Source organism: Periplaneta americana, chromosome 11 (assembly GCF_040183065.1).
Source record: "Periplaneta americana isolate PAMFEO1 chromosome 11, P.americana_PAMFEO1_priV1, whole genome shotgun sequence".
NCBI classification, from domain to species: domain Eukaryota; kingdom Metazoa; phylum Arthropoda; class Insecta; order Blattodea; family Blattidae; genus Periplaneta; species Periplaneta americana.
In genome coordinates, this window is record NC_091127.1 from 145,437,468 (window position 1) to 145,509,556 (window position 72,089).

General features: G+C 35.2%; 1 protein-coding gene across 1 annotated transcript; it reads left to right on the forward strand.

Moving 5' to 3' along the window:
• The first annotated feature begins 1,986 nt into the window (after nt 1-1,986).
• On the forward strand, nt 1,987-25,364 carry LOC138709422 (tetra-peptide repeat homeobox protein 1-like). Its single transcript, XM_069840177.1, has 4 exons — nt 1,987-2,041; nt 17,348-17,695; nt 20,916-21,332; nt 25,159-25,364. The coding sequence occupies exons 1-3, from the start codon at nt 2,030-2,032 to the stop codon at nt 21,312-21,314; spliced, it is 759 nt and encodes a 252-aa protein (XP_069696278.1). The 5' UTR covers nt 1,987-2,029; the 3' UTR covers nt 21,315-21,332; nt 25,159-25,364.
• The last annotated feature ends 46,725 nt before the right edge of the window (nt 25,365-72,089 follow it).

Consider the following 72,089-nt stretch of genomic DNA (forward strand, 5'->3'; position numbering starts at 1 on the left):
TCTTCCTTCGCTAGTTTTGAATAAAAATTGTCAATGGTTAAGTGACACACATGCAAATAACATACGAACATACGGTCCCAGAGTTTTATAAAGGTAATGACAAAGCCAAAATTGCTTTATGACTGTAAAAATTATATGTTGAGAAAAATAACCCGAAAAAGAAAGAACTGTTGAAAATGTAGTTCCTTTATACAGTAGGAGTAAAATGTAATTATATAAAACGCGATGCGAAAAGTGTAAAGTAGAACTAAACGTAAAACAATACGTTAAGTAGGATATATTTCAAAAACATTACTTCTTCTGAAGGGTACAAGTTACTTTATTATTGAGAATTTACGTGATGTTAAGGAATAACGTTCAAAAAGCGATTGAATTTCCAATTCTAATATTGGTATCGGTACAGATATTATAATAGTTACTCTTAATGTTAATGTTGATGTTGATATTGATATTGATGTTTCTGCTGCTGATGATGATGATGGTGATAATGGAATAAATGATGTAGAATTAGTCAAAAGTGACCTACAAATAAATAAAACTAAATCATATTAACGTAAGTCAGGTTCCTCTGTTTGCGATCTAAATGGTTTTCTTTAATCCAGTATAGGGCAGCTAAATTTGTTAAAGGTAAAAGAGAAGATGGAAACGATACGATAAAAGAACTTAAATGGGAAACATTGGAAAACAGATGTAGGAAAACTAGAATAACATCACTGTATAGAGCACATCTAGGTCAGAAAGCATGGGTAGACATAACGGCTCGGTTAGAAAAGCTAACGTACTATGGTAGGAACGATCATGATTTTAAAATCAAATGTAGGAAAGAGAAAACGGATGTAGGTAAAATCTCATTTTTAAATAGAACTATAAATGATTGGAATGACCTACCTGCAGCGGTCTTTGAGGGCTGTCCTTCCTTAAGGAGATTCAAGAATAACTTAAAAAGTTGTGTATAAAGTGCAAATTAAAATTAAGGTGACATTTAACATTTAATTTTTTAAGGTGACATGTATTTATTTAGCCTGACGAGTTACTTCCTTGGTTTGAATTATAAATTATTTAAAAATAGCGTGTAAGAGGGCCTTAGACTAGAAATGTTTAGCTTAAATGTAGTTCTGTTTATAATTATGCATAAGGGTGTAATTATTTGTCTTATTTGAACTGTTGTATCAGTGAAGCGAGGTGAGTCAGTGAAGGTATGGTTTTACAGTGCAGTGAATAGTTCCGATCAGTGATAATTTATAGCGTCAATGAAATGTGTTCTATAGTGTCAGTGAAATGCGTCATAGTGCCACTACAGTGAGTGAGATGAGAGTAAAGTGAAAGACTATTGAAATTTATGTAGGGCCTATACATAATTATGTAGGTTGTAATGTAAAATTAGGTATTTTATTTATGTTTTATTATTATTGTGTTAAATTATATTGTGTATTCTTATTGTATTGTGTATAAAATTGTATTGTGTATTGTATAATTGTATTGTGTATTGTAAAATTATTGTGTATTGCTTATCATTTTATTGTGTATTGTTTATATTGTGTATACCACTGCCACCGGGTGCTTGCCCACTTGCAGTGTAAATACATACATACAATATACCTAGGCAAATACCGGAAATGTTATGTGAATTACAGAATTAAATTTTATCCCTGCTTCTTCCTGCCTGGTAGGCCATCATCAAGCCATAGTTGTATTCACACACAAATATTGAATAAATGAACGATTTTGTTCAATTAAACTTTCGAAATCAATTAAATAATTTAAATACATAAATATTGTATTTTATTCATCCGTTACCAGAAATAGGGTGATACTCTTTTCCCTCTTTCACCAAGTTAAAAGAAGCTCTTTTTTCATAGCCCATCAATCAATAAATCTTGGGGATTATCTGCAGAGCCCCCTCCTGGATTGAAGCCACGGTGAAAGTAGCCCGCGCAGTGGGGGGAATAGGTATAAAGGCTCACCCGGGCCCCGACTCCACATTCTGACAAGTTCAGTGCTTTCGAGGGGGAGAAACTTGGAGGGCAACATGAGGGCTTTCGTGAGTATTGCACAATAGAAAGCCATTTATAAATTCATATTTTGTTATTCGCTGCAATCGTTTATTATACATATAAAAATATGCAACAATTATGTGGTTACGAGATACACGCAAGAACGTTTTATATAATTTATTCTCTTATATGTTTGTTTAAATTTGTTTTTTTATAACATAGGCCTATTGTACAACAAAATTCATCACTTAAAATTAACAGGGATATTACTCTTCGTCTGCATAAAGTCCTAAATTTACATGAAACGTTTGGAATTTCTTGCTATAGCTACTTAAACATCTATTTAAAAATAACAGTCTCAAATTTCAATTAGTTTTTCACTAAATTATGTGAATTCATGTGAAATCTGAATTGATTTCGTTATTAGAGCCGTCAAGGGGGGACCGTACAAATTCGAACTCTACTGAGTAAATGCAAGATTATGTCTCTTCGATATTAACTTCCAGGAAGGTTCTGGAATCCACTTATCTTGCTGTTACATTATTTTTCCCTGAAGTAAAAGTCAGGCGAAGCGTGATGCTTATTACATGGTCAATTTCTTTTAGTTTCGCCATCAGAAAGCTGTCAGCTCTCAGTACATGCAATCTATTCGCCTTCTAGGCACGTTACGGGCACAACGTTTATTCATGTTCATATGAACTGTTCATTATATCATACTCCTTCGTAAGATGGATCTTGTAACTATGAAACAAATTTACTTGTATATATAGATATATAGGCTCTGCCCTTTTCAATAATAGATTCCATCCATGTTCTATTTATGTTTAGTAGAATAATCGGACTCAAATCTTATACAATTTTTATAGGAACGAAATTTGAAAGTTGTTTTTCATATTAATAATGAAAATTCTTCCTGTTTTACTTATTTCATTTTTCTAATTTAATAAAGAATTTAAATATTAATTTTGAGTATTGGTGAAGATAAAGTTCGACGGCCCAGTTAAAAAAGAAGAAACTCTAAATTTAAATTTTTGAGATACCTGATTTTTAAAGCTTCATATTGCTATGAATAATCCAATTAATACATTTTAATTTTAAACTTATAGTATACAGGGTGATTCAAGAAGAATTATCGCCACTTACGGAACTTATTCCTGAAGACATTTTGAGCAAAAACTGTCATATAAACATGTGTTCTATCCTCAATATTTTCAGAGCTGCATTAATTTGAAGTTGTTAAAAATGCATTTTTTATTTAGTTTTAAGGGTAAAAGAATGTTACAAATAGAGAATGAACTATTCAGAAGCATGCTTCTTTTAATTAGCAAGTATTCTCAAGCTAAAAATGTGTTGTTAATTCCTTAGTTACTTTGTACAGAATTTTTTCTCCAAATTTTAACTAAAAATTACATCATTCTTACACACTTATCACAACAATTGTTACAGATTACACTACTTCTAACAACTTGATTCTTTACAGTTCAATTTTTCATCCTAATGTACAGTCTTAAAGAGTTTACAAGAATGAGTGATTTGTAACAATTGTTGCGATAGATGCGCAAGGAAAATATAATTTTGTAGTTACAAAAAAAAATTCTGTACGAAGCAACTACGACATATTATTAGCTTCAGAATACTAGCCAATTAAAGAAATTATACTTCTGAATAGTTCATTCTCTAATTGTAATATTTTGTTACTCTTAAAACTAAAGAAAAAATGTATTTTTGATAACTTCAAACTAGTGTAATTCTGAAAATACTAAGAATAGTACCTACGTTTATATGAAATTTTTTGCTAAACATTTTTTTCTTCTGGAATATGCTCCGTAAGTGGTGAGAACTCCTCGCGAATCATCCTGTATATATAATAGTAATATGCGTTACAAGACCGGTATGTTGAAGTTTTCATGTTCGAGGAAAAGTTTGAAAAAGCGAAACGTAGTTGAGCTTTTTTAATTTCCGAGAATTGAAAGAAAACATACCGCTCGTGTATCGTACATTTTTTTTTGTGTGTGAAGATCGTTTATTACATACCTGAAAGAGGAATTTCTAATTAGTTGCAATGAAATCTCCATCTTGGTTTCTGTTCAATGACGGCAAATTTGCAAAACAAAAATATCTATCTTCAACATTGTTGCTTTAAAATGTTTTCTGTGTTTACTATACTCCAGCAGGCCGTGATATACGTCTGTCTTTTTTTCCCCCCCCAATCTATAAATGCGAACTTAAAACAAACGGTAAGGTTATGTAATGATTTATTTTTCATTTTACTATTTTAACAATATTATTTACATAACATATTGCAGTAATAACATCGGCAAGTTTAATTTTGCCGGTCAAGGAGATGTTTAGAAATGGAAAATATCTTTCACGGCTTCCTTAATGTTACTTGCATCACGAATGAAGTAACTTTAGTGGAGTTGTAGAGTTTACTTAATTTTTGCAAATATTTAAAAACAATAATTAACAGTGCAATTTAGGTGAAATTGCAGTGGTAAGTTTCCAATTTATAATTATTACTATATTGAACGTCTCTAAAAATAATATGTTAAAAGCCTAAAGCAGTAAAATCAATATGTCACTTAAGCGGTAAGAAGAGGGAAATTGTTGTGTGTGTTAGGTTGGGAATACTGAATGTGGAATTTTATACTTTCCGCGGATTGATTTTGTGCGGAAACCAAGCAAATACGCACGATCTCGCACAAAACATCATTAACAGAATTTGGAGTAAGTTTAACTATCCTTCGATTTTTCATAGTAACATGAAGCTTTAAAATGCAGGTTTATCAAAACTTTAAATTTTTCAATGATGGTAATAATATTACTGATTATAATGGTGGTGACGTTACCAGGAACGATGTCTCGCAACAGGATTACAATTTTAGACCTGTGAAATCCAATTTATTCCGTTGAAAATAGATGGACAATAGTTGCAACGAATGAAAGTATTCTGGAACTCATACAGGAAGATAAATTTACAGATATATAATTAAAATAATAACGGAAGAAAATTACAATATATTTTTAAAGGAATGGGATGTGAAATATAATGGGTATGATTTTATTTCTCTCACATGCAGGGTTCTTAATTTAAAGAGATTTTAAGTGGTGCGTAAAGAGAAGATGTCGCTTACGGTATTTATGTTCTGCTAGTAGAGCTAGTTGAATTTTTATCATCATCAATTTCAGGTTTTACTTTGTTACTGCAGCGGTATGGACCCTAGTTATTAGGGGAGAGTCGGGTAGTATCAGACATCGGGTAATATCGGACAGTGCGTTTCTTTCATCTACCACCATATGGTAATACCTGAATGACATGGTTACGTTCTCCGTGAAAGAAACTCACTGTCCGATATTACCCGATGTCCGATACTACCCGACTCTCCCCTAGGTAATAGGAACAAAAACGTCTTATACGAATAAAACACTAAACTTCATTTCGAAGACTTTCTTGGAGTTAATCATCAATTGGACGGAGTTACTCAATAATAGACCAACCTACAATTTGAAATAAAATGAGATATTTGCACAAATCTGTTGATAGTAGACTAATTTAACTCGGAAAAAATCAAGAATACGATATCTGAATTTTGCTGTTATTTATAAGCAAAAATTCGTTTATTGAATAAAATTTTGCTTTGAAATATTAATTCAATTGCTGGTCTCTTATTAAAAATCAGTTAGCCTTTTTTAGTATTATTTGTGCTACTTTTTGTAATAGTATGAATGTTATAATACTTTTTGCATAAAATATTTTATATAAAAAAACAGACTTATTTCAATGGTCAATATCTCGAAACAGGTTTTTGGCGCTTGGATAACTATTGCTAATCACCGTCCAATTGAAACGAAATACTACTTGCAGTTTTTTCTGCCTTCAGTTTTGTTATTATGCTAAATTTCTTACAAAATAAAAAAAAGTTTTGTCTTCTTCTTGTAAAGCTTGCTAACTCACAGTTCAAAGTGACATAGATAATTACCCAGCAAATACTCTTTTCTCCGTTGAAATATGAAATAATCTAGACTTGGCAAAGAACAGCTTATATTAGCGATACAGTTTTGTTAGGAACATTGAAGCTTGTATTTCAAAATTTTCTGCGAAATGATACTTAAGTATTTGTCCTAATGAGACTGAATGAATGTTTCGTGTCATTACTTTCGGATCAAAACGAAAAATGTCTATGATTGATCATTACAAGATCAAAGTAGAAAATAAATTACAAATAAATTATGTATAAAGTAATTTAAAATAAATGAACAGACAAGAATAACATTTATTAGATAAGGAGAAAAAGAAGATGTAGTGGAAGAATTACAACTAGAACCTGTAATTAATCACGTAAAACATTATCAGAACAACTGGATAAATCATCTGCATCGCATGCATCGAGATAGAATCCCAAAAGTTATGCTCCACTATCGTCCAAGCGGGAAGAGATCTCTCGGTCGTCCAAAGAAACGCTGGATTGAAAATTCAACTGTGAGATCGTAACAGACCATTTGGCCTAATACTTGAAGGGAAGAAGAAGAAGAAGAAAAATAAATAAACACAAAAATAACAAGAGAAAAATAAAAGAAGAATGCCCTTTGCCAATTATTGACTTGACTTAGGCTATAATAGATTAGAGAACAAACCTCATAATGGACCATTGTACTAATTTCTTACGAATAATATGTGTAACTTAAGGGAAGTGATCAAGGGAAAACCATTTTAATTCAACAACACAGGCTCATGTCATTCGTGACTCACTTCTACATATTGTCAAAAATCACTAGGGAAGACTAGAAGAAAGAAAAGGTATCGTGGATTGTAGCGTAAGACAACGACATAATAATTATGTTGTTTTAGAAGAGACCTTCCAAGCGGCCCTTAACAGGACATTACGTCAGTCGCAAAGGCTTTCTAATTGGCGTTGTCAACGACTCCGTTATGTGAACTTTTTTTCTGTGACCTAATATTTTCAAAGCCTCAGGAGATCTTTCATGTAGAAAAGAAGCTAAAAATGTTAAATAATAACAAACAAAAAGTGTCTCTTAAAGTTTAGAGAAGACGTTAAGTCACAAATTAGCAGAAAAAGTTTGAAATAGAGTTGTCTGTGAGATGTTATTGTGATTGTAATTACAAATGCGAAGAAAACTGAGAGAATTTGGAATAGCTCTTGTTCACTTGAACGACACAATCAACGAGAAGAGTTATGTCAGCAAGCACTCCGGTTTAAACGTAAATTGTTAGATAAATTTATAAAACCGGTATTGAGGTAAAAAAAAATAACTAGGAATTAAATGAATTGTAACAATTTAATTGGTTATTGATTATTTAAATGAAAATTTAATATTACATTAAATCATTTAAAGACAATAGTAACTAAAATTAATAAAAGATTATATCAGTACAAAAGCATTCATGGATAGTTATAAATTAATTGAATTTAAACATTTGCTTTCTTCTGAACTTCTTAATAATGATATGAGTAAATATCTTAAACGTTCAGAAACCAGTAATACAATTGATAATAAATTTTACTTTTGATACTGAGAGAAAATAACGTCCCGTAATTTGTCTTTTTTGATGTATCAATTCAATTACATAATAATCAGAAAGAATATTACCACAAGTGCCAAACATCTATCTTATCATAAAAGCACCAATATCTTGATGCTGAAAGTGCCAATGTAAACCAGTAAGAACTGTAGTCTAAAAATATTTCAACCGTTTCCCATGTTCCATATTGTTTATATAATAATCATCTTTCAAACCAAAATTATGTATTTTGCGGAAAAAGTCTGTTTTGCATGAAAACTGAACCAACTCACTTTAGTTTCTGAGTCAGAGAAGTGCAATTATTTCAAAATCCAGAACTTTACTAACATTTCTGAAAGCAAGAAGTAAATATTAGCAATACTATATAATATAAGCTGGCTTAGGATCCGGGAAACTTTAGAGGTCAATGTACGCACAACTTGACTATAGAGTTCCTTGAACATAGTAGACAGATATACTGTGAATGTAAACAATGACGTCAATGTGCTTCGTTATATTTTACTGTTAATAGTACAATCTAGTGACGGTGGAAAATGAAGTAGGACACATACCTCACAAGTTTTCATGTCCCTCGGTGACATTGAAGTCGTTAGCGTTACAATGAACACCATGTAGTATACACTTGCAACTAGTTCGAAAGACCTGTTCACTGTATATTGCAAATGCATTGTGATGATCTGAGTTCGTTTCGTAGGGAGAGACGGAAGAATGCTGTACCTCTGATCACGAACCGGATTGTACTCTAACGCACAGGTAAACAAAACTCATCGCGCCACCTCACTCCATTTATACTCCGTTGCACTGTTAACTTCACTTCATTCTTAAGTTGTCTCGGATCCTAAGCCTGAATATAAGAGATATTTCCAAGACATTCCCCAGGAGTTTTCATTTGACTCTACTGTTCTATTTACATTGCCACTTATAACCTTCATGAACCGCAACGACAGACGCATACGCAATATATCGCATTTTTTTGTTCTTAAATGTGGTAAAAGAAGTTTCTTTGAATTGTTACCACGGAAACTCATAATTTTCTACTCTTAAAACGCAGTGAAGAAAATCATTCAAATGCTGCACCGAAGTCGAATTCACGCAAAATATTTTTGTGCGAGATCGTGCGTATTTGCTTGGTTTCCGCACAAAACCAATCCACGGTAAGTCTAAAATTCCACATTCAGTATTCACAACCTAACACACATAACAATTTCCCTCTTCTTACCGCTTAAGTGACATATCGATTTTACTGCTTTAGGCTTTTAACATATTATTTTTTAGAGACGTTCAATATAGTAATAATTATAAATTGGAAACTTATCACTGCAATTTCATCTAAATTGCACTGTTAATTATTGTTTTTAAATATTTGCAAAAATTAAGTAAACTCTACAACTCCACTAAAGTTACTGCATTCGTGATGCATGTAACATTAAGAAAGCCGTTTGTTTTAAGTTCGCATTTATAGACTGGGGGAAAAAAAGACAGACGTATATCACGGCCTGCTGGAGTATAGTAAACACAGAAAACATTTTAAAGCAACAATGTTGATAGATAGATATTTTTGTTTTGCAAATTTGCCGTCATTGAACAGAAACCAAGATGGAGATTTCATTACAACTAATTAGAAATTCCTCTTTCAGGTATGTAACAAACGATCTTCACACAAAATAATGTACGATACACGAGTGGTATGTTTTCTTTCAATTCTCGGAAATTAAAAAAGCTCAACTACGTTTCGCTTTTTCAAACTTTTCCTCGAACATGAAAACTTAAACATACCGCTCTTGTAACGCATATGTTTACATGTTTTCTATGTTTACAGAAGCTTACAATTTCCATCTCCGAGTAAAATATAGCCTACCATAACAATAGGAATTATTGTAACTTCTTATTTCAATATTGAGTGCTACTTATCAGAGTAGAACGGAGGGGTTATTCGCAGCGAAGAATGTCGATGTCCGTAAATGTTTCTTCTTCTTCTTCTTTCATGGCGCTACATCTCATGGCTGAGACCCGGCCTCCTCAAGAGTCTTCTTCCACCCTTGTCTGTCCATCGATACGGTCCACCAATTTCGAATTCCCAGACTTTTAGCATCTCCATTCACTCCATCAATCTATCTTCCTTTTGGTCGTCCCACTTTTCTACATTCTTCTGGTTGTATTACTCGTATTCTTTATGGAATGGCATCATAAGGCATTCTTTGTACATGGCCAGCCCATCTTAATCGACCAAGCTTCATAAATTGGACAGTATCAGGTTCTTTAAACAATCTCCGTAACTCATCATTATGTCGTATTCTCCAAAGGCTTCCGTCCCATATTGGTCCAAAAATCTTTCTCAAAACCTTCCTCCCAAATACCAGCAATTGACGCTCCAAATCCTTGGTCAAGATCCATGTCTCCGATCCATAGGTTACGACTGGTCCGTAAATGTTTAATGACGAAAACTCTTGCATGCAATATATAAGCAATTTGTGTCTCATCTCTAAAATCCTAAGTATTTATTTAATGGTGCAAGTAAATGTACGCAGTAGTATGAGGGATATATGAAGTTATGGTGAAGAGTGAAGGTAATCCTGTACGCATGAACGCAAGGCGGAGGTTTTTAGTCCATTCTAGTCTTTGCTGACCTAAGCACCATGAGGTTTGCATTTCCTCCAGAGTTTGGACGAGAAGTTGTTACGCAGTTTAATGTAGCCTACGTGTTGGGTGATACGGTCAAGGTCACGGACTATGACATGACATTAACGGAACTTGCTGAAACTTTCAGTGAAAATTAATATCTCCCATCACCATTTTGTCAGCTAGTTTATTTGAAAGAGTAAACGGTTACTTACATTTGTTGCTACAAGATCGTTGAATAGGAACTTGGGTGACCTCGGTACTACTGGAGCTGGTAGTCTGTGTAAGAAGAGAGATCAGATTTAACAAAATACTATAAGGAAAGTTTACATTTGATTTATGTTCAATTTTTAATATCTATTGGCCTTTACAGTTATAAATTTAAAAATGTCTTTACGTTTAGTTTAACAAAAGAGCCATGACCTCGATGATTTGAAGATGAACATGTTTATATCACGTTACCTGTATATAAGGAACTCCATTTTGATTTCGAAAATGCATATAATTTCCATATAATTTAATGGTTTGATGTCGCCAATAATAACGTTATAGGGTATTAGCCCTATTGATAAATTGTGTGTGATCTGGTATGCCACAACTCTTATAAATGTTTGAGGATTTCGTGAAGAAGTTGCGACGTAATGGTGGTCACTCTTACAGCTTCAACTTCCTCTTCTTCGTCTCTGCGTGCACATGATACAATTATAATCGTAACCTATCTTTTTAATATATTGAAAGCTACGGTATAGCACGGCGTTTGATCATGCGTGGGTTCGATTCCAGCTTGGGCTGATTACCTACCTGATTGGGAATTTTCCGAGGTTTTCCTAACTGTAAGGCGAATATCAGGTAATCTATGGCGAATTCTCGACATCATCTCGCCAAATACAATCTCACTATCATCAATACCATCTACGCTAAATAACCCAAAAATTGATTATCTTCGTAATAAACTAAAAATATATATTTTCAATCACCGAGCACGACGGTGTGGATAGCAAAGCACGCCTTTCTTCTATTCGTAGGGTCTGAGGTTCGATTAAGGGGCCGTATGTCCTGACTGGGTTTTTTGGTAGTTTCCCAAAATTTTTAGGCAAATTCTTGCTAGTATCAATTACAACGGGCCAGAACAAGCTTCTTATATAATTATATAACAGTTAATAACCACAATCCATATTTATCAGCCATCTTCCATGGCAGACCAGTTATCGGTACGGTGAGTAGCAAATCGAAATATCCGAAGGCACTGTCATCGGACTGAAGACAAGGTAAATATTTGTGGTAACCACACGGAATGTATGAAAACGTAAAGAAAATATATTTGCAATCATAGATGTAAGAAACCAAATGAATATCACATGCATTACATAAATAAATGAATGAATAAATAAATAAATAAATAAATAAATAAATAAATAAATAAATAAATACAGAAGAGTTTTACACGTTATGACAAAGCCTAGAGATAAAATTTCAAAGAAATTGCCAACTTGCACTTAGGCCTATGGGAAGAGAAACACATAGCTCAGATCATCATAACAATGATAGGCCAACAAGTAATTTAATTACGAAGTATAAATATCTCCTTTTTAAACAGGTAATTTGAGTTAAATTCAAAACAGGATACTGGTATGCGTAATTATATATTTAGTATTTATTGCTACATAAAATACAAAATAAATACATTTTATTGACGTTGCGCACACTCGCTTGAATAAGCCCGTGTTCGGGGACGGTTTCCTATAAATAAATATGTTCGGCTAAAGAACATAACAAAGATTCAATAAAATTACAAACCAATACAATTACCACAAAACAGGAATAATTACGAAGATGAAAGTAGAGAATCAAGTCAAGAACAGAATATAGGTTGGAATGAATGAATAGTACATTGAAATTAAGAAAAAGAATAAAGGAAAAAAGGTCATGAATACTAAATAATTTGCTTAATTTTTTCTTAAATTTATTAAACTCAAAATAACGTATGATCCGTCCCAGGATTCAATGGACTAGAAAGACGAAACAAGACCTCTGCACAAGTGGTATGTGGGAGGGCTAGGGCCAATGACTGCTCTGGGGGGAAGCATTGCTTGAACGAAGCGAGCAATCGCTTGCAGGAGGGGATACTTTCTATGAGAACTCTACTCTATCTTCTACCACGAGCATCTTACCCCTTAGCGGACTCGAGCGGATGCTGCCCGCAATACAATCCGGCACAGATAGTCTCCGCCCCCATATGCGCGAAGTTACTCGACAGATTCCTGGGACGGAGCATAAGTCAGGATTTATTATCAAAATGGAGTTGTATAACCTTGGCCAATAACTCTGCCTATGATTTATTCCAGTGGTTGTGTAACATTTAGATTCAGCTAAAGGTCATGTCAAATTTCTTCTGGTAGGATAAACATATTGTTCTTTATATTCCAGATTATTTTTATGGTAATATTTTTTATAATGTATATTTATATACTTGTTCAATTTGGAAAATATTAAAGTCGGAATAAATCAAATTTGTTGGATAATCAATTGACTTGTTTAAACAAACTTTAATTATCCGCTTTTGAAGTAATATGGGTGGAGAAATTTATATTTTGTTGCTCTTCCCCATCCGATTATAAAAAAATAGGAAGGTGCCAGAGCATAATTTCTCTAGGTATTCTTTGCTGCTTCAGTCATCAGTAAATAATTTCACTTTAATTCGTTATGTCATCTATTAAACGGTTCAAGAAGTACTAAACTGCGTCATATGCTTCTCGGCATATAAATATATATGTATATATATTATTTCTTGGGTCCTTTCTTTATATAATCCCGATTTCACTGCAGCCAACACACTTTTTCTGCCGCTGTATTTTCTACTTCTTTGCATGTTTCAAATGATAAAAAGCTGTACAGAATGAAGCGACCTGTAGATACAGATGTATTATAGCTATATCTACCGGTAAGTAACCGTCGAGTTTGAAGTAGCTTATCTTGGTCGTGGGCATCAGAATACTAAACACAAAACGACAAATATCTGGTTCTCTTCACTCTAATACTCTGGTCACTGCTTGCTTGAGAGTTTAGACACACTTTTTCTCACAGATTACTACAACCTTTTGTTATTTCTCCTTCCCCTCAACGTAAACTGTGACGAGGCAGAGTTATAATACGAGATCAGTAGCTTATGTATACAATCTAAGCCAAACTGATTCTCAGGGACATCTTGGCTGAGAAATAAATAGGTGGCTGCTAGTTTTACTACAAACTTCCTTAATCAGGAACATGATAATTTTACGTACATTTACGACAAGGAACTTTCGGTTTTACTTCTCTATCGGAAGGAACCCAAATAAATATTTTTAAAAAAGTTCTCTGTTGGGTTTAAATTCGCGAACTTCGGATCCTGTAACAATAAATTGTGAGAAGCAGTAGAATACAAAAGATGTCATTATATGAAAGTGACATGACATACGTGCCACGGAAATGTAGGGGAGAACTGAGTAGTATCGGACATCGGGTAATATTGTATAGTGTGTTTCTTTCATCTACAACCATATGGTAATACCTGAATGACATGGTTACGTTTCTGTATGCGACATCACAGAAAGATAACCATGTCAATCAGGTACTATCATCGTGCGTTAGATGAAAGAAACTCACTGTCCGATATTACCCGTTGTCCGATACTACCCAACTCTCCTCTAAGTAAAATAAATCCCTAAAATTGTCATTTTTATTCGTATTGACCTCTTAGTTACGGTCTTGACTTTTTAATGTTTCGTTCGTCATTCTACTATAAACATTGTTATGACTTCGGACACTTACACATGCATATACCCCAGAACGAGATGCGGTAATGCAACCTAATTATGGGTTGTGTATCACTGGTAGAGAGGCCGACCTTCATCATGAAGTAAATTTCCGCACCCAGAGGGGATCTTATAGAAAGCGACACTTTCATTGCCCATATACAACGTAATGACCTGCTTAAGAAGTGATAAGTATTGCCAAACACCGGGTCATGCATGCAGTGACTGGCGTGAATCACAATTCAGACCACTACAAGAACAAGGATGCATTACAGGCATCTGACGATATGTGTGCCTTACATACTTGAAAGTCAATATACGTAATATCTTATGAATAAAATAAAATTACAGACTAAAATAATTAATGAGGAAAATTACTTCATACGTGAGTTTAATATAACATAGGTAATATAGCTATGAGCCGTTCAGAGCAACAGTGGTGTAAGTCAAAATTGGGTAATGAGGTTTAAAGTAAAAATTCTGTAAAATACAGCGCAAAGTAGCAATTAGTATATCCTTCTTGCTATCCACTGACTACTAATAGTTTAAATAATTGAATATTAATTGCTACTTTGTGCTGAATTTTACAGAATGTTTACTTTAACCCTCATTACCCATTTTTGACTTACACCACTTCTGCACTGAACGGCTCATATAGACTAATATAACTAAAGAGACGAATTACTTAGGTTTATGCTGAATCGAGTATTCGAATTCATTCGTGAAAAATAATTTAACTCAAATGTTTCACTCTCACTCACTCATTCACTCGCTCATTCACTCGCTCACTCACTCACAATAATATCTCTGTTACACTTATCACTATTCACTCATCCATACATTTAATTTCACTGCAATGAATGAACCATTTACCCATAGGGTAAAGTTGCCTAATTCCGTGATACCCTTAATCCCGTGATACGGTTTTTTTCACTCAATGTCAGGGGATTGGGAATCTTGCTAGGAAGTTCACGGATGTCTCAGATGTAGGCGAAAGATGCACTCTTTCGAGAAAGATATCTGACGATACGGTGGAACGGTAAAGCTTTCACTAACATTCAATTTAAAAAAAAAAGTATCACGAAATTAGGCAACTTTACCCTATGTATATTGAGGAAATACTGTTTCATACACTGTATTTTTTATAATTATTGAAAAAGAGATAGTACAAAGATACACTTTTAACAAAAATAGTTTCTTGTGCTAGTCCATTTCTTACATAGCCTATTATATGTGAAAGCTGCTAGTAAAATGCTATGAAATGGATTCAACAAACAAGAGAAGTATACACTGAATAAAATGAGACACTGCAACAAATAGCATTGGACTCTAAACTTTGAATGTGTTCTCCTATCGGTCTTTGTGGCTTGGAACTGTATAATTCTCATCCCTTCTGGTTGTCGAAGGTGTGTTACAACTTTCCTCAAATTTAGTGACGTAGATAAATATTGTAAAGACAGAAGATAGTTGAATATCCTTTAACCATTAAAATGACAGTTTTTTGTTCGCCTATATTTTCCTCAAACAGTATAAACTATTTTGTACTACTTAATACAAATTGAAGATGTAAAAATTACATTTGTAGGTTCCGAGAACAGTTGCAAGAAATTAATTTATTTCTTCTTCTTCTTCTTCTTTCTTTCAAGGATTGGGTTTTTGTCCCGTTCCGAAACTAAAGGAATATTTGTTCCGTCCATCTCATCCTTGGACGGCCAACGTCTCGTCTGCCGGTAGGCTTATAAAAGTATGCTTGTCTCGGGAGACGTCCAGGGGACATTCTCTTGATATGGTTATACCATGTATTCTGGTACTTCTGAATCTCTTCGACCATCCTTTCGCACTTCATTTGTTTCCTTATATCTTCGCTTTTTAGTTTATCCCTCCGTGTTACACCAAGCATTCATCTCAGGAATCTCATCTCCGAAGTCTCGATCCGTCTCTTATCTTCCTCCCTCATAACCCAAGTTTCACTCCCGTATTGTAGGGCGGGTTTTGAGATTACATTATACATCCTTAACTTTACTTCTGTTCTCATGTTTTTTCCCAGGTATCTCCTAATACAGCCATTTAGTCCATTGTATACGTCCGTTCGTTTCCTTTAGTTTTTAGAGTAATTTAAATGTTCCCTGGTTGCGTTACCGGCGCCACGCAGGGTAAGGATAATGGTGGGGTTGCCACATTAAGGCGTTTCTCCTAGCCTGCTTGTGCACTACCCCCAACAAGCAGGGTTGCCTCGATTAATTTCTTTGAAATCGTTAATTCTAACATGCCATTTGATACTACCGGAAACAATCATACTTTGTGTATAATTCAACTTTTACGTGGTACAGTCATTAAGTTCTGACACTGACGCCTGAAGGGTAGGCACCCACAAGAATCTGGATGTCTCAGAAGATGCCGCGTGATACGGCGTACACTTAAACAGATCGACATCCTCCCTCAATATAGTCGCCGTTGGCCGCTATGCACGTCTGCCAACGTTGGTGTAGCTGCTGGAAGCACCGCTGAAAGATGTTCACAGGAAGATGCCGTATGGCTTCTCTTGTGGCAGTCATGACCTTTCCGGCCGCATAAAAATTACGCCACTAGGATTGATTTCATGAGGGGAAAGAGAAAAAAAATCGCATGGTGCGAGATCAGGTGAGTACGGAGGGTGTGGCAAAACAGCGACCTGTTGCCTTGCAAGTTCCTCTTGGACAAGGATGGAGCGATGTGCAGGGGCGTTGTCGTGTAGCAACAGCCAATTCTTCCTATGCCAAAGCTCAGGAAGCTTACGACGAATTGAATTGCGTAAACGGCCAAGAATCTCTTTGTAGAGGATCTTGTCTACAGTTGCACCTTGTGGGATGAATTCTATGTGAACAATTCTATTTGAATAAAAAAAACTGTTAAAGCATCACCTTGCCTTTTGACCTGTCTTGTTGCGGATTTTTCTGTCGTGGAAATAATGGCGTTTTCCAGGTGGCGGATTGTCGCTTCAGTTGCGGATCGTAAAGGAAACACCATGTTTCGTCTCCAGTTGTGATCGGTTATAGCAGTTTCGCCTAATTTCTGACAGAACGTGACGTTTGCCCGTTGCTCAAACTGCAACATACTCGAGTTCCGACGCGCGCATTCAAATCACCGTCACAACAATGACCGTAGTTCTGCTTACACTATATGCATGTAACTGTATGATGCTGGGACGAGAGACTAACTGTCAAGGTACCATATCACGGCGCCACCTATCCGTTCTAGTGCACCACACCGCCACTATGCCCTCAGTCTCAGAACTTAATGAATGTACCACGTATATCACCGCTGTTAAAACTCTCATCCCTCAATGTGAATCTTCTTTCTGCCTTGTTTCCTCTGTACTAATTGATTTGTAAGTGTATTCACCAACGCCTGTGGTTATGCAGCTTTGCGTGTCAGTGCTGCTGCTGGCTTCTGTCAGCGCTGAGGTGAAGAAGCAGGAGAAGCGAGGGCTCGCCGGTCTGGGATACGGCAGCCCCGTGTACGGCAGCCTGGGCGGCTACGGCGTCGGGAGCGGCCTGACAGGGTACGCAGGCACCGGCCTGGCCAACCTGGCCATAGCGGAGGTCCGGGCACCAGCTCTGGGCCCCGCTCCGGTGGTGAACGCAGGTCCGGTGTACGCGGGTCCCACACCTCTGTACAGAACGGGTCCCGCGTTTGCCCACGCAGCGCCTGTCCCTGTCTATGCGCCCCACTTGCTCGGCACCTCCGTCCACACCACCATCACCAAGCAGGTAGGCAGTCTGGAACTTTTATTTCTTCTTTCACGCGGATGGGAGCGAAAAGAATAAATTCCTTCCATTTGGTGACAAATAATCCGGGCAACATGGAATCGCATCTCACAGCCACGTCGCCTCGGCGAGCTGTCCTTGAAGGAATTTCACAGACCAATAATAATTTATTGTAATCATCAAATGACGAAACTGGTCTTTATAATGCTCTCAAAACCTCTGAACTTAACTATAGCAATAATTTAAATTACTTATTTAGTTGCTTAAAAATATCTTTTAAGAAACTCTGAGGTTCACTGCCGCCCTCACACAAGCCCGCCATCAGTCCCTATCCTGAGCAAGATTAATCCAGTCCCTACCATCACATCCCATCTCCCTCAAATCCATTTTATATTAGCCTCCCATCTACGTCTCGGCCTCCCCAAAGGTCTTCTTCCCTTTGGTCTTCCAACTAACACTATATATCATCATCTTCACTTCATGGTTTAGGCTTAGTGCCTGTTCCGTCTTCACATTTTATTCAGTTCCACCTCTTCCTAGGACGTCCGACATCTCTTTTACCTTTAGGTTGGTACTGTTGTATCAGTGCTGGAATTCTTTCGTTTTCCATTCGAGACAGGTGTTCTTTCCAGTTTTCTTTATAATCTTCAACTTTTTCGTTTATGTTGTATATATTTAATTCTTTACGGATATCCTCATTTCTTATCAGATCCCTTCTTGTACACCCCTTTACTCTGCGAAGACACTTCATCTCTGCAGCCTGTAATTTACTTTCATCTCGTTCTTTAATTATCCATGATTTGCTTCCATATATCAACACGGGTACTGCCATAGTTTTATAGAATTTTAGTTTTGTTTCTTTTCTAGTTTATTCTTTAGTGTTCTATTTATTGTTCCGCATATCCACTGAAATTTGCTTATTTTGTTGTCAATATCTCTATCTACATCATAAGTTATATTACAACCTAAATAATCAAAATGAGATACTTGTTCTATGGGCTTATTATCAACTATTATTTTTGTACGAATAACACTATATATGCCGAGGTTATATCACCGTAGCCGGTGTGCTGGAATTTTGTCCCGCAGAAGTTATTTCACATGCCAGTAAATCTACTAAAATGAACCTGTCGCATTTAAGCACACTTGAAATATGCGTTTTCCGTCCAAAACTCCGAACTCGGGTCCTCCAAAACAACCCCATCACAATAGCAGACACTGAACTTACACTCCGGCGAAATCTAACATATCTAGGAGTATCCCTCACTTCCAAACTTTTCTGGATGAAAGTTGCTAAAGAATTCTGGAGGAAATATAACGTAGCCATCAGAGCAACAAACAACTTAAGTGGCATCAACCGACCAGGTTGTATCACTGGAATACTAATCCACTTAACCTCCTGAGTCCTGAGACATTTCTTGTTTTATTTTACAGTTCAATATAATCCTACTTACTTACTTACTTACTGGCTTTTAAGGAACCCGAAGGTTCATTGCCGCCCTCACATAAGCCCGCCATCAGTCCCTATCCTGAGGAATATTAATCCAGTCCCTACCATCATATTCCATCTCCCTCAAATCCATTTCATATTTTCCTCCCATCTACGTCTCGGCCTCCCCAAAGGTCTTTTCCCTCTGGTCTTCCAACTAACACACTATATGCATTTCTGGATTCACCCATACGTGCTAGCCTTGCCCATCTCAAACGTCTGGATTTAATGTTCCTAATTATGTTAGGTGAAGAATACAATGCGTGCAGTTCTGCGTTGTGTAACTTTCTCCATTCTCCTGTAACTTCATCCCTCTTAGCTCCAAATTTTGTCTGGAACATCCTTAACCTCTGTTCCTTTCTCAAAGTGAGAGTCCAAGTTTCATAACCATACAGAACAACCGGTAATATAAATTCTAACTAATTGTAAGTTTTTTTGCAAGCAGACTAAATGACAAAAGCTATATTTTTCTCTTTTTGTTTTTATTTCAATTTCGTTCTTTAATATTTTATTATATTTTATTTCTTATATTTTTTCTTACGGTTTCTTAATCTATTTTGTATTAATTGTGTTACGTTTTGTTGTAATCCTATTTATAGATCTGTATTTTACTTTCCTGTGTTGTGGTAATATTCATTTTGTATTCCCTCAATTTTGTTATTATTTTGTAATGTGTTAGCCTAATATTTTGTTCTTTTCATTTTCGATAAATTTCACTGTTTGTTTACTTTGTGACTTGGTGAAGTGTCAGAGAAGACCCTATAGCCTTAACTGCTCTAGTACAAAAAATAGAAAAATAATAATACGGGGCAAAATCTTAGTTTCGTTGCTTCTGTATTACTATAACATTACTCACGTACGTACGTACGTACGTACATACATACATACATACACATAAACACACACACACAGAGAATTACTTTATGTGTCAGACAATGTCGGAGAACAGATTATATTCCCTATGTTAGCAAGCGGAACTTGCCCTCCGAGGCTACGCTCGGGGGTCAGCAGGGGTTCAAATCTCCAAAATTATATGTTAGGATATACTGATAAATCACCGTCATCACAATTGCACCCCTTATTAATTATTATTATTACTTTTCTGTGTTGTGGTAATATTCATTTTGTATTGCCTCAATTTTGTTATTAATTTTGTAATGTGTTAGCCTAATATTTTGTTCTTTTCATTTTTCGACAAATTTCACTGTTTGTTTACTTTATGACTTGGTGAAGTGTCAGAGAAGGCCCTATAGCCTTAACTGCTCTAGTACAAAAAATAAAAAATAATAATACGGGGCAAAATCTTAGTTTCGTTGTTTCTGTATTACTATAACATTACTCACGTACGTATGTACATACATACATACATACATACATACATACATACATACATACATACATACATACATACACATAAACACACACACAGAGAATTACTTTATGTGTCAGACAATGTCGAAGAACAGATTATATTCCCTATGTTAGCAAGCGGAACTTGCCCTCCGAGGCTACGCTCGGGGGTCAGCAGGGGTTCAAATCTCCAAAATTATATGTTAGGATATACTGATAAATCACCATCATCACAATTGCACCCCTTATTAATTATTATAATCCCTAGCGTGACATTTAATTTTTTTTCTTTCAGGTCCGCTCCATGAACATAATTAATATAAACATTAAGCAATGAAGTCATTTATACTGTAGCAGCTTAGCTTGACGTCTCTTCTCTTACAGGTGGCGGTTCCGGTCCCACATCCGGTGCCCGTGACCGTGGAGAAGCATGTTCCTGTTCCAGTTCCCGCCCCTTATGCCGTGCCCGTGCCACGTCCTTATCCCGTAGCCGTTCCTAGGCCGTATGCTGTCCCGGTGGAGCGGCCTTACCCGGTTCCCGTCGACAGACCTTATCCTGTAGCAGTTCCTGTCGCTAAGCCCTACCCTGTTGCCGTCCCTCACCCTGTCGCTGTTCCTCAACCTGTCCCTGTCCCTCAACCAGTTGCCGTCCCTGTGGCCAAGCCCTACGCGGTCCCTGTTCCACAGCCAGTAGCCGTGCCCTTCGTGAAGCCTGTATCGGGTATCACGGTGGCCAAACCGATTCTCGATCCCGTGCATTATGGCCACGCTTACCATCACTGAGCAGATGTTATGCAGCAGGTGAGAGACGCTTTTAGTGCCACTTGGTTACATAGATTTATCATGGCATTCTGTGGAGAAATTTTCTTAAATTATTATTTTCAATATAATCTTGTCCGATTGTAATTCAAGCAGCCTTTTGGAGAAGTGGAAAATATTAATTCAAGCTTAAAAGTGTGTCGTACTCTCGAATCTTCTCATCTCTTGATCTGACTAGCTGGAGAGCCTTACCATGGCATAAGTACGCACTTAATCATACATGGGCATAGTGCCTCACTTGAGAATTAGTGCCTCACTGACCTTCACAGAGCTTATCGCTCTGAGTGTCATCATCTTCACAGTCCCCGTTCCTCCCTCACGTAGCTCCTAGGCGTGGGCAGGTTCTACTGTACTCCAACCACGAGAAAGTCTCTGCGGAATGAAACGGAGCGGGGTGATGCTGTGAATGAATGTTGATGTCATAAGGTCACACACGTGGGTACTCGTATCTCTATTGGCTATCTCTCAAAGCACAAACCATAACATTGATATACACATTTTTATACTACCCTAGTTACAAAATTAGATCACTGTTAATCTCCTGGTCTTTCAATCCCTCTATACAGGAAATAACATATGCAGGAGAGCGCATGATTTTTAAACTGATGTTATAACTCTAATATTATCTATCTACTTCGCTCAAATAGATGGCGCAATAGTATGCACATTCCTTTCACGGTTTATCTCCTGGTTGGAGAATAGTATATCAGTTTCATAAGCAATATCAGTGGCGGCATAATGGCTTTATCAAAGCAGTGTGTACGCGTTACAAAACGATTATTTCATGAGAAATGGGAGGAAGAGTTTTTTTTTGCTGTTTAGAAGGGGAGAACATACGATATATGTTATGCTCTAAAATCCTATTAGGCATTAATAAATTTAATATACAACGACATTACTCCGTATGTCATAAAGAACATGCTGAATTAGAAGGTAGGACAAATTAAATGTTATTTTTTCGTACTATTACGAAGAAAATTTACGATCTTAACATTTGGATAGCATACTAAATACGACATTATACCTCAAACAAGCTGCATTAAAAGGTACGAGGAATTAAATGTTGTTTGTACTTATTATTTCCAAAAGAAATTTATAAAAAAAAAATATCAAATGTGAGTAGAAAACGAAATATGATTTTCTGAAATTATTTTAGGTCGAGAACGTGTAAATCTATTAAGTAATCTTGATAAACGCCAGAATATTCAAGAAAATAAACGTAGACAACGTGATGGAATATTATTGGGTAGTTACGCAATCTCTCGCCTGTGATTTAAATCAAATCAACGACGGAGAAACAGTAAAGAGGTTTATGATTAAAGCTGCCGAATTAATTTGCCAAACTGAATAAAAGTTTTCGAGAGTCTCACGTTAACCAAGCGCTTTCCTAATAATTCGCCACTGACGGCCTCAGCGATTACGATAAGGTGACGCAGGTCACAGCAGTTTATATTTCTCATCCTACTCTGCAGTCTCCTCTCCTAGTAAACAAACTATTTCAAATCGAGTGCCTCACGTAACCGAAAATTGTGTCCATGTATGCACTTAATACTCGTATTGTAATAGTGGGTGAGCAATTTATCTCTGTCGGGAGAAAAGCGGCACTACTGCTAATGTGACACATGCGACTACATAGCATGTCTGGCAGTTTCGGCAAAGAAAGAAAGATGTAATAATAACATCATAGACTAATCTGCATAGATAAGCATAGGAATGTTAACAGACTGTTGAATCTACAAACATGAACATTAGAAGTTTATAAGGTAAGCTTAAGTTCGCCACCTTAAGCAAATTTATTTTTAAATCGATGATGAAATCATATTTCGAAAACATAAAAATTATGTTGCAATATTGATACTAAACAGCATCCTAAATAGAAATTTCGTAAAAATAAGATACTTCTTCTCGAAAAAAAAAAAAAAACAAAAACAAAAGAGACGGGGAGACGCAACTGGCGAAGTTAGAACGCATTTGTTTCCTATGTTCGCCACTTGAGTTCCTGTTGTAAATTCGAATAATATTTTAATATTATCGGAGTACAGATGTACAATATTTTAATATAGAAAAAATGGTCATAGTAGGAATTTAACAAAGTTTTATCATTAATAAATCATCACAGGATTGATAATTTTAGCATTCCTTTACCTACAAAACATCTAAAATATTACTCTTTTAAATACTAAAGTTAAAATGTAATCAGTTATTTAAATTGCAAACTGTTTAAAACGATCTCAGAGAAGCAGCATTGAATGATACTAAGTTGACCATGGAGGAAACTGCAGTGGCGAACTTAAGAATAGTTCCAACATTTAAGAATAATGTCATAAAGTAGGACATCACTATAGTAAATGTAATTATAAAAATACAGCCAGAAAGTACACAAAATAGGCTTCAAAATGATATATTACACTCTGTAAATGAATTACTTATTCCGTTGGATGAAACGGGTACTTACGGAGCAAATCTTATACCGGCAATCACAGGTAACACAATATGGCGACTACCTCATAGCAAGAGATAGGCCTACTGGTAATGTACCTTGCTCATTCAACAAAGGTATAACTCTTTGAACTTCTGCAAGTTACTGTTGTTAACTTTTGATCAAATGTCGTATCTTAACTAAAATGACGAGTGGCGAACTTAGAGATATCTACCTTATACCTTAACGGCACGTGATTGTAGACTTATGCCATCTTTCTTCACTCTGACTATGCTATCATCACTGTTCGATAAACAGGTTCTTCAAAACTTAATAAACATTTTTTTTGAGAGGGTCTTTTTGGAAGGATAATACTGTCATATTAAGTTATGGTACTTAAAAATTAAGTATTTCTATGACATTTGCAATGCCTAGCATTTTCACATTACAGACTGCTCTTTAAGAATATTAGATCTCAGAAATATCATAGGTATTTTGCATTCTGAAATTCATTGTTATGCAGCGAAATACTTTCACCATTCCTCACTTTTTCTAACCCTTTTTCGGTAATTTGCTAAATATACTAAAACCCTAAACTAAACTAACCTAACCTAACCTAACCTAACTTTTCCTGAATCTGCGACAGGTTAGGTTAGGTTAGTGTTTTAGTATACCTTGCATATACTAAGCTTAGTTTTAGTGTAAAAGTGGTCTATGTGCGTCGACGTCTCTTAACAAATTACCCATTTTTTCTCGTTTTCTCTTGTTCTCTACCGCCAACTCCTCCATTATTTATGTTTTTCTCCTTAGGAGTTAAATTTCTAGCCTGTTTGGACAGTCAATTGTTATTCATTAATTTTACATACTTTAAGCCTATCCAAGTCTTCCCACATGCTTTTATTTTTTCATTGGCTCAAAGAATTCAAAATTGCATGTAACTTTTTTTCTTTTCATGCGGACCATCTTGTGTCATTCTGTCACTTAAAAATTAAAAATAGTAATTATAGTTTAATACAAATAAAATTAGTGAACGAAAGTGGTATGGGCATTTGTTAATAATGAACCCGCATAGGAGAATTTCACTTTAAATATGCAATTACAAACAATAATACATTCTAAATACTGACAAAACGAAAAAAAGTTGCGATACATGTTTTAAACTAACTCACCTTCTTGAGGGCGGTTAGTCAGGAGTAAAAATATTCTTATGACAATGTTAAATGGTAATTAGTAGTGTACTTTTTACAATACGCATTATTGCTAGTCTATGAATTTTATTCGTTACTTCATTGTCAGCTTCAAGAAGGACAATGTTGAATTTGGCTTTTACTGACATCTGAATAAGTGAAATATTGCGGTATATTATAATGGCTGTATCTCTTGTTACAGGACTGTATTCGACAGCGAACTGTAAGTCGGGGCTTCCCATACGGGAACCATCGAAGTTGCAGATAAAGGAAAGCCGATGAGACCAGAAAAATTCTGGTTGTCATCCTCAGAATCATCTATATCATCTCCACATTCATATGTAATATTATTTTATTGTATTCTGTCCAATGTACAAAATAATAAAATATCTTGTATTTTTACAGTCAGTCTATTTAATTTCATTTCTTTCAAGAATGTACTATTATGAAGTGGTAAACCAAATTTACCTACCAACCAATGCAATTAAAACAAATAATAAGAGCGAAACACTCAGCAGTATAGGGCGAGTCAAACCTAAGTTACTGGCAGTCTTATCGATCCAAGATGACTTTTTTTTTTTTTGGCGGGCATCGTGATGGGTTTTCCTGGGAAAATGTGTGGGTTTGTCTTGTTAATCTTTTGCACTAACCCGGCGACACAATTTTTCTGCCCTCACACGTAGGTCGCTTGAGTAGGTCCATTGTACTACCCGGGATGAAATGATGTTGCGTGTCCTAAGGCCCTCCCGCATTAAAGAATATTAAAGAAAGAAATGTAATATCAGGTGGGATAGAGAACATGAAAAATAGTTTATATCATATGATTAGAACAAGGAAGAGAGAGAAACGGGAATGGATATTATTTGTATAGAAAATAGAGAATGAATTAAATCTATACTAATAATAAATCTGTAGCCGAAATTTTTCTTGTAATTTTCGATTTTCCAAAAATAATTGGTCCTAACATATATAATTAACCACCCTGAAACCGAAAATCGCATTTTTGAAATTTTTGTTTGTATGTCTGTCTGTATGTTTGTTATCTTTTCACGCGATAATGGCTGAACCGATTTATATGAAAATTGGAATATAAATTAAGTTCGTTGTAACTTAGATTTTAGGCTATATGTCATTCAAAATACTTTATTTCAAAGAGGGGTTATATGGGGGCCTGAATTAAATAAATCGAAATATCTCGCTTATTACTGATTTTTGTGAAAAATGTTACATAACAAAAGTTTCTTCACAAATGATTTCCGATAAGTTTTATTCTTTACAAAATTTTGATAGGACTGATATTTAATGAGATAAATGAGTTTTAAAATTAAAATAACGCCATCTAAGACGGTGCAATGAATTAAGAACAAATGACTTCGTCTATAAGGGGCCTTGGACAACAACAATCGAAACAGAGGCCTTGGACATCAACAATCGAAAGCTATTAAATATTGCCTACAGAGAATGTTTCTGTTTTTGTATGAAGTAATATCAGAAGCTAAATTAACCGATTTGTATAATTAATTATTATTTCACCATTGGAAAGTGTAGTTTCTCTAGATGGACATAATGCTATAATGTTATTACAGTAACGTCTGAGTAAATCGAGGACAGGTAAGATTAAAATAGCTTCTTATGCACAGAAAATTTGATAGGCTATTTTGTACATTCGTTTTCTGTATTTCTAAAAATAATATTTATGTACACTCATTTTAATCTCAGAGAATTAACGAACAACGAGAGTGTATTGATTTAGTATGCAGTAATAGTACGTTAGCTTAGCAATCCATTATTTTATAATTCAAATTTTAACTATGCTCTATTGAATCGTGTTAAAATACATAAAATATATATGCAACAAATGCAATGCAAAAAAATTGGGTAATGAGCGAAGCAGATTATCTTGCGCTGTTGTAAAAGTTGTTCCCTGGATCAAACGTCCTATTTTAATTATGTAATTACTTTATATTTATTTCTAACAGGTGCAGCGGAGTGCACGGGTACGGCTAGTAGTAAATGAAAGTGTTAGGGATAGGGGGAATTAGAAAGATAGGTTTAGTACGATAGATAGTGATAGATACGAAATAGAGGAAGTGATAAGTGAAATGAATGAACACGTAAGGACACAGTGATGAATATAGGAAGAGAAGGTCCCTAAATTTTCAAATGATGTAAGCAGTGTAAGAACGGGCATATTGGCCCGAATAAAGGGCCAGCAGGACCAAATATTTCATATGACAATAAATCACATACGAGGAGCATCCAATAAATAAGTTTCTCTCATTTTTTTTTTCTGAAAAACAAACTGCGCGCGTAAATTTTGTGGATTAAACATGTTGGGGTGTGTTGGCAGTCCTCAGGGTAGTTTACATCCTGCCTTCATTCTCCCGACAGTACGCAGCCAACCAGCCTGGAGTTGTCACTACGACACGTGTTCGACTGTGAGATGTGTGCTACCGGTGCGTTTTTTTATAACAAAAAAACGAAACTGCTGTTAATATATTCTTCACGAATTAACCTCTGTATAAGGAGAAGAATGTATGAGCATCCAAATGGTTGGACGTTGACGTGGTTCGTGGAAGGCCGTGAAGATGTGCATGATGAACAGCAAAGGGGAAGGCCCAGCACAGAGAGACTCGCGATGATGCAATTATTGCAGTTAAGACCGACGCGTTACCATTTACGAATAATGCAGCTGCCACCTGGGATTGAAATTGGACAATCATCCATTGGAAACATTCTGGCAGACCATCTTCATTACCACAAAGTCAGTCCACTGTTGTGGAGTAACTATTAGCCTAGATCAGGTATGCTCAAGATTGTAAAAGGGCCGATTACACGGATGATGCTGCACTGCATAACACACACTGTGTACGGACTGGGCTCCGCAACTACATTGCAGCTCCGCCCGTAACATAGTTCTTACACACTTTCAAATATGGACAATAAACTGAATTTGAAAAAGGAAAGTGTATACACTGCAATATTAAGTTATTACATTATTTATTATATTAATATAGTTATGATATAATAATATCATAGATAACTTAATATCATTTTCATATTCCGCCATATAGTCTACTTTGCGGTCTATACAACATCTGCATTTTTTTCTGCAAGTAATCTCTTTCCAACGAATTTACTGCAATGCGCTAAAGATGCTCATCTGTTAATCGGGACCTATGTTTGGATTTAGTAACCTCCATTCTCGAAAATAATTGTTCGCACACATATGTCGAGGCGAAGGTAGCTAACATAGTGGCAACGAATAAGCTCATCTTGTAATATTTAGTTTTGTTCATTTTTAAATAATTCTATGCTTGTTAAGTCATATTGTCTGCATTTAGTTATGAATTCTACGTTACTTAGTAAATCAATTAATTCGTCCTGGAACTGCACTCTCACGGATTGTACTAAATTTATGAAAAGATTAGCAAAAATACTAATATCACTCTCCATACGTCTAAAATCACTAAATTCACATTTGAACTGTTGCAGTACAGAGACATAATTAACTATATTTTGTTCAGGCACCATACATCTCTTTACAAGTTCACCATCCATGAAGGGTTTTAGTGCCTTAGCTAATTCTCAACATATTACATAGGCTAACTTGCTCCAAAACATAGACTCTGAATTGTTCGATTCTCTTCAGTGTTTGGCCTTTCATGAAGTGCTTTCAATTCTTGAAGCTGTAGTGCACGTTGCACCCCTGAAAAATTATTTTATCAAAATATCTATTTCTGCTGGAATAAAATCACCACAATAACAATAATAATAGTAATAATAATATTAGGTCTAATAATAATAATAATAATAATAGTAATAATAATATTAGGTACAATAATAATAATAATAATAATAATAATAATAATAATAATAATAACGTTGGTATATGAAAATAGGCTATATTACAGAAAACAGCTTCCCTGTCACTTCCGCATGTTCTGGGTAGCAGAGCCTATAATGTAGTTTTATGTTCCTCAGTAGTATTCTGACAGTACCTTACAATTTAGTAATCACTTTCCATTTTCACCGAACGTACAACAAAAATAATCTTCCTCCCACACTGTACAGAATGATCGTTTGCTTACAAAAGGTTTTGACTGTGTCATTGTCCCGCACTGTTGGTGCGTTTACTAAGTACTTGAACTGCCTTCTGCAGCCATCCGTCGAGCTTCGAACGGGGAACAGCACGCGCTACATTCGAAGGTTGTGATTACAGAACGTAATCGGGAGTCAGAGAATGAGCATACCTGGCCTAGATAATATACATAGTATGTAACAGATAGCCCATCCCTATGTTAAAATTGGCAGCACTTTTTTTTTAATTAAGATTATAAGATTTTTATTGCAAGCAAAAATTACATACAATAACAAAGATTTTGCAATACTATTGTAATACTCGTATATGAATATTCTTCAAAATTCCAAATTGATTACAAATCTCATAGTCAAATAGTCTACATATTACAAATTTTTGTATAAATACAATGTAACTGGGTCACACCCGAAAAAGCAAGATGCTTGAGGTCGGGTGTGACCAATAATGAAAACTGGATAGAAGAAAAAAAAAATAATAATAAAATAATAAATAAAATAACAGTAATAGCAATAATAATAATAATAATAATAATAATAATAATAATAATAATAATAATAATAATAATAATAACCTGATTAAAACTGTTAAATGTATACATCTTGATTACACAACGTTTAACACTGTATCACTTCGGAATATGTATGATAAGACTTTCTTGTGTTGAATTTTAACGTATCTTGTTTACATGTTTCGACCGTTTTATGGGTCATCTTCAGAACTGCTCGTTGTTGGTCTTGGCGCCTCACACATCACAGCCATAACAAAATTACAAAACACCTCCACATATGCAGAACACATCACAAATGCCAACCACACCTACAGAGACATCAACACAGACATGGAAATACTGCACATCCAACCAAAAAGCCAGAAACTCAACACACTAGAACAATATGAAATATACAGACACACGAAAACACTCCCCAACGATATTCTCAACACACAACTCAATTTCAAAACACATACACTCTTTGACTCTACACTACGAACGCACCCTCACAGGAAACAACAAGAGGCGCCAAGACCAACAACGACCAGTTCTGAGGATGACCATAAATAGGTCGAAACATGTAAACAAGGTACGTTAAAATTTAACACAACAAAGTCTTATCATACATATTCCGATGTTAAATGTAATTACATATATAGTTTAAAAAGAATAAGAAAAAACAAAAACAAACAAACAAAACGGTACCATAGCCTATACATGAACATACTAAGTTAAGAATACAACATTTTTAAAGTGACAGAAAAAAAATAAAGAAAGAACAAGAATTTACATGATTATAATTTTAAAAACAGTACAAGCACTTGTTTTTTGAATAATGTATTGTTTAATAATTTTAGTTTAGGATTTCTCTTCATAAAATCATTATATAATCTTGGACCGTAATTAGAACTGTGCCTTAGACCTGCTTCAGTCTTACTTTGAAGAGAATAACCGCCAGGATCGCAACCCGTCCGCCGAAAACGAACACGAGATGGCAGTACAGTCGCTAATGCAATTCAAATGGGAATTATGACGTGACTCCTTATGTAACAACTAGATGGCAGCGTAGTAAACCTGACAAAAGTTGTTACCGTCAAAGCCTATTAGGCCGAGCTATCTGGGTATATATGATCTAGGCTATTAGCATGCCTGATCGACAAGCCAGGTTCAAATCCAGATTGAGACAAGTTACCTGGTTAAGATGTTTTCGGGGTTTTTCCTCAGCCCATTGAGAATAAATGCTGGTAACTTTCGGTGCTGGAACCTGGACTCATTTCGCTGGCATTATTACCTTCATGTCATTCAGACGCTAGATAACCATAGCAGTTGATAATGCGTCGTAAAATAACCAACTTAAAAATAAAAAAAAACAAAATCTGTGTAAGGTGGGGGTCACGCTTGCTGGATGACGTTCATAAACAACAAAGGAAGGATTCGGCCCGAAAATTTCTGGACATACATCAGAGAGAGAGAGAGAGAGAGAGAGAGAGAGAACGGATCATTAAACGAATTGTTAAAGGTATCCAACAAACAAAACTCAGTGCGCAGAAACCAGTGGGCGTGACTGTCTCGCGCAGATGACGTATGCTCCCTTTCCCAGCATGCTCTCCGTCTCCAATCACACCACCGACACTATGCGCATGCGCACGTATTATCTTCTTGTGCTGAACTGAACACGTGTTATTGCTACAGAGTCAGGGAATCACATATCGTTTTATATTAAATATTAATTTAATTTAATTTAAATATTTAACATTTAAATATGAGGACAGTTCCAGTGAAGATAGATACCGATTGTGACTTAGAAAGAGACGATGTTGACATCTTGTAATGTTATATTCACTTAATTGGCTATTGTTACAGCTGCTCTTTGAGTGCACATGTCCACAACCGTAGCCGTTATAGCTATACAGTATCCGCTTATTAAAGAACCCGCCTACTGCAGGGGAGTAAGAGGGGTATAGCATGCGCGGCGCGAGGAGTCTGAGCTGAGTTTTGCTTGTAGGGTAGGATACCTATACAGGCAATGAAATCTAGATCCATCATTCGACTCTCGAGACAAATTGTCAGAGTATGGTGTGGAAGGCAGCTGATGAAAGTGCTCCAAAAAAGGCAAAAGTTACGCACTCTGCAGGGAAAATTATGGCGACGTTTTTTCGGAACTTTCAGGGTGTTTTACTCGTGGACTACCTGCCTCAAAACACCACAAAGAATGCTGAGAGATACTATATTGTTTTGAGGAATCTTCGAGCTGCCATCAAAAGAAAATATCCCGGACTTTTATCATTTAAATGGGAAGTTTTCGCATCCTCCGTATTCTCCAGATCTTTCCCCCAGTGATTTTAAACTATTCCCCCAACTCAAGGTGCACCTTGGCAGCAAGCAATTTCAAAATGATGAAGTGAAATCTGTAGTGAACACTTGGCTACGACAACAGGACACGATATAGTAGTGCAATGGTTTTCAAAAACTGGTCTCACGCTACCAAAAATATTTGGTTAGAAATGGTGACTATGTGAAGAAGTAACAGAAGAGTTGTAATATGTAAATAAGTATCTGTAAAGTTAATAAAACGTGTTTAATATTTAAAAAATAGCGAAACTTATTTATTGGATGCCCCTCGTAACATAAAAGTACGAATTTTCTTGTTTAGTGAACTGTTCGAAGACAGCTCTGAACCTCACAAGTGATACCAACATGGCATCATTTATGAGGCAATTAGGTCAAGAGATAATAAGAGATAATGAGGTAGGGTGGCCAGTTCCTTTCCCCCCCTCCATTGTATAGGCTACATCGTCGATTAGCTACGTATTAGACTATTCTGATTTCAGATATTATACAAACAATTATTATTCTTCCTCTAACACATATCGTCAAGTGAGATGTACTGCCTGATGTACTCCCAAATGCCACACAACTGCTGGATTAAAACACAGAAGAAATTTTGGACCCAAAATATATAACGCTAAGTACACTTAACACACATAGATTTAAGAAACAAATCAGATTAATTATTTAATTGTTTAAGCTAATAGAGTTAAAAATTGATACTCTAATATTTATGTACTTTTGTATTTTCTATTTGTATATAGACCGTATTATTACATGCTGTATGTATTTTACCATTTATTAATGTTATTATGCTCAATGAACTCTCTTAATTTTGTGATATATTTTGTATAACTGATCTGAACTACGCCCGAGCACGAGCTTCTGCTCTTTCGGGCTGCAATGCCTAATGTAGCTCAAATGTAAAGTATTAAATAAATAAATTAAATTAATTAATTTAAATAAAATAAATTAAATTAAATTAAATAAAAGATAGTACGATTTTATAGTTCAATAATTATATCAATATTATAAAACTGGCAAATGCTGTAAATAATGGGTATTCATAATATATGTTTAAAATTGTTAAGTTGGCAACACTTATAACCAGTCTCCCCCCCCCCATTATTCAAAGCTGAATGGAGAGCTCAAGATACAGAGACTCAGCTATAGTAACGAACCAAACAGATGCCAGTTGGTACGAAATTGTGGAACATAAAATAATCGCACAACTTTCAGCTCACCGACATTCACAAATGATGCGTCACGAATGAAAGCTTTCACAGTTGGCAGCGGCGGGCGATGAGCACCACTCGCGAATCGGATCGTGACCGGCATGTAGGTGACATGAAACGCATGCGTGGGGTTAATGTGAGACAGGAGACAGAGTCTAGTATCGAATTACTGTCCGACATTCATTCAAAACAAATATCAAACTATTACAGTGGGAAAAATAAACTACAAATATTGTTTTGAATGGTTTCTTCAGACTTAGAACAATTTTGACAATTGTACTGTGCGTTTGGACTTAACTTCAACGTTTCGAAACCATTTATAGATTTCATCATGGAGATAGTGTAGTTCTTATCCTATTGTTATGGCCCCAGATTCTGTATTAACGAAAATGCTGTTTTGTACAGGTGAATATTCGAAAAATCGGCCGAAAGTAACTGTTTTTCGAAATAACCAAAACTTGTAGAGAGAAAGTCGGAATACCTGTTCCCTTGTTTTCCATCTACTTTCACTAAAAAAGGTACATATTTGATAGCGATATACAGTAAGACCCAATACATGAAGGCGTGAATGAGAAATTATCTCTAAAATATAAAGAGCCACCGGCGTAGCTCGGTCGGCTAAGGCGCTTGCTGCCGATCCGAAATTGTGTTTGGGCGCTGGTTCGATTTCCTCTTGGGCTGATTAACTGGTTGGGGTTTTTTCCGAGGTTTTCCCCAACTACAAGGCTAATGTCAGGTAATCTATGGCGAATCCTCGGTCTCATCTCGCCAAATATCATCTCGCTATCACCAATTCCATCGACGCTAAATAACCTCGTACTTGATACAGCGTCGTTAAATAAGCAAGTAAGAAAAATAGAAAGTCATGGAGAATATCATTGTACCTTGAATAAACTTAAAATTGAAAACAGACGAGGTTTTATGATTTCTGTAGACAGAATGCGATTTTTGACACACTGAATAACTCATTACATTAAAATAATTAGAGATACCCATAGATTAATTTATCCGTGAGACTTTCAATAGGAAAATAACTTGATATTACATTAATGTAGTTCTATATACAGGGACATCATTTTATTTTTACTTCAATTTTTATTGTACCTCAGTTTTTGGATGTACTTCACTCCCACCCCTTCTACTAATGAAGTTCAACCGTCCTCCACACAGATCCAAGACCGCATATACAGTCATAGTAGCCATACGGTCATAGTAAACAGTACGTTCCAAAAATATGTTCAAGTTTTCCAGTGACGAAAGGGCTTTCAATATTGAATCATTTTCGCATAGGTACTGTCATCCATTTGCCTACGTCGCATCCCGGGTTCCCCCACCTGCTTCTATTCGCCTCTTTGTAAAGGCTAGTGGCTGGGCTGTCTTAACTTTTCTAAGAACATTAATTTTTGTTAGGAATTCGACGTCTACGTAATATTATACCCAAACAAATGCTTAAAATAACTTAAATAAAAGGGCCTAGTTAAGTAATTAACTGTCACGTGATTTCCCCCCCCCCATTTCTACGACCCTGCGACATGACCACTTGGACGGACAGTAGATTGAATGTCTGAGTAATTTTATCTTTTCGGATCGGACAGAAGTGAAGATTGAATTTACAATACGTAAAGTACTCTTTTATAGAGTAGGTACAAAATTATTTCAACATGAGTTACTGGTACGAAGGACGAAACTGGTAATTGGAATTAGGTACAATAGTCTATAGTGCGATAATATGCACAAAAGAACTGAAGCCTGTATTGAAATGAACGGCCACCATTTAAAAAAAATGTGTTTAAATATCCATATTATGATTATTTTTAAATTTAACTTCATTTTCTATAGTGTACGCTAATGTGCTGTAGATTGTATAATAATAATAATAATAATAATAATAATAATAATAATAATAATAATAATAATAATAATAATAATAATAATATAATAATAATAATAATGGTTTATTTTAACTGGCAGAGTTAAGGCCATTCGGCCTTCTCTTCCACTCAACCAATATGATAGAAAATTACTATACACTGCATAATAAATACGTCCACATGGATAGCTCAGTTCGTGAGTAAAAACATTTATTGTTAATACTGTACCGTATTTTGATTAAACAAAAACCTAATGGAAATTATCAAACTCAAAAGCGTGATATTTCCTAGTTTACGTAAATGGATGAACTACTTTTCTTCCCTCCTATACCTAGCACAGTGATTTGTTTGTATATTACGCCAGTATCAACGAACTCCAGTCGTGGAAGGGGTAGCAAACTGTGTTGTCGGTTCTCAACAAAGTATAGCCAGGTTAATATTAGAAATGTTAGTAAAAATAAGATGATGTCCCTGTACTTCTAATGTCAGATCAGGGGCTGAGCTCATTTTCCATATTTATTCTGCGTTTAATTTTCTCCTGAGGGCCATTTATATTTGAGCCGTTCAGAGCAGTAGTCAAAATTGGGTAATGAGATTTAAAGTAAAAATTCTGTAAAATACAGCACAAAGTAGCAACTAATATGTCCTTCGTGCTATCCACTGACTACCAATAGTTTAAATAAATGAATATTAATTGATACTTTGAGCTGTATTTTACAGAATGTTTACTTTAAACCTCATTAGTTATTTTTGACTTACACCACTTCTGCTCTCAACAGATCGTTTGTTACTTTTGCTCCAAGATATTTTAATTTTTACACATCTTCAAAGGATAAATCTCCAATTTTTATATTTCCATTTTTACTATGTTCTGGTCACGAGACATAATCATATATACCAGTGGTCGTCAGCACTGGCTGAAATGGGTAGAGTGTATGGAGGGTAAGTAAATATATTCCGTTGTGCACAAGGGATAGGGAAACAGCATACCCGCCAGCAGCAACGAATGCATGCTAGGGCAGTGTCTTGTCCGCGGGTAAGTGACGCTAGCCCAAGGGTGCAGTATTCTGATGACCGCCGATATATACAGTACTTTGTCTTTTCGGGATTTATTCCAAACCATTATTTCGAGTAAAATTCCCGTGTTTTCCCTAATAGTTTGTGGATTGTCTGCTAACATATTCACGTCATCCGCATAAACAGGCAGCTGATGTAACCTGTTCAGTTCCAAAACCTCCGATATCTTGAACTATCCCAATGGCATATTCTAAAGCAGCGGTCATCAGCAAAGTGCACCCTCGAGCTAGCGTCTCTTACCCACGGATAAGACATCGCAGTGGCGTGCATCCGTGGCTGCTAACGGGTATGCTTCTTCCCTCTCCCTTCTGCACGACTGTGCATATTACGATACACTTCTTACCCGTTACCCATTTCAGCGAGTGCTAACGATCACTGTTCTAGAGCAAAGTTAAGAAGTATAGTGCATCTCCTTGCCACAAAATTCTAACATTTAGAGTTTATGTGCTGAATAACACACACTCACACAAAAGCCGTCACTTCAAGGTATACAAATATTGCCATATTGTAAGATCTCCAATATAGCCATTACATCTCTGACAGAATATCAAAAATGACAATTCAGCTACTGAAAGTACAGTAGTTCTTTTGTGAGTAACAGGATTTCATAAAATAAATACCTAATTCATTCATAGTATTCTGTTCAAGGACAGATCTTTAGCAACCTTAACAAATTGTATGCCATTTCCGAACTTAAAATGTGCTGACTTTTTTTTCCATTTTTTATATACGAGTAGCTGTAATTTCGACTTTCAGCTATTGTATTAATAAAAAATAATAATAGTTTAATGATACTATCATGTAAACTTGCTGTTAGAAATAATAATAATAATAATAATAATAATAATAATAATAATAAATGTTATGGTAATAGCACATCTAATATATACAGTCACGAAGCTTGAGTTGTGAGGGTGCTAGGAACAATAGACTGTGCCGGTACTATTTCGCATTGTCTGTAATGAAGCGATATTAGCGATCCTAGTGGTTAGCAAATATCTATGGATGCATATTTACTACGTATTGAGCTTCGTGACTGTATATAATAGACTGTGGTAATAGTATAATGTAGCTTCACTTTCAACTTAATATTTGCGAAAGAATTCAGCAGGTGCCATCTTAGATCTGAGTTACGACTCGTCAGTTACGAGTCTGCATGGCGCGATATAGCACAAATTTAAACAAGACAGTCTCGGACTACGAATTCTACATTAATTAATTCGTTAAAAATAATTTTATTGTAGCGCTCCATCGTAAGTACGGAAGATACAAAAGAAATGACAATATTGAATTCAAACACGATGTGTACTGCCATCTGTTGACAAATACAAACTATCGTTGTTCTAGTGTGCCGCTGAGAATGTAGAGGCGCTACAATACGATTTTGTCACAGTCTCTGAACTGCATAGCTTCATACGCTCAATTTAAACCTTTTTGGCGGCTAGAATGGTAAATTGGACTGATTAAAACATACTGAAGTATGATGAACAGAAAATTGCAGAGGACTTATAAAAAATCCTTGCATTGCGTGAAACATCTTTATTCTTGGTAGGTATGTAATATTAGTTCAAATAAATCAATAAACGAATAAAAGAATAAATCTATAAATAAGCGGGCAAATTAATTAATTAAACAAACAAATTAAATAAATGAAGTAATTAAATAACTAAATAAATAAACGAATAATTAAATAATTAAGTAACTAAATAAATGAATAAACGATTGAACGAAAGAAAAATTGAACGATTGAACGGATGAACGATTGAACGAATGAACGATTTAACGATTGCAAATTAAAAAAAAGTGATTTCTGAGAAAATTTGATGTGACAAGAATTTTTTTTTGAGCTCGGATCTGACTTCAGCGGCTCAATTTCATCTTAGAACTATTAAAATATTCCATACAATGAAATCAATGTTACTCAGTGTTATCTATTCCAATTTCGAGATTCCTTCTCTTATCATTTCCTTATTTTCCATAAAAAATTGGGTCCATTTAAACTTAATACTTAATAACTTAAAAAAAAAAACTTATATTACAATTACGGGTGTAGGTATATACTGTATAATGTTCTGCGACTTTTCTCTGACAATTATGAGCAATGACATTTCTACCATTTCTTCTTATTAGAATGTAAATGAATTCTATGAACTGAATGTTCACGATCAGCGAATTAGCAGTATACCCACAATGGCCACTAGAATGAATATGGAAATATCGCGTGCCGGTTTTCATTTTGCATTCTCGAGTGAAATACCGGAAGGAAGCGGGCGCTACAACAGAGACATTTACGGTTGAAGTATGAATTACCACTCTCAATGGCCGCCTTCCTTCCGCTAGGCGGCGGAGATAAAACAGTGTTTTGTAGTATAACTTCTCGTATTTGAGCGAGAAGAGAAGGTAGTGGGAAAGAAACGTTACGTTACTTGTTTTTCGCTTTGTTTCTTGTATAGGCCTAATAGCTTCGTGGTTAATTTTTTTCTCCTTTATACGATCCATCAGCCTATGTTTTCTCTCTCAGTTACAATGCCAGTGAAATGAGTCCGGGGTCCAGCACCGATAGCTACCCAGCATTTGCATGGGTTGAGGGAAAACCCCGGAAAAACCTCAACCAAGTAGCTTGCCCCAACCGGGAATCGAACTCCGGCCACCTGATTTCGCGGCCAGACGCGCTAACCGTTACTCCACAGATGTGGACGCCACCATATTAACACTCTACTTCCTTTGATACCCCATTTCCATTTTTTGATACCTTGGTAAAATCTTTTACCTTGTTCCTCACTAAAATCTCCTAAATTATTAGGAGAAAAATTTAGACAGGAATAAAGGAAATGTACTTTGACACTCATGTTGCAACGAATCTGTTTAAAACTTAACATCACTTTCGCTATGTTAACATAATTTGGGTCCATTTTGAATCTTGCGTACACCACTTTTAACACTTGAATATAAATTAATTGATGAACTAGTGGACTTACTCGTGTTAAATATGTAATATTTTTCCGGCTTACAGCTGTTTCAGTGCATCACGCACCATCATCAGAGCCTACTAGATCGCGGCGTCATCTCGAACTTCTCTGCCTGTTAGGAGGGTGTGTTTTATTGTTGGAATGTGTTGGATTGTGTAGTCGAATAGTGTGTGTGTACTGAAATTGATCTGTGTGTTGAGGATTTGATCGGGGTGTGTTTTAGTGTGTTTGTATATTTCATATTGTTCTAGTGTGTTGAGTTTTTGGTTCTTGGGTTGTGTGTGTAGGATTTCCATGTCCGTATTTATGTTATTGTATGTATGGTTGGCATTGGTTATGTGATCGGCGTATGTAGATGTATTGTGTCCTCTGTGTCATTCCAAACTCGCTACAAAGAACACATTAAAGCTATAACCAGAGGACACAGTACATCTACATACGCCGATCACATAACCAATGCCAACCATACATACAATAACATAAATACGGACATGGAAATCCTACACACACAACCCAAGAACCAAAAACTCAACACACTAGAACAATATGAAATATACAAACACACTAAAACACACCCCGATCAAATCCTCAACACACAGATCAATTTCAGTACACACACACTATTCGACTACACAATCCAACACATTCCAACAATAAAACACACCCTCCTAACAGGCAGAGAAGTTCGAGATGACGCCGCGATCTAGTAGGCTCTGATGATGGTGCGTGGTGCACTGAAACAGCTGTAAGCCGGAAAAATATTACATATTTAACACGAGTAAGTCCACTAGTTCATCAATTAATTTATAATTTGGGTCTTTTTTTTATTTGCAAGGAAATTAAAAACAACATCTTTGAACGTATTCCAGGCATCCTTTACATTTCCACTCATAGTATTCTGGAACTGCGCATCATCAATTTTAGACCAGATTTAAGTTTTCATAGGTTAATGAGGGAAATTTAACACACAAAGGTATTTAAACCACTCGCTTCTTTATCCAGAGCTTTCACAAGTTGTTTCATTAAACCTAATTTCACACATTTCGACAATTTTATGAAACATTATTATTCTGTACTCTTGTGGAAAAATGACAACTGCTGACAAACTTCACTTTAACACGGCAATGAAGAAAACAAGGCTGAACCTCCAAGTATAAAACAACTTTTAAAGGGTGGTGGGTTATCTCTGAAAGATTTAAAAAATGCAGTCTCACAGTAGGAATTATGGACGAAGACTATACAATTCAGTATTGAAACATAATCCAGACCTAAGAAATTTACACATTCTTAAGTTTAAAAATAAACTGAAAATGTTTGTATAATATTTGATAAATTTTATTATTATTTTTTTAAGTGTTACTAGCATTCAGTATTTTTTGTATTTATCCTGGTAATAATGAACAGTTTGACTCTTAGACATTTTGTTTTTCAGCATTAACTTCCCATGATTGTATGAGAAGATTCGAACAGAACGGCAGTTACGTAGACCTTAGGCTCCCCCCTACTACCAATAATGCATAACACAATGTCAATACGGCGGTTGCTGTCGTCTGCGGTACAACAAACTTTTCTGTTGATTTTCGAGTTCGTCATTTTTTTTTCCGGTTATTATAGGCTTATTTAAGTTGTGCTAACTCTAGCTAAGTGGTTTTATATTTTATTTTATCCGTCTTAGTATTTATTTTATTATTGTAAATATTTTTGTTTTATTACTACTACTACTATTATTATTATTATTATTATTATTATTATTATTATTAATGAATTAATTTGTATTACTATCTTTGTATCATCTCCGTCACGGATATTGTTGTTGTTGTTGTTGTTGTTACTATTATTTCTAACATCGACATTATTATTGACCTCTGTAAAATTTATGTAGACTACTGGATTGTACCCGAGCAGGAGCATACGCTCATTTCGGGTATATATTCATATGTATAATTTAAATGTAAATTGTGAATAAATTTGAATTTGAAGTAATAAAGTTGGAATATAAACTATCGTCCCTTTCAAGTAATTGTTTTTAACAAATGTCAAGCGCAGAAAAATAATAATGATTTAATATTGTGACCAGTTGCAGGAAATGGGACCTAAAGTAGGATTTTTCATTTTTTTTTTGTTTCAAAAAGAGGATGAAATACTGAGTATTTAAAAAAAAAAACATGGTTCTAGGTGCTATAGATTTTAATATATTACTTATTGAATGTTGATATTACATTTCAAGAAAAATGCAATTAAAGTTTTCACTGGTTTTCTTAGCAACTATAAGAAAGATTTAAGTATTTAAGAAGCGCTATGTAGTTATTATGAATTATAAATGAAATAAGAAGGTAAAAATAAATTAACATTGTTTATTTATGTATTAGTATGTTGCAAGCTGTGTTTGATTGAAAATATAAAAGTAGTTTTTCTGCAAAAATGGGTTGAACCCCAGATCACTTGTAGATTGCTCATTCCTATGTTAAAATCGGTTGCACTCTGAAGAGAACAACCGCCAGGATCGCCACTCGTCCGCCGTAAACGAACACGAGATGGCAGTAAAGTCGCTAATGCAATTCAAATGGGAGTTATGACGTGACTAGGGTTGAACATAAATTAATATGAAATACAACACACACATTAAACATTAAGTTACAGCATGGAATTGTTATGAAATATATACAGAAAACATAAAGAACTTAAGACAATAATTGAAACAATGTCTTCTAGCTGGCCATGAGATTTTTCATTCTCCACGTCACTTTCTGTTTCACTTTCACTGTCACGTGTTGTAAAATAATTAGTATGAAAAAATTGAAATTCGACACTTAAACCTTCTATATATTTTTCCTTCTCCATGACGTTAAATCAAGGACAATTCCAACAGCTGATTAGAGTACAAAATGAAAGGGACCTAAAATCGACAATGTTAGCTATAATCCCATGAACGACTCTGGGTCCCTTTTCTGCTGTTGGCATTCAGTCAGTAAAACTCATTTTGTGCGATTTTGTATGTATGTATGTATTTATTTACACTGCAAGTGGGCAAGCACCCGGTGGCAGTGGTATATACAATATTAACAATACACAGTTAAAATGATAAGCAATACACAATAAAATTTACAATACATAATAAAATTTACAACACATATACAATTTTATACACAATACAATAAGAATACACAATACAATTTAACACAATAATAATAAAACATAAAATAAAACACCTAATTTTACAACATAACCTACATAATTATGTATAGGTCCTACATAATTTTCAATAGTCTTTCACTTTACTCTCATCTCATTCCCTGTAGTGGCACTATGACGCATTTCACTGACACTTTAGCGCACATTTCACTGACACTCTGTAACACATTTCACTGACACTATAGAACACATTTCATTGACGCTATAAATTATCACTGATCGGAACTGTTCACTGCACTGTAAAACCATAACTTCACTGACTCACCTCGCTTCACTGATACAACAGTTCAAATAAGTCTAATAATTGCATTCTTATGCATACTTATAAACAGAACTACATTTAAACTAAACATTTCTAGTCTAAGGCCCTCTTACACGCTATTTTTAAATAATTTACAATTCAAACCAAGGAAGTAAACTCGTCAGGCTAGATAAATACATGCCACCTTAAAAAATTAAATGTTGAATGTCACCTTAATTTTAATTTTCACTTTATACACAACTCTTTAAATTATTCTTGAATCTCCTTAAGGAAGGACAGCCCTCAAAGACCGCTGCAGGTAGGTCATTCCAATCATTTATAGTTCTATTTAAAAATGAGAATTTACCTACATCCGTTTTCTGTTTCCTACATTTGATTTTAAAATCATGATCGTTCCTACCATAGTACGTTGGCTTTTCTAACCGAGCCGTTATGTCTACCCATGCTTTCTGACCTAGATGTGCTCTATACAATGATGTTATTCTAGTTTTCCTACGTCTGTTTTCCAAAGTTTCCCATTTAAGTTCTTTTATCGTATCGTTCCCATCTGAAATATCGTTCCCATCTGATTTTGTGGCAAATAATAAAACTACGTCCTAGTTTTGTATGTAAAGAAAGCCTAGAGGTAGCAAAAAATGTCAAAACATAGAAATGTAGTTTTACACCCCAAACTCGTTATTTTGTTCTCCCTTTCCGCGCAACGGGCGACATATTATGAAAAATATTAGAAGCACAAAATTTTGAATTGTAAAAAATTCAGACGTGGTACGCAATCAGCACGAAATTCTGATTCAGAAACTACTTTTTCTTTTTCAAAACAACAAAACCCATGCAGACCAGGTTATCGTACTACACAAGACGTAAGAGAAACATAATGACCTTGTCAAGTCCAATGAAAAGCAGAGTCCGTGCTATATGACGTCACACACGAGTATGTGGATGCGTTTACCTTTCGCTTTCCCATGAACCTGCATCAACGTAGCGTGCTCCAGATCGGGCCTATCGCCTCTCCAGAAGACAAAAAACCTGCTACACCGCATGGAGAAGGGACGCATCTCGGGCCATGGACATCGACCGTCATCTGTTACACAACTCACACGAACAGACGGCAGCTTACATTCCTAGCAATCAGCAACACTGGACATGTGGGTGAAACAAGTCCAGTCACAAATTTCCTGAACTCAGACGGTTACCAACAGAGCTGGGATTTTTACCATTTGACGTCCCTAGAGGAAGACACATTTTTTCCAACGATAATGTATAAAGTTGCGTAGCCTACATATAATTGAATCCATGATTGCAGAAAGGACCTCAGTCACTTCAGTACAGTTTTGAAATATAAAAAAAAAACTACTTGAATGTTTCCACGACATATACGTTTGCAGTTAATTTCTCTGGAAAGAATAACTGAAAACACATTTAAAACAGTCTTGTTAACACCTGCTACTTCAATTAAAACAGTAATTACAATAATGATAATTGATAGATACAGGTCTTTCTGCAATCAATGGAAATATTAGTTTGGAAAACGTATTATATGACTTTCACGTGTTAAATTTCTGTTAACTTGTCAACATGTTTCAGCCTGCTTTCGGCCATCATCAGAACTGGTTGTTGCTGGTCTTGGTGCCTCTTGTTTTGTTTCCTGTAGGGGCGTGTATGTGTAGTGTAATGTGGAGTCAAAGTGTGTGTGTGTTTAGAAATTGAGTTGTGTGTTGATAATTTCATTTGGATGTGTTTTGTGTATTTGTATATTTCGTATCGTTCTAGTGTGTTTAGTTTCTGGCTTTTTAGTTGAATGTGTAGAATTTTCATGTCTGTGTTGATGTCTCTGTATGTGTGGCTGCCATTTATGATGTATTCTGCATTTGTGGAAGTGTTTTGTAATTTTATTGTGGCTGTGATGTGTTCCTTGTAACGTGTTTGAAATGATCTGTCTGTCTGTCCTATGTGGAAGTTGTTGCAGGTGTTACATATGACACAAAATTTAGTAACAAATCACTCAAATCGTAGTGAATATAATATATTAATGCAGACAAATTCAAGTAATGTACAAACCAATGTCTTAGTTATTTCTTTTTGCTTAGTTATTTAACGACTCTCTATCAACTACTGGGTTATTTTTTAGCATCAATGGAATAGGTGATAGCGAGATTGTATTTCGCGAAATGAGGCCGAAGATTTGCTATAAATTATTTGGCATTCGTCTTACGATTGGGGAAAATCTCGGGAAAAAAACCAATCAGGCAACCAGTCCATAGCGGGAATCGTACCCACGCTCGAGCGCAACCCAGGATCAGCAGACAAACCCGCTAAAGTATGAGCTACGTCGATGGCTTTTAGTTATCAAAATTAATTGACATATTTTTATTATTTCATTATTGAAAGCATAAAAATTTCTATCTGCTGCTAACATTCTTCACTTTTTATATAAAGTCAGAAAACAATATTTAAACGAAATCTCTGTAAGACAGTATCTGATAACATTTCCTACATTTTCGTATTTTCATTCCATAGTTGGTTATTGAAAAATATAATTCCATAATTCTTAATTTTCGACAGTTTCTGATACATAGGCAGCTGATTTTTTTTTAACTGTCAGACATGTTCTTCATATTGATCGGAACTGCAAGGCGCAAAGACAGAGCAGTATTTTGTTTTTAATATAAAAAGACGTATGAAATGTACTGGTGTTCAAGCCACCAATATACTCATAGTCAGTAACCAACCCCTTCTTTTCACCCTAATAGACAAACTGATTAAATGTAGATTTCATGAATGAAATCTCTTGCAACAGCACGAAGAGAAGTTTCCAATGAGATGCAGGTATTTTATACAGTGAAGGCCATAATGATTTAAAATCCTTGTACCTCCTGCACTATGAAATTCCCAACAAAACAAAACATCCGCGAAACGAAATTTTTGTTACCTGAATTTTCCAAGTTCCAGTTATAACATACTGCGCATGGTCAGTGGTTCAAATTTTGTTTCTGAGTCTGCACAAAGAAGAATATACTTTCAGAGATTCAGAATCTGCTCATAACTCAAATTTCATTAAAAATGTGACTCAGATTCTTTCTACAATCATCGATTAAATTACAGTAGAACCTCGATTATCCGTCACACTATTAATCGATTGGTGGATTATTCGACTATCTTTCTCTTGTTTTTTTTTTTTGCAGAAAAATATGAAGTGCAGTATTTATTCTATATTAGTACGCATTTTTTCTACCAATCTTTACCGTTACATAGTATGTAATAGGAATGCTACCATTACTGGTAGTAGAAACACTTTTAGGAGGGGGTGTTTTTCACAATTTGTAGTAAAATAGTCACTATCTCTTTTCAAAGAAATGACTCCAAGAACTTCCATACAATTGAAAACTCGTGCATAATTTAATAACTCTGTGCAAAATGTGAAAAGAAAACGTGTTAGCGGTTTGAGAAAGGAAAAACCGTGGCTCATCTCGCATAAGAATATAAGATTGGCAGTAGAAATGTGCACGATTTAGTACACTGAAACAAGAATAAAGTGCTACGTATTACTGTATTTCACTGTTTTTATGTTTTCATTAGTTATAACCAGAATATTATACAGTGTAGTGTGTAGTATGAAGACACCAGTGGTTGCAGCACAGTGGGAGTTTCAAATTACGAAACTATTATGCTCTTAATCCAAGAATAGTACATTATGCAACGAGCCTATAATGAAGGTAATTAAGAAGTGAGTATGGATATTTATGAAACGAGCGCAAGCGAGTTTCATAATTTTCATACGAGCTTCTTAATTACCATTATAGGCGAGTTTCATACGACTTTTTATGCTCGACCATATTTCTAACTTGATATTATTAATTTTTTAGCAATATCCCGTATGTTGTGAGATGTGCGCAGACGCGAAAGTATTGATTTTTTCCGAGGAACAGATGTCCACATTGACCTTGCTAGGCCATAAGAACCTACAGAGATAACATTGACATTAAATTAGACATTGAAAAACGAGATGACAAATTGAATTTATTTGAACATTATTTACAATTAACGCTAATTATTATAGTAACAGAACATAACCTTCTGCGACAATATTGGATTTCCAGCCTCCGTGACTTTTCGCTAATTCTCTTTCGATTGCATATCCGAGAATAATCGATACTTGCGGTTTTATAACGGTAGAAAGCTGACCTGCCATTGGCTGAAGAGTTGTAACCTGAGTCGTCATTGGCTGAAAGACCTGACCTTTAATGAGTAGGTGTACTTTAATGACATGCGTTAAAGGTCTGCTACCAGGTGTATAATTACTACATTTCGGCATGGTCGAGCATAAAATATATTATAGTACGGATTATCCTACCTTTTCGATTAACCGTTCAGTCCACCCCCTTCATAACCACGGATAATAGAGGTTCTACTGTATATAAAAAATATATTCTATGTCTTAAATGCCTTTCTTTATAATTTTATTGGTGGCATTAAAAGAATAAAACAAACGTAGAAGTGAATTTAAGCGGAAAACGTATAACTGGCGGAAAACCTGTTTCACTGTTACTCAGTCCACTAGAGACTCATCGCAGTACTTCGCATCGAATTGTTAATTTTTGGTTTCTTACGATGAGGCGATCCTTTACTAGAGAAACAAGTGAAGCCGTGATACAACGAGATGCAGGAAACTGCAAAGTCGTGTGCACGCAACCATGGAGCAGTTGAACCATCCAGAGGCAAGCTGTGCATCCTTACCATGAAAGACACGGAAATGTTTCAACTCATTCAGTTACACTCACTGTCCTATCCACTAGAGATGAACAAAACTAACTGCCGCTCTCGCTCGCTGTGTTCGTTGCACTTGTCTTTCGAGTCTCGTCTCGTAACCCTCTACGCTTCGAATCTTGGTCATCATTCTCGAAATAATTTTTGGTCGGCGTGAAAAGATTTCGTAACTTTGAATAACATACATCCTCCCAAATACCACACAATTGCTGGATTAAAACCCAGCATGAATTTTGGACCCAAAATATATAATGCATTAGTTAGAGCTTACCCTGAGCTAAGTATGTACACTTAACACACACAGATTTAAGAAACAAATCAGATTAATTATTTAATTGTTTAAGCTAATTGAGTTAAAAATTAATATTCATGTACTTTTGTATATTCTATTTGTATATAGACCCTATTATTACATGCTGTATGTATTTTTATCATTTATTAATGTTATTGTGCTCAATGAACTCTCTTAATTTTGTGATATATTTTGTATAACTGATCTGAACTGCGCCCGAGCACGAGCTTCTGCTCTTTCGGGCTGCAAAGCCTAATGTAGCTCAAGTGTAAAATATTAAATAAATAAATAGATAAATAAATAAATAAATAAATAAATAAATAAATAAATAAATAAATAAATAGATAAATAGACGGATGGATGGATGGATGGATGGATAGATAGATAGATAGATAGATAGATAGATAGATAGATAGATAGATAGATAGATAGATAGATAGATAGATAGATAGATAGATAGATAGATAGATAGATAGATAGATAGATAGATAGATAGATAGATAGATAGATAGATAGATAGATAGATAGACAGACAGACAGACAGACAGACAGACAGACAGACAGACAGACAGACAGACAGACAGACAGACAGACAGACAGACAGACAGACAGACAGACAGACAGACAGACAGACAGACAGACAGATAGATAGATAGATAGATAGATAGATAGATAGATAGATAGATAGATAGATAGATAGATAAATCATTGAAATAAATAACATTGGAGATGTTTAATTGATATAAAAAGACAAAACAAAACAGTATCGTAGTTACCAAAATGTCCCGGTTGTATTATCAGAAATTACCTATGGTTATATAAATAGAAAAAAGAAAATTCTCAAATAATTTGCATTTCTAAGAAACATAAAACATAACGTTAAATAAAGCTTTAATAATTTTTTACTTCAGATTGTACACTTGATTTCAAACATACGAAAAAAAAATCCTAGTCTTTTAATAAGGGCCTAGTAATTAAATAAAGATTGGGAAACGGATTATTATACACTGAAAGGTAGAGATGATGTTTCATATTGGCTAATTGATTATTTATGCTCGACCATGCCGAAATGTAGTAATTATACAGCTCGTAGCAGTCCTTTAATGGACCTCATTAAAGTATACCTATTCATTAAACTTCAGGTGTACCACCAATCAGAAAATACCATTGTAGCAATATGAAAGCGCAAGTATCGATTATTCTCAGATATGCAATCGAAAGACAACTAGCGCGAGATTAGACAATATTAAACTCAGTCGAAAAAAACAACACACAAATTAACATCAATTCACCGTCATCTTCCAGCCTTTCACAAAGCACATTCCCGCAAATTCATTTCACCAATATGGTCGAGCATAAAAAGTCGTATGAAACTTGACTATAATGGTAATTAAGACGCTCGTATGAAAAGTATGAAACACGCTTGCACTCGCTTCATAAACATACTCGCGTCTTAATTACTACCATTGTAGGCTCGTTGCATAATGTACTATTATGCATATAACAATTGCCAAAACAGATAAAAGTTCACTCTGGTATAAACAACTGTGACGATTCAAGACGGTTACTTTTTTGTAAAACAGGTACATCTGTTGCATTAATAAAATTATGTTTTTACTTAATTGTATAACTACTGAAACTTTTTAAATATTGAATGTTTTTTACTCTTCTGGGGATCGCGACCTTCAGTTTGGGAACTGTAGATTTAATCTCAAGAGATGAAACTCAGTGTTCACAACTACATACCAAAACAGGCATCGCCATTGCTTTATAAAATTTCAATGTGATGTCTTTCCTATTTCTTAGTGTCATCTGTATCGGTTTGGAGATCTTTGAAGGTCATCTTCGATGTTTTGTATTATAACTTGGTTATCGGAAAACAGTATTCATACATTTGTGACGGCTCATCTTGTCCACAAAAATAACTATTGGTGGTGAAGCTCATGTGTTTTGGTCTACACCGAAATAAATCATTATTTAATCACACAAAATTTTTCAGTTCCTATTCATTTATTCTTATTGTCACTTATGGATACTATCACAGTCTACTATATACAGTCGCGAAGCTTGAGGTGTTTTTTTGCAAATCTCGTGATAAAGCGCTCCAAGCGGTTAGCAACTAGAAACAATAGACTGTCCATGGTCGACTTTGGACTGTGTCGTATTTCTATCGAGTGCTAGCTCGTTGCGTATTTCACATTGATGCTTGTGAAATGTTCGTTATTGGTTATAATAAAAATGTTAATGGCTAAAATATAATAATTGGAACAATAATATGGGACAAGGAGGAGACGTTTGTAGTGATATAAATTGTAGCAACAGTAAGAGAAAGAGGCCAGAGTTATCCTTTTTCCGATTTCCGAAAGATTCAGAAAGGTTCCTGGGTTTCCACAAGAATGCTGTGCAGAAACAAAACTCTTAATTTGAAGTTCTTTGTGGCTGTTAGAATACATTATATCCTTAAATTTCACAATGAAATGTTTCAGTCCAACCGAAAGGACATTAGATACCGGTCAAAGTTCTGTCACTTAGGCTGCTATAAATTTCCAGAGAAATAAAGGTTAGGTCTACTTTTTTTTTTCAGAGGATGTATTTTTAATTGTAGCTATTAATTTTGTTATTATTTTTATGTGTTATTTTACTAAAGACGTAGAAAAATTAAGTTTGTTTTAATGAACTTTACTGATCACGTTTTATTTTCAATTCTGGTGGGATTATTATTGCTTAGGCCTAATTTTTTCTTCAAAGGATATGTTTTTAATTATAGCTGTTAATTTTGTTGTTATTTTTATTTGTTGCTTTAACTAGAGACGTAGAAAAAGTCTGTTACAATAAAATGTATTGATCACGTTCTATTTCCAATTCTGGTGTGATTATTATTGCTTAACCTCATCCCATTTTATTAACTACGTAAGCCTACACTACAAGTACCGGTACACGTAAGTTACTCCATTAATTCATATTTCCATTATTATTGTTGTAAAGATAAGTGCAAATTAATATTTATTGGTTTCAATTTATAGTTAATTATCGCTATAATCTTGAATGAGTGAAGCTATTATAGTAAATTTCAGTTCGTTTTGCACAAACAAAAATTATATTAACTTATTTCTTCCAGGTATCTTCGAATTCGTGGTGGAATTTAATATACTTCATTAAAATAATAAATTAACTTTATGCATTTAATATTTAAATAACGGAAGGAAGGTGTTAATTTTTCCAAATGAACACGACAACGAAAGTGTAACATATTTTGTCGGCTGCTAAGAGAGAGATCTGCGATGATGAGGCGATAGTAGCGATCCTAGTGGTGGGCAACTACCCCTGTTTGCATTTTTACTACATATTGAGCTTCGCGACTGTATATAGTAGACTGTGATACTATGTTCACAATATCTGTTCCAGTTTTTCATTCAGTTCTTTCTCCTTGTTGGTGTCTAAACTCCTCAGTCCTTGCCTAATTCCTAATCGTTTATCCTTGTATCGCCTGGTCTACGTCATCTTTGAAATCTGTCCGGCTTCATCGTATAAAAGTTCTAAGTATACGCCCCTCATTTTGGTTGTAAAAAGGAGGTTCAGTAAAACATCGTGAAATTTTCAGAAATAGTTTAAAGGACTTACACGAGTATTTTTAGCTAGGAAACTCATAATTCGCTCGTCGTTTGTTTTTTTTTTCTGTAATTTAGGAAACTTTAATTTACATATTTAGAAGCTCTAAGATTTTGCAATAGTAGTCTATAGGATAACAAAAGCTTTCAAGAAGTACAAGATACAGCTTTTTAGATCCTACATGGCAGAGACTGATTTACCAAAGGAAGATTTAGAAATGTAATTTCTTAATATGCTAATTATTAAGGCTTCCATAATCTTTCATCAGAACTTTTCTAATAACGCCAACCCTCTCATATCTTCACTTAATTATGGCTCGGTGAAATACAAGTCCCAGGGAAGACCCAAATACATATTCAGAGGCTGACCATCTATATGTTTTTTATACAATACACAAATGAAATGCAAACCTATGTGATCGTTTTAGTAACATTATTTAATAATAATATTCAACATGTGTACATTTTCAATCAGCAAGTATTGCAGAGGTGGATTCCAAACTGGCCTAAGTCCAAATGAAAAATTATAAGAACAATGACAAAAAACTGATAAAATAAATTAGACGTCATTAGTTTCTGCATGTTTTTTTTTCTAACAGATCTAAGACAAAACGTAGGAGAGTCTGTTAAGGGGTTAGGTATAGCTTACAGCAGTAAAAGTTTTGGAAATATTCATAATTTTTTCCCTCCATTATTGTATCTTTTACAACAATGAAAATTGGTATGAGTAAAACACTGTCCTTCTCCTATATGAAAAAAATATTTTTACGATTTAAAAAGCTATTTATATATTTTTTTTCTTCAAAGTTCAAAATGATGCCAGTTTACTGTGCAGTGATGAAGCGTTTCCCTTATAACTCATAAACTAGTTAACTTTTTCATGTTTTCTCGCTTTTATTTTATTGCTGAAACTCATGTTTACAATGTCATGCTCTTTGAACTAAATTTCTTAATAAATAAGTTTTTTATTTTGTGTTAGAAGGAAATACTAATATATGACCATTTTTTTAATGAATTTATTTTTATCAGACAATCTATCAAAGGTAGAGAAGTGATCTTGCATCTTATTGTAGATATGACATGCATAAATACACACAAAAACGTTCATCACAGAATGTTGGATAGTTTTTGAGTTATGTGGGAAAAGCTTCATCACTGTATACTGAACTGAATTCTGAAAAAAAAAATGTAAATCATGTTTTTAATTCGTAAAAATATTTTTTTTCATATATCAGAAGGACAGTGTTTTACACATATTAATTTTCATTATTGTACAAGATACAGTAATGGAGGAAAATTTTTTTTGATTATTTCCAAACTTTTACTGCTGTAAGCTGTACCTAACCCCTTAAATAAACTTACACAGTTATATATAGGCTTGAAAAGGATAAATTAAAACTTTGAAATCATAAAAAAAAGAATGTAGGACACTTTGGAATCCACCTCTTCAATTTACAGTTTTGAAACTAACTCAAAATGCAACGTATTTAAAAAGTCCGATGAAACGTGACTGTTTCAAATACTGAATATGTTACCTCGTGTAATGAATGGTTGTTCCGTTCATAGTATGAAAATAAAGAGAAACCACTGGACACATTCCAATCATTGAGAAAAATAGTTAGATCCCATCGCTTGACCTTTCGAGGATGACACGGAAGTAGCTGTTCATGCAAAACTCTGGCTCATGCTTATGACATGAGTTATGTCCCGAGTGCTTGTGGGTGAAAACTTACATATTTATTGAAGAACATTATCCTTTCGCACTGTCCTTTCGCTACTTCAACGATGTGCGTATTTTTTTTACGGAAACTTCCTGTAGTCATTGATATATGGCCAGAAACATGTTGTCATGTTATGCTTGACTTCGTTGGTTAGAATCAGCATAAATATCCCATTCTGCTCCGGTATTTTCTCACATCGCACCATAAGCAAAGCAACCTGCCAACTCCGTCCATGCAAAACAATGCATATTTCATTACCGTACTGAACGTGTGATTTGTACTTTAAAGAAGACTGATCATGAACAGTCATTTTAACATGTTAGGTATAATTGCTGATTCTAAGTTGACATGGGAAAGTCATATTGATCATCTTTCAACTAAATTTTCAAGAACTTTGTTTCCCTTTAAGAAATTAAAAACTGTTGTACCTGAAAAGTACAGTCTGATCCATTTGGATATGGACAATATTAATTTATTATTATAAAGCTATTATGATAGTAGAAAAAATGTCTTGCTATACTATTTCGAAGAGCAAAAATCATATATATAATTTCTTGCCAGAAGAGAGTCGAAATTAAAATTTGTATATTCATTTTCAGAAAATCTCAGAATTGGAGTATATTCATATAGATGGAAAACCAAATAATATACTGGAAAAATTAAAATACAGATGGATATTTTCACCCAAAATTCAATTCCGTTATCCCTTAATATTTCCTAATATATACTACTAAACAAAAAAACAATGAACAAATCAGAGGATGTACAAAAATATTATTAAAAGACTGAACAGTACAAAAGAATTGGCTCACACAGGTAGAATGAATATTAAGATACTGATACTGAAATAATTAGTGTAGCTTACTACGAAGAAAAATAAATTAGGCTCTGAATATTGGAATGACTTTTGTGGCTGGAACATGTTATAAGCCACACCCTGCAATATATTTATTTATTTATTTATTTATTTATTTATTTATTTATTTATTTATTTATTTATTTATTTATTTATTTATTTATTTATTCTGGTGTAGTTAAGGCCATCAGGCCTTCTCTTCTACAACACCAGGAATACAAATACAATAATAGAAATAAACAGAAAAAAAATACAGCAGAAGCATAAGAAAAAGAAATAAAATTCCATTACGTATTTTTCATTACACAAGATTCCAAATTAAATCCTTTAGGCTAGATTTTTTAACCAGAGGATGAGCATAATCAGAGTGGGCCACGAATTTAGTTATCATCTATACTAGGCCTAATAATAAATCTGTAGCCAAAATTTTTCTGGTAATTTTCGATTTTCCAAAAATAATTGGTGTTAACATGTATAATTAACCATCCTTTTTTATTCTATTTAATCTTTATTTTTTTATTTAAGTCCGATTTTTGTTTCAGTATTTGTTTAATGAAAATGGCTTTTTTTGAAATTTTTGCTTGTATGTCTATCTGTCTGTCTGTCTGGATGTTTGTTACCTTTTCACGCGATAATGGCTGAACTGATTTATATGAAAATTGGAATATAAATTAAGTTCGTTGTAACTTAGATTTTTGGCTACATGGCATTCAAAATACTTTATTTAAAAGGAGGTTATAAGGGAGTTTGAATTAAATAAATCGAAATATCTCCCTTATTATTAATTTTCCTGAAAAATGTTACATAATAAAACTTTTTTTAAACATTATTTCCGATAAGTTTTATTCCATGCAACATTTTGATAGGACTGATATTTAATGAGATAAATGAGTTTTAAAATTTATATAACGCCATCTAAGGCGCTGTAATGAAATAAAAAAACAAATGACTTCATCTATAATGGGCGTTGGACAACAACAAACGAAAGCTATTAAACATAGCCTACAGAGAATGTTTCTGTGTTTGTATGAAGTAATATCGATTAAAGGATATACAAGACTTTTAAAATAACAATACAATACATTTTCACCGCCGCCTCAGATTATAGCGTTGTTGTTCCTGCAATAACTCCTATGTGCAAAATATAAAATTTTTGAGTAGGAAGAAAAAACACATTTATTCTTTCCATGGCAATGGTACATTGGAGATCGTGAATTCTTACATTTTCGAAAGAAAGAAATATAATTACATATCACTATATATGCTGTATCACTATTGAAGTTATTTGAAGGGGTCAGAACCATAGTGGGCCAAGCGCCATTTACTAAAGACGTAGAAAACAAGGGTTAAAATTAAGTCTTTACCATAATTCAATGGAAACATATAGCAAGTAATATAAAGTATACACAATAAATCTAAATTATGTCAATCTTCATTAAACTATGGTTGCATGTAATAATAAATAAGAAACATGTTAAAGGAATTGTCATTGCACCAAATGAGTGATTTCTGGACCAAAATGATCGCATTTTAATTTTTTAAAATATAATTTAAATTAAGTAACATATTAAAAGATTTATCCTTCTATCAAACAGGAATGTTCCCTGGATCAAATGTCCTATTTTAATTATGTAATTGCTTTATATTTATTTCTAACGGGTGCAGCGGAGCGCACGGGTACGGCTAGTTTAAGAATAAATTTGAACGACGTACAAAGTTATTTAATTCAATGAGTATTTACATATATTTATTCTTGAGTTACATAATACAAATTAAGTGAAAGAATGATCAGGATTTGGAACCTAGAAAGTTCTGCAGACCGGATTCGAACACACATAACCGTCAGTGTGCATAGTGCAATTTACTGGTCATTAGGCATAATTTCCGCCGGTAAAATCGCAGCTCATTTGTTACGAGAACCGCTCGCGAAAGAAACGGAAACTCCAAGTAAGGAGATGGGTTGCATCCAAGGCAACGGTCGCGAGGCAGGCGAGAACTTGACTTGATGCAAGTAGCACACGCTCACGATTATGTCGCTTTCATTGACATCGGTGCGAGCAAAAACACGATTACGACTCTTTTTCTCTCCGCCTGACAAATAACACAGTTGCGCCAACAATACTCGTATACGTATGTTGTGTCAGAGACTCGGTATGTTCTTATACTGGACGTATCTATACTAATAATAAATCTGTAGCCGAAATTTTTCTGGTAATTTTCGATTTTCCAAAAATAATTGGTCCTAACATAATACAATTAACCGCCCTGAAACCGAAAATCGCTTTTTTGAAATTTTTGTTTGTCTGTCTGTCTGTCTGGATATTTTTTACCTTTTCACGCGATAATGGCTGAACCGATTTATATGAAAATTGGAATATAAATTAAGTTCATTGTAACTTAGAATTTAGGCTATATGGCATTCAAAATATTTTATTTAAAAGGGGGGTTATAAGGGGGCTTGAATTAAATAAGTCGAAATATCTCCCTTATTATTAATTTTCATGACAAATATTACATAACAAAAGTTTCTTTAAAAATAATTTCGGATAAGTTTTATTCTTTGCAAAATTTGATAGGACCGATATTTAATGAGATAAATGAGTTTCAAAATTACAATAACAGCGCCATCTAAGGTGGTGTAATGAAATAAAAAACAAATGACTTCGTCTATAAGAGGCCTTAGACAACAACAATCGAAAGCTATGAAACATAGCCTACAGAAAATGTTTCTGTGTTTGTATGAAATAATGTCGGAAGCTAAATTAACCGATTTGTATAATTAATTATTAATTCACCATTGGTAAGTGTAGTTTCTCTAGATGGACATAATGCTATAATGTTATTACAGTAACTTCTCAGAGAATCGAGGACAGGTAAGATTAAAATGGCTTCTTATGCACAGAAAACTTGATAGGCTATTCTGTACCTTCGTTTCCTGTATTTCCTAAAATAATTTTTATGACCGAATGAGTGGTCTCTGGATCAAAATGATCGCATTTTAATTTTTAAATACAATTTAAATTAAGTAACATAATAAACGATATATTCTTCTATCGAACACGAATGTTGCCTGGATCAAATGTCCTATTTTAATTATGTAATTACTTTATATTTATTTCTAACGGGTGCAGCGGAGCGCACGGGTACGGCTAGTACTAATATAAGAATGTTTATAAGCATTTACATAGGCCTACATGTTTATGTGATGTACAGTAGTGGCAAAAAAAAACCGAACCGACCTTTGTAGCTGATTTCAGAGCCTTGTTCACTCCAAAGTACAAGAGACTGGTAACTAAGACTTTTGTGGTTCGAATCCTGCCTGGGAAGGAAACTTTTTTTTTTGTTCCTTATTCAAATTTATTCCCAATACTTTTCGATTGCAGCGATATTTTACTACTTAATTAACTTATTATTCCCAGAACATGAATTTTACCAGCTACGTGTGTCGAAATAGGTAAAATGTCTACTTCTGGAAGAATAACTATAGCCTAATAATATATCTCAAAAGTTTTTTTATTTTTCTTCCTAACTCAGTACGTAGAAAACTACTGAAATACTTAGGCATAACGTTCCATTGTTTCCTTCATAAATTATAAATCATTCCAGGAGACTGCAGTGGTTGACCAGATTCACTCTCCTGCGGGATTTCGTTTCCTGAACTTCGTCGAGAGACAACGTGTGTTTTCGGAGATATCGATGCTTAGACTTCAACAATCCAGCAGAATCCGATGTGATAACTCAACATTTACCCCGCATTTCCTACAAGTTCAGTCCTCTGTGAAGCTCAATATAGGTAGGTGTTTATTCAGATGGCTACGTCCGATTAGAAATCCGGTTTTCCATCTTAAACTTCTCTTTTTTAGAGCTAAGAGTTGTTTAGTTAAGTCAGATATTGGTTACCAAATAAGAAGTTTGGTCTGTCTCACGGCTGCTGTAAATCTCCAGGTTCTCAGAAAATTCCTCATAAGAATCAATTTTAGAGCTTCTTTGTTATACGCTCAAGAGATTCCGGAGCCTCCGACGTAGCTCAGGCGGTAGCGTATTTGTCTGCTGATCTGGAGTTGCGCTCGGACGTGGTTTCGATTCCCGCTTGGGCTGATTGCCTGGTTGCCTTTTTTCCTAGGTTTTTCCCCAACAGTAAGGCGAATGTCAGGTAATCTGTGCCGAATCCTCGGTCTCATCTCGCTAAATACCATTTCGCTATCACCAATTTCATCGACGCTAAATGACCAGTAGTTGATACAGCGTCATTAAATAATAAAGGAAAAAAAAAACGATTCCCACATATGTTTCTAAACCATAGCACTGTGTGGTAGCTTCATTTTTTTAGTAAGTTATTTTACAGCGCTGCATGCATTGTATTCTTCACTTGACATAATTAGGAACATTAAATCCAGACGTTTGAGATGGGCAGGACATGTAGCACGTATGGGCGAATCCAGAATTGCATATATAGTGTTACTTAGGAGGCCGGAGGGAAAAAGATCTTTGGGAAGGCCGAGACGTAGATGGGAAGATAATATTAAAATGGATTTGAGGGAAGTGGGATATGATGATAGAGACTGGATTGATCTTGCTCAGGATAGGGACCAATAGCGGGCTTATGTGAGGGCGGCAATGAACCTCCGGGTTCCTTAAAAGCCAGTAAGTAAGTATCAACATCTCAGGTTATTTAGCGCCTGAATGGAATGAAGGTGATAATGCCGGTGAAATGAGTCCGGGGTCCAGCACCGGTAGTTACCCAGTATTTGCTCGTATTGGGTTGAGGGGAAAACCCCGGAAAAAACCTGAGCCAGTAACTTACTCCGACCGGGATTCGAACCTGGGCCACGTGGTTTCGCGGCTAAACGTGCTAGCCGTTACGCCACAGGTATGGACGGTAGCTCTATGTTTGGCCAGTAGATCAGTTCGTTCATTACTGCTCACCTCACTGTGTCCTAGGTCCCAAATTAGATTTTAAAAGATTACGTGAAACTGTAAATCACTGTGAAAGCTCTAGCATAAACCGACAGAAGGTACAGGTATTTGCTTATGGGCGAGAAACACCTAACACTGTGTTAGATTTACTGACTTACCTATACGTGGCAGTCTATTAATATGCACGAAATAATTGAATTACTATGGACGAAATTTGAGGAAACGTGATATCCAGCTGTTTCATGTAACTTATGAATAATACATCATCGGTTATTATCAGTTAATTATTTCGTCATTTCGTGCAGCAATTAAATAAAATACAGGAGACTTACTAATTAGATGGAGGAATGCTATGAAATAGAACAGAGCACACGTCATTAGTCATTTGTACACAGCACGCGCAAGAGGGTCAAAGTCGCGCGAAATAGAAAACCATTCAAATTGAGATTACGTCTTTGCAGTTTTGTACGATATGTTGAAATAATGCGATAATAATCGAGTTCACGGATTTAAATATAATATCAAATCTGCGGATTTATTGAGACAAATTCTATGAAATACGACAGAAGATCGAAACATGAAAAATGAATACCTGCAGCACTATACCGGGTGTAACTGGATTCTGGTAAACCCCAAATATATTTTACTGTTATGCTACCATTTACATGGAACTTGGGGAAGTGCTTAAGTGATATATAATAATAATAATAATAATAATAATAATAATAATAATAATAATAATAATAATAACTGCCTCCCATTGGAGGTAGCCCAGAAGGACTCAGTATACTCTTCTACATGAATTTTGCAATATTAAATGTTTACATAAATTTTGTAGAAAGAAAATTAAAATAAACATATATGAATAGAAAGTGAATAAATAAAAACAATTAAACAGAGTGGATATGATGACTCAGAATTTGGCAAGAGCGTTTCAAAACTGAAGTTATGTCAGCAGTAAGTGTCTGTGGTAGTTCAAAAGTCTTTCTGAAGCTTTCAAAGAACTTGGTTATCACACCACGAGCTCCAATAAGAAGACCAATCACCTCAATGTCTTCAAGCTGGTATTTTGCTTTGAAGTAATCAACTGTTGGCAGATAAATGTTGATTGACATCCTCCGGCTGGCTACTCCCCGTTTCAATCCTTATGGTAGGATCAATTATATATCCTTTCTTGGTAGTCTGGGAATACGCTATGATGTCAATACGTCTAGAGGAGCCATTAGTAGCAAGGCAAAAAACTTCCTCTTCTACTGTCCAAGACTTTTTTCTCAAAGCATTTGCAATTAAGGATCGAACATGATGGTGTCTGGCATTTCGGAGGAGTAAACCTCTGTTACACTGACCTTGGACGTGGGCAAGGGTTTCACTCTCCGGGCAGCAATGTCTGCTAGTGTTATTTAAATACCATTTCCGATTTGTATATTAGTACATATTTTTGCTCCTCTCTAAATTTTGAATCCAACATGTCCAGATTTGAAGTGATAGTCTTTTGTTTGTTGTGAACAAATTCTTATACAATTATTTAGCAATTATAATCAGTGTCACGTGTATGGTAGCATAATTGTAAAATATATTTGAGATCTATCAAAATCAAGTTCCACCCGGTATACTTTACGCACCATCGCACCATGAAGGTGGGTGAGTGAATGGAGTACAGCTACATACTTTCTTTAAAAAAAAACAAGCATTTAGATATAAACTAATCGGTAACAAAGGAATAATCAAATAAATCAATCGGTAACTAATACGTATATAAATAAAAAAAGAATAGGAATTATAAGTAATAAGTAGGCCTAAATAATACCCTTTATAATTTAATGTAGCGTATATATGATATGTCAAATACAACAAATAAGGACATTAATAAAAATATATTATTCTTCTAAAATAAAACTTAAAATTAAGGAATAATTTATATGGTACATTTCTAAAATAATACGCAGCCACTATTGATATGAAATATTTATTTGAAAAGATGCTAGTTGAAACTGTCGTTCGTGTCGTATTTCTGTCCCATCTGATGATGAAGTCTTTATGACGCGTGGGTAGTCGGTGGGACTTTTCACAGTGATATAGATTCATCACGCTCTCTGGGCGGTGTTATGTGCGTGCAGAAAGGTCACATGGCCACCCGTCTCCTTTCTCTGCGCCGCACCTCACACATACATGCGCCCCGCTCCCGTTTCCAACTTGAGCGATAGTAGCGCACGAATTTGAAATCCTCTCATTTCCTGCCAGATACAAGTTCCTACCACTTGTCTGTTCAGCTTTTATTATTTATACTTTCCCGTATGGATGCGTCTCTACGTATTATGATGTTGCAAAAGGTGAGTTTTGAAATTCTGGGGAAAACGCAATTTCTCTGCATTTCTTATGTAAAAAATAAATTGTATGGTTTTCAAAAATAGGTATTTCAAACGTTGGCAACTTAAAGTTTATATACCCGAGAAACATTAAATAATAATAATAATAATAATAATAATAATAATAATAATAATAATAATAATAATATAATATTAATAAAAGCAATACTAATAACAATAATAATAATATGATAGTAATAATCAAAAATCTGAAAGTTAAAATTTATAAAACAGTTATATTACCGGTTCTTCTGTATGGTTGTGAAACTTGGACTCTCACTCTGAGAGAGGAACATAGGTTAAGGGTGTTTGAGAATAAGGTGCTTAGGAAAATATTTGGGGCTAAGCGGAATGAAGTTACAGGAGAATGGAGAAAGTTACACAACACAGAACTGCACGCATTGTATTCTTCACCTGACATAATTAGGAACTTAAAATCCAGACGTTTGAAATGGGCAGGGCATGTAGCACGTATGGGCGAATCCAGAAATGCATATAGAGTGTTAGTGGGGAGACCGGAGGGAAAAAGACCTTTAGGGAGGCCGAGACATAGATGGGAGGATAATATTAAAATGGATTTGAGGGAGGTGGGGTATGATGATAGAGACTGGATTAATCTTGCACAGGATAGGGACCGATGGCGGGCTTATGTGAGGGCGGCAATGAACCTTCGGGTTCCTTAAAAGCCATTTGTAAGTAAGTAAGTAATAGTAATAATATAATAATAACAATAATAATAATAATAATAATAATAATAATAATAGTAGTAGTAATAATAATAATAATAATAATAATTCGTCCTATCACATTACTTTTTTCAAGAAATGGATATAACTTTATGATGTCGTAGGTAGTGAACATTAGAACTTTACTGAATCTTTGTTATGTTTCATTTAGTACAAAATAGTTATTTATAGGAACCGCCCACGAATACGAACATGCGCAAACGGGTGTGCGCTACGTAAATAATACCTATTTATTTTGTATTTTATGTAGCAATAAATACTAAATACATTATGGGTAGGTCCCCAGAGTTCTCCACTTCTCCGTTAGAGACCGTCAGTTGAGCAGGCAAGATGGAATCCAGAAACTTGCAAAGAAATAGATATAAATGATTCTAAGTGTGGTTATAAGCAGTGTATGTTAACAGTGATGTTTATGGACGTTGTAAAAATAGTGTTGTTGAATATATTGTATAATAGTAGATAGTAATATAACAATTTCAAATATCTAAGTACTGTAGTTTTTGCAGACTTTTCCAGTACACTGTACACTAAATAACCAAAAAATACAATTTCAGTTATGTATCATTTGTTTTCTCTTCTGTCCTCTTTGTTTGTATTTCAATTAGTTGTATTAGAAGGTAGTGTAAAATAGACCGTCTCTTTCATCTCCTTGTCGTCTCCAATACGAATTTTCAGTAGAAGATGATGTGAGGAATAAAAATTTGAATGCCTTAGTTTAAATTAGGTGACATCATCATCTATGTAGGTGGTTTCAGAATAGAGGGGGGGATATTTTATGTATATAATTAAACTTTTCGATACCTGATGCGCTGCTCGATGTATGAAGTAATTAGTTATGCTTTTCGCCACTTGGTGTGCTGCTAGATGCATGGAGTAATTAGTTATCCTTAGAATAATAGGTGGCAGCAAGATCAATTCTACATTAGCATCTATAGCGTTTGAAACGGGAAAGTCAATAATTTTCGCATTCTATTATATTCATACACGCCTACAGTTTGTACCTATAAGTATGAAACCCCCTGCATAGGATTGTGAGAGCAACTCCTAAGAAATAATTTGGTCCGGACCATGAAATAAACTTCATTCCTCTGTGTCTTCATTACCGTATAAAGTTGTCGCAGCTAACGTAAGATTTCCTCGGCAGGTTTCTAAATCGCCGCGGGCGACAGTTTCACAAGTCCGCGCCTCATTCTGCAGATCAACGGACATTAGAGGAGGGTGCGATCTTCTTATGCAATCTTAATGACCTCGGAGAAGTGTCGGCATAATGGCGGGATCACACCGGCAACCAGATGGATAGAAACGTCACAATGGACTAGGCCTACATTCTACAATACCTCGCGTTGATGGCTGTTACTAATGTTCAACAGCCCAATAGGCGAAAAACAATTTACTGCTAACAGGCTCAGGTATAGTAGAAGTTCCTTCCTCTGCCGCAGTGAACTACTTTAGAGATTTTTTTCTCCAATAGGGTACCGTTCGCTGCGCAGACTCGCACCCCCTACAGCCCAGCCAAACTGTTTATTACACAAGTTGTAATTTATACTGGACTGTACTGTATTTTGTACTCTGTTATTCTCTTGATTTCACAAGATGTCCTGCAGAGATGTCTTTGTCTTAATCGAAACGCTGGCACGTACAGACGTCTTTTCACAAAACACAGAACTTAAGGGCCATTCAGAATGAAAAGTAAACGCGACATGAACGGCAGAGCTTGCGGTCATGTTATTTAATATAACAATTTACAATGATGATAATAATAATAATAATAATAATAATAATAATAATAATAATAATAATAATAATACCGAGGCTTATTGTATGGTTTCGTAACAAGCTCTTTTTTTTACGGTGATGGGTTGTTAGCACTTCGTCCAATCCCGAAGCTGAAGGATCACCTCTTATCGGCTGTCCACGACTGCTTATTCAATATATTCGCAGCTACCCTCCATATCTGGAGGCCGTCTTCTCTATCCGCAATATGAGGACGCGCCATGCCGTGGTGATAGGGACCCACAATACATGGAATTATATTCTTCACTTGATATAATTAGGAACATTAAATCCAGACGTTTGAGATGGGCAGGGCATGTAGCACGTATGGGCGAATCCAGAAACGCAAATAGAGTGTTAGTTGAGAGGCTGGAAGGAATAAGACCTTAGGGGATGCCGAGACGTAGATGGGAGGATAATATTAAAATGGATTTGAGGGAGGTTGGATATGATGATAGAGACTGCATTCATCTTGCACAGGATAGGGACCAATGGCGGGTTTATGTGAGGGCGGCAATGAACCTCCGGCTTCCTTAAAAGCCATTTTTAAGTAAGTAAATAAGTAAGTAATAATAATAATAATAATAATAATAATAATCATAATAATAATAATAATAATAATAATAATAATAATAATAATAATAATAGCAATAATAAGTTCAAAGTTATGCTCATTACTGACAGCGAAGATTCACAGGGTAGTGAGAAGTTAAGATCCCAGTTTTGCAGACTATCGGCTTCAGTAACAGTAGCGATGCCAATCATATGTGCTTTCCGTGTCTATCTCAATGAAATAAATACCCTTGATACTTATTCTTCTTAGAATCACAGGGCTATGGTACGGCCGGTAGAATTACAGGAAATATATGAACATATCGGGAATTTAAACTCTTAAATCGCTAGGCTACCTTGTGTCCCCAAATAATACAGAATAGTAATAGCAGAAGAGGAGATGATGCTAAGGGATATGCTACTGGAGCTAAATGACAGCTGTGAGCAGTATGAGATGAAGATAAATGCAAACAAGACGGAGACCATAGTCATAGGAAGAAAAATGAAGAAGGTAAACTTGCGAATTCTAAATGAGGCAGTAGAGCAAGTGGACAGCTTCAGATACTTGGCGTGTACTATAAGCAGTAATATGAGCTGCTGCCAGGAAGCCAAAAGGAGGATTAGCAATGGCAAAGGAAGCTTTTAATAGAAAAAGGAGCATCTCATGCGGGGCTATGAAAAAAGAACTGAGAAAGAAACTTGTGAAGTGCTTTGTATGGAATGTGGCATTGTATGGTGCAGAAACATAGACATTACGAAGAAGTGAAGAGAAGCGAATAGAAGCATTTGAAATGTGGATATGGAGAAGAATGGAATATGTGAAGTGGACAGAGAGAATAAGAAATGAAGAACTCAACACAATAAAATATATAGCACAAGACAATGGATATAATCCTAACATGATAGACACACTAATAAAAAAGGCAAAACAAAAACAGAACAAACCAACACAAACACCGCGTGAGAATAAATACTAACATATCACAATACCAATACTTACAAAATTGCAACTTCATTCAGAAAACTAAAATACAAGATAGCATACAGAACAAATAACACAACACAGAAATATCTAAATAATCACATCAAACATTCAAATAAATATAATTCAACTGGGGTTTACAAACTAAAATGCAATAGTTGCCCACATTTTTACATAGGACAGAGAGGAAGAACCTTTCAACCAAGGCATAAAGAACACATTAAAGCTATAACCAAACCCTACATCACATCAAATTACGCAGAACGTATTATCAACAATAAAATCATGACTACAATAATATAGAAACAGATATGGAAATTCTACACATCACACAAAAAAGTCCACAGTTAAACATCTTAGAACAATACGAAATATACAAACATACAATAACACACCCAAATATATACTTAATACACAATTACAGTTCAATACCCACACATTATTCGATATCATGATACACAGCACACAAACAACCCCCCCCCACCATAGGAGCAACACACCCCCACCCCTACAACTAACGAATGCAAATCGCAGTATGCAAAATCAACAGGAACATCAGTAGTTCGTAGGACAGTGAAGATGACGCAGAACCGGCGTCGAAACGGGCCGTCTGTCTAAGTTACATAACCTTTTCTAAAAATGTTAACACTTTTAACGTGTCGTTAAACAATTTTAAGTCTTTTAAGAAATGAAGCTGTGTTGGAAAGAGTGGGTGAAGAAAGAATGATGCTGAAACTGATCAGGAAAGGAAAAGGAATTGGTTGGATCACTGGCTGAGAAGAAACTGCCTACTGAAGGATGCACTGGAAGGAATGGTGAACGGGAGGAGAGTTCAGGGCAGAAGAAGATATCAGATGATAGATGATAATAAGATATATATATATAGATCGTATGAGAAGGGAAAGAGGAAGACAAAAAATATGAGAAAATGGAGAAAGGCTTGCAGTGAAGACCTGCCCTTGGGTAGACTACTGAATGAAATGAAATGAGTAATAATAATAATAATAATAATAATAATAATACTTACTTACTTACAAATGGCTTTTAAGGAACCCGAAGGTTCATTGCCGCCTTCACATAAGCCCGCCATAAGTCCCTATCCTGAGCAAGATTCATCCAGTCTCTATCATCATATCCCACCTCCCTCAAATTCATTTTAATATTATCCTCCCATCTACGTCTCGGCCTTCCTAAAGGTCTTTTTCCCTCCGGTCTCCCAACTAACACTCTATATGCATTTCTGGATTCGCCCATACGTGCTACATGCCCTGCCCATCTCAAACGTCTGGATTTAATGTTCCTAATTATGTTCCTATAATAATAATAATAATAATAATAATAATAATAATAATAATAATAATAATAATAATAATAATAATAATAATAATAAGAAGAAGAAGAAGAAGAAGAATAACAAATATACGGACGAAGAACTTATAGTTATGGATAAAAAGAAATACAATTATTCAAATAAATAAAAGAAAATATTATGAACAGTCAATTTATAAAAAATGTATAAAAATAAAACATATTCAACATAAATATGTGACATTTAATGGAACATCATTGAGAGTGCTGATGTTTCCTGCAGACAGATTAGGCCTACATTAAAGTAAGAGTTACTCAGCAAGTTACATTGCGGCGCGAGATGAAATTAAGGCCACTTGTCGTGACGTAATCGCATAAAACAGTAGCGGTACCACATTCTGCTCACTTTTTATGAATGCCAAATATAAATTGCGCACGGGACATAAAATCAGAAAATGTGACACAACATCCGGCGGGACGCGAAACACGGTCCGTTGACACGCGCGACCGGCATGCAACACTCCAGAGTTGCTGGTGCTTATATTATTTGCGATGACCTTGCGAACGAAACCAAAATTATATCTGTAACGAGTTCTTCACATGAAGACTTAATAAGTCTCAACGAAAGAATTTCCGGTAATACCAAACTAAAAACCTGCACCTGCACTTTGCACCCTTCTACTTTAAAGTATCCAATTTCTTTGAGAAGTTATCAATATGACCTCCACAATGCAGGTTAGACACAATTAGAGTTTAGCTCAGCAATGGTTGTCTTCTAATGAAAGAAGCCAACGTTGGATACTTTAAAGTAGAAAGGTGCAAAGTGACAAAATCATAGAAAACGAAATTATTATGCAGAAAAGTGCAATGTGCATAGGAGGATGATGTATGAAAGGGGCTACATCCACTTGTGTTTCTTAAGTGAGATATTTAGATGTTACGTTGCCAGCACCATGCAGTTTCAGACGGTAAGCGCCCTATTGAACTGCATCATAGAATGCAAAGGATCTTCAACAGGTCATGTTTGTGCCCAAACTTACACACAGCGAAATGTTTTACAGACGTCAGTTTTCACGTTATAACTTTGGAGTTTGTGCATGTGATACAATACAGTCTTACATGTGTATGTGGGACGAAAGGATCGCGAGTAGAGGTGCCAATGAGATTGCCTCGTGTGTACTAAAACTGATGAATATGGACATAACAAACAAGAAGAATCTGATAACTGTGCAGCTGAAAACAAAAATCGTGTAATGGTTTTCAAGTGTCTCTTTTTAGTTGCCATTGGTTTATTTGAGCACATAGAACAACGATGAAAGAGTAATGGAACGGAGAAAAATTCTCTCCGGCGCTTATTCCGTCGGATCCCGGCCAACTAGTCACTCATATCGAGTGCACCTCAGCACATGTGTGGACTTCGGTCCTGCGTTCATAGACATCTATGACGTAGTGCAGAGGGCGGCCACTAGAGGGAACCCAAGAGTTGGAGCTTAATCTGAGACGATTCTGACCGGCGTCGGAGTTGTATCCGGTGTGGCTTAGTGGATAAAGCATCAGCACGTAGAGCTGAAAACCCGGGTTCAAATCCCGGCGCCGGAGAGAATTTTTCTCCGTTCCATTACTCTTTCATCGTATGATGACACAGAATATCTGCATGGAAATATCATATGTACTTCGGTACATTAAAATAATATATACATAGAACAACGTTTCCTTCTCAGTGGCCACAGTTTCTTGCAATGCTATTCTGATTTCGCTTTGATTGAAAAACGACAGAAAGTGACAAAAGCTTTCATTACTAGTGACCTGCTTAAAATCGTACAAGACTCTAAAGTTGTAAAACCATTTCAAACCGTTTCAATGCTAGAGTCATATTTCCTTAATATGCAAGATGTTGCTGACCAACTAATTTTCATCAAGAACTTGAATATTTCTAAGGCATGTTGCATTCAGTATGATGTTAGTAAAGTAGGTAGAGTTTCTGTGAAATAGTCCCATGATAATGAAGCAGTTCATACCATTAAAGTGCTTAAAAAGGAAAAAAAAAAAAAAAAAAAAAAAAAGATGAAAGATGTGCAGTCAGCATTGTTTCAAGTTAAAGCATAAAATAGGGAAATTACTGAAAAAAGAAGGGGGATCTACTAGCAATGACTCCCTATCTTCCAAATGAGGAGCATAGGCAGTTCTACAGGCAGATCTGCGAGTAAAAATTGCCCCACAATAGGAAAAAATAGGTATTGGACTTTGCACCATTCTACTGCAACTGTACCCATTACTTAACACTTTTCACAATCTGTGTTATATAATTAAATATGGAGAAATAATGTCTTTACATACCACTATTATTAATGAGTAAACACTGTACTATTGGTGTTTTTATCAGTACAAAAAACATGACACAAATATGTGTACAATTATTCTTATAGCTACATTTTTTTATCTTATCTCCAATGTTTCATTTTGGCACCTTGCACCCTTCTACTTTAAAGTATCCAATTTCTTTGAGAAGTTAGCAATATGACCTCCACAATGCAGGTTAGACACAATTAGAGTGTAGCTCAGCAATGGTTGTCTTCTAATGAAAGAAGCCAACGTTGCCAAATCATCATCATCGTCCTTGCAGGTATTAGGCCTAGTGGCCTGTTACGGTCTCCGTCCATCTTTTCAGGGGGCGTCCCAAAGATCGTCTTCCATATGGTATATAACGGAGCATTTGTCTTGGGAGTCTGGAACGGTCCATTCTATTGACATGGTTAAGCCATTTTGTCTATAGTGGTTGAGATGTTCATAAATAGGTGTAATTTTCAATTCTTTTGTAATTAGTTCATTCCTTTTGTGGTCAAGTAAGCTGTAGCCGGCAGTCCTCCTTAGAAATCTCATTTCCGCAGTTGTTAGGCGTTGAACATCTGAGTTTCGGACAGTCCAGGCTTCACTACCATACGAGGACAGGTCTTGCTAGAACTTTATATGCTTTTAACCTGGTATGTTTTTGGGTTTTCGTGGTTGTGAAAACCTGGTTGATGGTTCTTAAGGCTCCATTAAAATGTTGAATATTTTCAGATATATCAGTAACAGGTAAATATGTCAAATTATAACCTAAATATTTAAATGAGTTTACCTGTTCTAACGTATGGGTTCCAATGCAAATTTTACTCCTAACTGGTTGTTTACATTGGAACGTCATAATTTTTGTTCTGTTTGGAGAAATTTTCATATTGAAATTTTGTGCTATTATATTCAGGTGATGTATTGAGTATTGCCAAATATGAAGTACTGTAGAATATGTAGTGATCTCTTTAAGGCCGGGGTCTTCACCCTTTCAGACAGTGCGAGCCACATTAAATATTTCAATGAAGCCCAAGGGTCACAAAGCTATAGCCTACTGCGATATTTAGAATTGCAAGATGTTTGCAGATTAACAAAGAACGCTGTACATTTTATACATTATATAACATCATTTATTATTCTTCTTCTTCTTCCCTTACAGTGTTAGGCTCTATGGAGTGTTACGATATCACGGTTGAATTTTCAACCAAGCGTTTCTTTGGACGACCTAGAGATCTCTTCCCGTTTGGATGATAGTGAAACATGGCTTTCGGGATTCTATTTGTATGCATGCGATGTAGATACTTTGTCCATTTGTATAAAATCTTTTAAAAATAAATATTAAATAGACATGCTTCTTCAGTCATCTACCAGCGACAAGCGGTGCTGAAGTACAGACCGATTATTTAGTCCTGACAGCTCAGCGACGCGAAAGAGGGGAAGTAATCGGAGGAGTGGGGAGAGTTCCAGAGTAGAGATAAGGGTGAGCAGTCGGTAAAGGCAAGCGAGTGAATAAACCAAACACCCCTTGGCGTGACTAAATGGACTCGCCTGTCCCACGCGCACATCTCCGGCGACTGTCAGGACTAAATAATCATACTGTACTCGTACTGAAGTCCCCGGCAGATGGCTGAAGCAGTAGTTCGTCCTAGTGCAGTGTGACAAGCGGTGTAGTATTATATTTAGTTCCATAACATTGTTATTGACATAGACAGTGATGACGTCAATTCTCATTCAAGGTTCGTAAGTGAAATAAAATTAGACATTAGATTTTAAATAAATAAATAAATAAATAAATAAATAAATAAATAAATAAATAAATAAATAAATAAATAAATAAAATAAATAAATATAAATAATTGATTAAATGGCGATCTTACTCGTGTTAATTATGTAAGCATGTGCGGCTTACAGCTGTTTCGATGCTATTCGCACCATGTTCAGAGCCTACTAGATCTCGGCGCTATCTCAACTTCGCTGCCTGTTGTGTGGGTGCGTTCGGTGTGATGAAGAGTTGTGTCAAATAGTGTGTGTGTTCTGAAATTGATCTGTGTGTTGAGAATTTGACTGGGGTGTGTTTTAGTGTGTCTGTATATTTCATATTGTTCTAGTGTGTTGAGTTTTTGTTTTTTGGGTTGTATGTGTAGGATTTCCATGTCTGTATTTATGTTATTGTATGTGTGGTTAGCATTAGTTATGTGTTCGTCATATGTAGATGTATTGTGTCCTCTGGTTATTGCTTTAACGTATTCTTTGTATCGAGTTTGGAATGATCTGCCTGTCTGTCCAATGTAGAAACTGTCGCAACTATTACATGTGAGTTTGGAATGATCTGCCTGTCTGTCCAATGTAGAAACTGTCGCAACTATTACATGTGAGTTTGTATACGCCTGTGTGGTTGTATTTATTTGTTTGTGTTGTTTGTGTGTTGAGATGTCTTTGTAGTGTGTTTTCTGTTCTGTATGCTATGTTGTATTTCTGTTTTCTGAATGAGGATGTGATCTTGTATGTGTTTTGTTTTCGTATGTTAGAGTAGTGTATTTCTTGTGTTCTTGTGTTTTGTATGTTTTTGTGTTTGTTGAGTTTTTGTTTTGTCTTCCTTAAGATGTTGTCTATTATGTTTGGGTTGTAACCATTTTCTTGTGCTATGTATTTGATTATGTTCACTTCTTCATTGTAGTGTTGTTGGCTCATGAGTAATCTGTGAACCATTGTCCTGAATGCAGCATGTTTGTGTTGTGTGGGGTGATTAGATGTGTTGTGTATGTGTGTGGTGGTGGTGGTTGGTTTTCTGTATATTTTGAAGGTATGTTTGTTGTCAACTTTTGTTATGGTGATGTCTAAGAAATTTATGGAGTTATTGTTTTCAAGTTCCAGTGTGTATTGGAGTTTTGGGTGTATTTTGTTTATGTATTTGTGTAGTTTGTGTATTTGTCGTTTGTTTCCTTTGTATAATATGAGTAAGTCTGCGTATCTGTGCCAGTATGCCATATGCTTACATAATTAACATGAGTAAGATCGCCATTTAATCAATTATTTATATTCAAGTGTTAAAAGTAGTGTACTAAAGATTCAACATGGCTAAATAAATAAATAAATAAATAAATAAATAAATAAATAAATAAATAAATAAAAACTTCTTTAGATACAAATGTAGTAGCCCGGACTTTGTTTCCTGTAGGAACGCACAAATTTATCCGATTCTTATAAGGACCAAATGAATGGACTCTGGTATTTGTTCATTTCTATTCAGTTATGCTTTTTGTTGCTCCATGTTTACCAGATGACCAGAGAGTCTCGTTATTTGTGATGCCCGATTTTTATTCACAGTTAAACCTCAAAAGAGTTCGAACGAAACGGGTGAAAGGTTTCATACCTTGAATTACATAATAAATGA

Coding starts and splice junctions, on each gene's coding strand:
- LOC138709422 (XM_069840177.1), top strand. Junction 17,696..20,915: donor ACACCACCATCACCAAGCAG/GTAGGCAGTCTG, acceptor CTTCTCTTACAG/GTGGCGGTTCCGGTCCCACA.